This window comes from Aythya fuligula, chromosome Z (assembly GCF_009819795.1).
Source record: "Aythya fuligula isolate bAytFul2 chromosome Z, bAytFul2.pri, whole genome shotgun sequence".
NCBI classification, from domain to species: domain Eukaryota; kingdom Metazoa; phylum Chordata; class Aves; order Anseriformes; family Anatidae; genus Aythya; species Aythya fuligula.
In genome coordinates this window covers 8,693,857-8,761,182 of record NC_045593.1, presented here as the reverse complement: position 1 = coordinate 8,761,182, position 67,326 = coordinate 8,693,857, and the positions used below count along the sequence as shown (strand labels likewise).

General features: G+C 50.6%; 1 protein-coding gene across 1 annotated transcript; it reads left to right on the top strand.

The window, feature by feature from the left end:
- The first annotated feature begins 8,354 nt into the window (after positions 1 to 8,354).
- NOL6 (nucleolar protein 6) lies at positions 8,355 to 37,035 on the top strand. Its single transcript, XM_032205896.1, has 26 exons — positions 8,355 to 8,371; positions 8,492 to 8,722; positions 9,576 to 9,692; positions 9,946 to 10,125; positions 10,711 to 10,879; positions 11,155 to 11,289; positions 11,413 to 11,576; positions 11,726 to 11,846; positions 12,043 to 12,101; positions 12,236 to 12,337; positions 12,844 to 12,959; positions 13,322 to 13,499; positions 13,878 to 14,000; positions 14,430 to 14,578; positions 15,285 to 15,360; positions 17,098 to 17,238; positions 17,521 to 17,638; positions 17,859 to 18,013; positions 18,225 to 18,388; positions 18,817 to 18,969; positions 19,917 to 20,014; positions 21,727 to 21,851; positions 21,998 to 22,087; positions 27,154 to 27,351; positions 35,269 to 35,370; positions 36,646 to 37,035. The coding sequence occupies exons 1-26, from the start codon at positions 8,363 to 8,365 to the stop codon at positions 36,793 to 36,795; spliced, it is 3,423 nt and encodes a 1,140-aa protein (XP_032061787.1). The 5' UTR covers positions 8,355 to 8,362; the 3' UTR covers positions 36,796 to 37,035.
- Positions 37,036 to 67,326: the final 30,291 nt, after the last annotated feature.

The following is a 67,326-nucleotide window of genomic DNA, read 5'->3' as shown; positions in this document are numbered from 1 at the left end:
AGGAGGGAGCCAACCCAAGCCTTTGCATCCAGACCCTCATTTCCGCAGCCCAGCTGCTGCAAGCCCCAGTGCCCTTGTTCTTGCCTCTGACGGAGGCTGGGAAGCAGGTGAGAGAGGCCGATGTGTTCCCTCACGCCGCAGGGGAGGCGTTCAGCTGGCTGAGCTGGCTGCAGCCCAGCCCTGGCTGGTCCACGCTGTCCTTGTCTCCGAGAGCATCGAGGGGCCTCTCCTTGCTCTCGCCCTGGGGAAAATAAAACACCTCTGAATGTACTTGCTGGCTGGCGGGGGGGACCCAAAAAAAGGCAAGCAAACCGAGCTGGGGGGGAAACTGCATCAAGCAGGGGCTGCAAAGAGGGAACCGCGCGGAGCAGCGAGCATCCTGCAGGGACCGAATCCCTCCTGTTGAAAAGAAGCAGCAAAAACACTGCAGAGGGCACACAACTCGGATAAAAGCTTTTCTCCTTCTCAAATGTGCTCTTCTCTTGGCATCCATTTTTAATAGAGCTCCCTCTCTCTCTTTTTTTTTTTTTTCTTCTTCTTTCTAAGTGCAATGCTGGTGAGCATTGCCAGGGCACTCAGTTCCTTCCCTTGGCAGCACAACACGTGCTCAGCTTCAGAAAAGCAGAGATTTCCCTAGAGTGAGGCATATTTTAATTTACCTGATCAATTATGAGCAACAGAAATTAGAAGGGAGAGTTTGGTAACATCATGCCTCACTTGTCCTTTAATGGGATAAATCTGTTTCTTCCAGAGCCACCCCCAGCTGGGCTTGACGTGGTTATAAGACATTTTGCTCTTTTTGTCTTCATATATGTGAAAATATTGTCCCATTCATTCTCCTGTTTGCTTCTGCCGCCTACCCTCCATTTCATTTACCCTCATCAACATCACGTCTTTCCTATAGTATAAAATATGTATACGTACATGCTTCCCTCATATCCACTTGCTGGATGAAAATTTGTGGTAGCTGTCAAAGCGTCTGATACAAAGGCACAATGAAAATACCTTCCTATTACTCTTAATATTCTAATGATTAATAAATAATAGTAATAAGAGGCATTTGGATTATAACCTCGTGTCTAGGCTTCGACTTCTGCTTAGCCCTCAAGTGCTTGGGCACCTGCACTCAGCTGCTTTGGTAGGTCTCTGCCAACTGAGCTATTCGATTTGATTCAATTCGATTCGATTTGATTCGATTCGATTCATTTCGATTTGTTTCGATTCATTTCAATGTGATTCTATCTTGTTCCGCAGCAGAGGAATGAGAGGGGAGATTTGGAAATTCCCACCGCCAGGTCTCGGGCAGGTCTCCTTTTGCTCTCGCCTTATCTCGCAGCCTTCAGGCTCGGTGTGTCGGCAGCTGGTGCTCTATCAAGGCCCTGCACCGTGTGATTTCCCCCCCTTCCCCTATCTCCAGAGCCTGCCCAAGTGGCTCCCACTGGTGCTATCTCTTCTCCCCACCCTTCGGGAGATGCTTGCAGACCTCTGCAGCCAGATCATGTCCTGGGCCACCCTGTTGTCCTAGCCCTACTGCTGGGGCTTTGCTGGTGCACGAGAGAGTCCTTCATCCCTCGGCATCACTTTGCTCTTCCAGCTCTTCACCCCTTACAGAGCATCTCTCTGTCTGTGTGCTCTGTTTATTTGGAAAGGCTTCCCTTGGTCATCCCCATGGGCTCTATGCCCCATCCAGCCATGCTGGGCTAAGCTCCAGGGCCAGATTCATGCAAGTGGATAACAAACTTATCAGGGCCGACGTGGTGTTTCAGTATTGGGCAACTGGGACCGCTTCACCGCCTGCGGTTACCTGATCCCGGCTCCTCTTACACTACAGGGAGGCATTTGCAATGGCAAGTGGGGAGAGAAGAGAATCACAACCAGCCCCAAAAAAAAATCACCTTCATTTTCTTGGCTATAGAAATGATCCATCAAAACCAGTACCTCTCATCAAAACCTCTCATCATATTCACCTTTGGACAACCATGGAAGGATGTCAGAAGGTGCGATACTTCCCCAGAATAGTTCCCTGACCTCCGACAATTTTTGGTGACTCAGAGTCCCTGAGTCAGTGGTGTCTTTGTATGTAATAGTCTTCAGCAGATTTTTCTCCTGTGAATTTATTTGGTTATTTTTGAAGTTGAGTGAATTTTAAGCATTTGCAACATCCTGTGGCACACAGCTTCCCAGTCTAATGGCCTGTTTGGGTGCAAAGTCATTTCCTTTGGCTTGCTTTGATCCTGCCTCCTACTAGGTTTTTTGATGCCCTTATCCTCATGTTGGAGGAGGTGATGAGCAATTCTTTCCTACCCAAGTGCTTTCTTCCTTTCATTATTTTACAGGCTCTACCATAATGTTTCCCATGCACATTTCTGGGGGACAGGAGAGTCCCATCCTGCACAGCTGTCCCTTCTATGGATGCTGAGACCTTAAGCCATTAGGATCACCTGAAGACAGCTTCCCTTTGGTCTCCATCCCTTTCATGACAAGCACCATGAGTTTCAGGTGCACCTCCATGGATTGTCTAAAAGACAAATCAAAGAAAATGACCCAAAATGAGATGTCACCACCAAGGTGACTTCAAATTGTCCCTTGTCTGTGCTTTATCCCTTGGGTGCTACTGCTGTCCTAAACTTGACTGCATGACTGGGGGAACCCAACTCAATTTGTTTGCTCACACACACAGGACACAAAAAACCCTTGAGTGATAGCAGAGCACACAGAACAGTGGCACTTGCTGTTCTGGGGGTTTTAGGGTTTCTGTGGGGAACAAGAACCCATGACAAGAGCCTCCACACCCGCAGGACTGCTGCCAACTGTTTCTGCAGAGGCAGAGCTTTCACGCCTGGTGTCTGCTAGCACCTTCTTGTCTGGACCCTCCAGTGGCTAGTAATGAGTTTGGTCCAATTTGGGTCCTTTTCCCAGCTGAGCTGCCTGATCCCACAGAGCACCTCTGAAAGGCCAGCATCTGGGGGTGAAGCTGTCTCCATGGGTTCAAAGGAACAAGGAGGGATCTGGCAGCGACAGGCAGCGTGGTTGCATCATCTCTGTTTCCGTGGGAAGCGAGAGCAGAATGGGAACTGCGAGGGAGCTGCCTGACTGCCCGTGCCAGCCCTGGCTCAGCTCTCCTGCACCCTGGCAAAGCCTGCCACTGCTCTGCCTCAGTTTCCCCATGGGGTGAACGAGGAGGATGGGGCACAGTGGTCTTGAAGGGCCATTGGGAGCTGGGACAAAGACAAAAAGAACTAGACTGGTTCAATCTGAGCTAGGCGTGCAAGTCACCATCATCATCATCACCCTCACCCTGCCAATGTTTTCCCTTCTTGCCCAGGTGGTCCCTTTGCCCTGGCACTGTTCACTCCAGCTCAGCTTTGTTTGCACTTCCTAGCCCCATGACAGCCAGTGCCACTTGAAATGAGGGAAGGATGGAGGGATGGAGGGGGCACCGGGTGCCTTAGCACTGGGAGGTTTAAGCCATGGGTAAATAAATGCCACATTTGCATGTTCCTGGGTCTCTCCACTACATCCAGTCTCAGGAGCTGCCTTGGAGATTGATTTTTTTTTTTTTAATGGAGCAATATTCTGCTGGAGGGAGATTGCTGAGGGCTGTTTTTGTGGGATCGTGGCAAAAAAAACATCACTGACAACGCATTGCACTAATGTGAGAGGTCCGAGCTTCACGGGTCCTTCCCCTCCCTTGGTGTCCCTGGTGTGATTTTTGGAGGCTGCAGGTTGTTTCTTCGGATCAGAAAAAAAAAAAAAAAAAAAAGGAAAAAGAGAAAAAAAAAAAAAAAAAAAGGAAAGGTTTCTCCTCCCTGTTGCTATGTGTAAAGCCCACAGCAACAGCAGGGAAATCAGGCAGACTTGCTCTCTAGCCTGTCACAGAAAGCAAGCCAAAAGCAAGCAGAAAATAAAAACAAGGACGCAAAACCATCTATGCAAAAAGCAAACAGGCAATTTAAAAGGAGGCAGATGCTGCTAGTGTGCTATGAAATGTGTGAGCTTGCCATCAGCTCTCTTTGTGCAATTCAGGTCACCCAAGTTTTGCGATAAAGCTGTCGGAGCTGCTGGCTTCGGGCAGTCACCACCAGTACATATGGATTATTTAAGTCACAATCAGTATGTATGGATTATTTAAGCCCTCTCTAATTTTATGACCTTTTGGGTATTTTTTTTTTCTGTTTGTAAGTGGAGCATGTAACACACTCTCCCAGAGCACAACCCACTTGGGAGGGCTCTGGATGTTGTGGGATCCTGAACCCCGGTGCCGGGGACCTCACACAGCTCCTGCACTGCTGATGCTGAGATTTGCAGTGTGTGCTCCAGCAGAGTGGGCAGGTGAGACTTCTTGAAGCAGGTCACCATCCTGCCATGTCATGTGTGACAGGGGTGCTGGTGAGACGCAGCAGGGGACCAGCAGCCCGTCCTCCCTATAGAGACCTGAGCCCTTCAGCCTGTCACTGTAGGGGGACTCAGGGCTGGGCACTTGAAATTACTTTAAAAAGGAACTAGAAATGACTTTAGAAAGAACAGAGGCCTGTTTAATCCCACAGTGAACTGCAGCTTCTGTGGGGAGAAAACAGTCCCCACCTCTCCCAGGAGAGGAAGCAAGGTCCTTGGGTGGCCAGACCATGGCTTTCTGTGGCCATGGCGTGGCCAAGGGGGTCAGGGGCTGGATGCAAAGCTCTGGTGGGGAGTGTTCCAGGCAGGAGCTGGCTTTGCCTGTGGGAAGTGTGGGACATCTGTGGGTGATGCTGCGGGACCCCCATGTCCTAGCCCATCTGGTTTTGGTTGGGGGCCCTGTCCCGTTCCTCAGTGTCACCTCTATGTACCTGCATGCCGGTGGCACAAAAAGGTGGGCACATGGGTCCCCTTAAAAAAAACAAAACCAAAACTAAAACCAAAACCATAAACAACCTTAGGAATGATGGCCACAAATGAGCACCAGGCTTTTTGTTTTGCAAAATATAATGGTATGGTGGGCAACACCAGCCCCCTTTAATCTCCTGCAAATCCCAATATTTGGACACCAGAGATCCCTGTTGTGGTTTGGTGCTGCCACTGCCCTCTTCACACCCCAGGGGAAAAGTCACCTTGAGAGGACAGCCCTGCTCCACCAGCATGGGTGAACCCAGCAAGAAACAGGCAGAAACAGAAATAACCCAAATAGGCATGGGAGGAAACTCAGCCCTAGTTATTGGTCCCACCAGCACTGTTATTTCACGGGAGATATTTCTGGTACCTCCTGCTTATCCTGGAGTGTGGCAGGAGGCTGTGTGCCCCTGCGCAGTTTCTATCTGGGTGGAACAAAGAGATGGGCTGTGGTTGCCCTGGGAAGGGCTGGTGGCCATGGACCTCCTGGGATTTGGGGTAGGACACAGCGTCAGGTATTTGAGTTACTTGGCCGAGAACAGCTGATGATAGCCAGGGGCTGTGTCATGGCTTCTTTAGTGCAATTTAGCTGTTTTTAAGGAAGTATGCATGTTGTTTGGGGGAGTTCTGTCATTTGTAAGATGCCGTGCTGACTGCGGTGTCCGGACAGCTGCTGGTGACGAAGGATTTCCCCAGGGGCATGCTGATGCTGGCTCTCCCTCCACCTGCACCTCCTAGGAAAGCATCAGCTCAGGGACACCACACCAAGGAAACTGCCAGGCTCCAGGGGATGGAGCCAGGGGACAGATCCCTCCCATTCCCGGGTGTGGGGCCAGGGCACGGCCAGACAGAGGATCCTGTGGCTTTTTGGGCAAGTGGGAGGTGGTTGTGGAAGGCGCACAGCGCCTGTGAGGGCGGGCACAGGGAGTGGCATGCTGTGAAGTAATTTTTGATGATGATTATTAGTATTAGCATTTAAGAATGGGGCGTAATTAATGACTCGCCAGGTGCTGAAATACCTTGTTAAATAGTCTCTTGCAGGAAAGGCGTCACCTGCACTGCTGCAGGGCTGGCCGGGCCGCCCCGGGACAGCACGTGTGTATGTATACGTAAGTGTATATGCTGTGTGTGTACGTATGTGCTTCCAAAGGGAGTCTGTTTTGGGGTGGGGGTTACAGGGGGATGCCATGGCACTTCCACTGGTGACACCCGTGGGCATCCCAGCCACCCACCCACAGCTGCAGCTCGCTCCCTGGTGGCACAATCCCTTGTCCCCTGTCACTCTCAAGCAGCACAGGGACATGACCTTGTGGGCAATGATGATTAAACGAGTTTTACCAGCCCTCCTAAAAATGCCAAGCAGGGCTGTAATTACCCCCACCCTGAATCAGAGGGGGCCCGACCCCACAGGTATGCCCACAGCAGCCAGAGGTGTCAGGCAGTGAATCGTGGGGTCAGGACACAGGGAAATGGAAATATGGGAGAGGAGCGGAGCTGGACCATGGGATTCTGGCACATCAGTGATGGGAGGGAAGGTGAGGAAGGAGCACTCCTCCAGATCTGTTTCTTTCAGAAGCACAGAGGATGAATTCCTGCTGAGGTAGGAGCTGACACCGTAATTCATGCTCAGTAGAGTCACGGGGCCAGTCCACAAGAATTACTTGCAAAACTGGCTGGGAGTTAGGCATCTGTGCTAGCTGGAAGTCATTCTTTGCAGGTGATGTCGGGATCCGAGGGAGTGCGGGGGAGCACGTGCACATAGATGCACAAACAATGTTTGTGTACCCACCAGTGGGGCAAACCCAGGGGACCTGACCTGGGCTGATGAGATGGAGGAAGAAGTGATTTGGTGTAATAATAAACAAAAAATGCCTCTGTCAATGGGTATGTGAGGGATGCAGCCCTTTTACTAAAAGGAAATGATGCCCTGCTCCAGGCATGGACTCAGCACTGGGGTTTGCTGGGTAGAGATGCCATGCAGTGGTGGCAGGAGGAAGCAGGGCTCAGCAAGGCAAAAACCAGGCACTGGTGGAGGCCTGAGTCCCAAATCTGTGACCTCCCACTAGGGGACGCATATGGGATGGGCCTTCAAATACCCTGACAACCCAAATCTAGCTGGACCCGAGTTTTGGAGCTGTTTCCGCAAAGGCACCATCTTAAAGGGAATATTTCTCCTGCTCCAGTAACCCACTTGTAGGCTGCAGCCAGCCCAGCCTAGCTGTCCTTGCTTGCCTAGCCTTGCAGGAGTTTCCCCATGCAAGCTGGGCTCTGCAGTTTTGCCTTGTGCTCTCTGCAGATTACATGTGGGATGCCCACCCTGACAAACTGTGAAGTAGTGCACCCCTGGCTGCTCTGAGCTCATCCTTCCCGGGAGCACACTGGCAATGCTGCCTGTGGCCTGACTCCTTTGGGAAACAAAGCTATTTTCTGTGTGTGTGGAAAACTTCAGGCGTAGTATTTTTGCAGTAACTCAGTTTGGTCAGAAATCCTCGTGCCAGAAGCCACGCTCAGCTCCTCCTGAACCACCTGAGGCACCACTTGGTAGGACAGGGCTGTTACACCCAGCCCATCCATGCGGTCAGAGCAAAACCATCTCTGCTGTCTGCCAGGCAGATCAGAGCGGGCCCTGGGTCACCCCTCGTCCTTGATTTTAGGGCTGTTTGGGGACCAAGCTGCTCAGGTGAAAATGTTATGGTGCCTCCTGCTCCAGGCTGGGTTGAAAATCGCAGTGGGATGATTTTTGTGAGGAAGGGTTGGCTGTTTTGCTTGGAAATTAGGAACCAGCAGAGAGCTGCAAACACCAGCCTGAGCACTTCAACAGGATGAACTAGGAGCAACACACTAATTATGTGAGAAAAACACCCAAAACCCTGTTCTGGGAGAACTTTAGAGATGGACAAAGCTGAAGGAGACCAACAGAGGGCTGGAGCCAAGCTGAAGGTGCCCCATGGCACTGGGACTGTGGCAGTGATGTGACTGGGGGTGGTTTGTTGCAAACTGTATGTAAGTTCATGAAAACTTTAGGGTGTGTAGGGGCATTAAAGGTTTTTATTTAAAGGCTGGACGTGGTGCTTGGGGACTAGTGGGTGACATTGGGGGTCGGGAGATGGTTGGAGGACACCATCCTGGGGCCAGCCTTGGTCTTGCGGAACACCTTTAGTGACTCTGTGACTATATGGTTTGACGTCTGAGGGGCCAGACCAGACCACAACATCCCCACAGCTCTGCCCTCAGCCCCATCAAACCCCCCAAAAACCCAAAAAACCCCAAACTGCCCCCTTTTTGCCCCCCCTCCCCACCCCACAGCACGACCCGCCGCAAAGCGACGACGAGCCGCCCCCCCCTCACACAAACTTACCGGGGGGGCGGGACGGGAGGAGGAGCCGACCAATCAGAAGCCCGAAGCGGTGCGTACGGACCAATGGGCGGGCGGCGGGCGGGCACTAGCGGGGTGCGCTGCGCCACGCGGGGCGCTGAGGAGAAGGAGGCGGCGGCCATGATGGCGGTGAGGGGGCGGCCTGAGGGGGCCGGGGGCGGCATGAGGGGGGCTGAGGGGGCCGAGGGCGCCCGGCGGGGCCGGGATCAGCGCCCCGAGCCCCGGGGCCATGCTGAGTTCTCCCCGCAGGGCTTCAAGGAGCCGGCAGAAGCAGCGGAGGCGGAGCAGGGCTCGCAGACCCCCGGGAGAGGCGCTGCCCGCGGTAGGAAGAGGCCGGCCCCGGCCCCGGCCCCGGCCCCGGCCCCGGCCCCGTCAGGGCGGCTGAGCAGGGCCGAGCTGTACGAGCCGCCCAGCAGCGAGGAGCTGAACCGCCTGAAGGAGACGGAGGATCTGTTCCACTCCAGCCTGCTGCGCCTGCAGGTGAGATCTGCCTCTCCTGAGGGCTCCGGGGGGATTTTGGAGGTTTTTGGGGGGCAGCGCCAGGCTGTGAGCAGGCTGCGGAGCCCTCCTGGCCTGTCCCCTGCAGGAGCTGGGCTGGGGGACAGCGGGCATGGGGCAGGGACAAAGCCCAAGCTTCGTGAGACTTCCAACGTGTTCTTGGGATCTCAGTTCTTGTTGTCACCCCACCCCCAGCTTTTTGCTTCATTTACTGCTTTAAAGCTGAACGTTTCCAGCAGGTGGTTGCAGTGTGTTGGGAGTGTGAGTGCTGCTGTGCGGTGATTGCTTGTCAGGGAGTAACACTGCCACGTGCACCCGTCTGCTGCAAGACTTTTGAATGGGACAGGAGGGTTTTTTTGTGTTCCAGGAAAACAAGCAGCCTGTGTGAGGAGGGGGTGCTACATAAATAGTGCCTGGTGGCCCTCACACCTTTGGTTTTTATAAGGAGCACCTCCGATTTCCTGATTGCTTGTTAATTTTGGTAGCAGGATCTCTAGGACCTCATTCACGATGTGAACTTGCAGGGTTGCCTCTTGGAGCTGGCACTTTGTCATGCAAAAACCTTTCTGAGAGCAAAGCCCATGACTGTCATTCCAGCTTTTCATGGCTGGGCCTCATGTAGAAGCCGGTGGAATGGAGCTGAATTCCATTTAGCACTTCACAGGAGAGGGCAGGAGCTCCTGCCTGTGGGCTGGCTGGTCTTCCAACTGTGAGATGAGTTTTTGCAGAGACCCAGGTGTTGTCCAGCTCAGCTTGCTGCCTTCTTTGTCTTCTCACCATCAGTGGTGCAGTTCTAGTGTTGCAGCTGCTTTTCACGGTCCCCTTTCCCCTGCAGATTGAAGAACTTCTGAAGGAGGTTACTCTGAAGGAGACGAAGAAGAAGAAGATTGATGCCTTCCTCCATGAAATTAACAGCCTGCTGAGCGCCATCCCGGAGACCTCGGAAAGTGACGTAGGTCCCAGGGGGCTGGGGGAGGCAGCGAGGCCCCTGTGTGGAGCAGGCTCTGCTGAGGACAGAGCCAGTTCCCCATGGGAACTTTAGGGACAGAAAAAATACTGCCTTGCTTTACGTTGGCGGGGTCTTCAAGTTCTGGGTGCTGGTGCCTGACAGCTCAGGGCAGCGCTGTGTGGGAGAAGGGGTCTTGCTCTGTGCCCATCTGCTCTCGGTGATGCTTACAGCCTTTATGTCTCCTGCCTGTCCCCAGCTCACCGACCAGTCGTGGCTCCCCGGGGACGTGAAGGTGCCGTTCCTGCAGGTGCCTTTCGATGTGAAGGGCAAGTTCCGCTTCCTGCCCCCGGCCCAGCTGAGCGTGGTGGGCAGCTACCTGCTGGGCACCTGCATCAAGCCCGAGATCAACGTGGACGTGGCCGTCACCATGCCACGGGTGAGTCTGGCTGTGCCTGAGCTGAGCCCCATCTCCTCCTGTCCCCTGTGGTCCTGTCCCTGTCCTCGTGATTCCTGACACGGACACACAGCGTGGCAGCTTCTGTGAGGAGCTGGGGGGTGAGGCTTCAATGCTCATGCTGTTCAGAGTTTCAGTGGCTTTGGTTTTAGCTCCTCATGATGATCTTTGTGCCCTCTGCCTGGGCTGAACTTCTCCCATGTTGCTGGGGAAGCAGGATATTCTCTGGCTTTCAGTGCCATTGCACTTCTGCCCCTGCTGCCAACTCTGTGTTAGATGGAGCCTCTTATTTGCAGGCTCTTACCGGCCTAGAGCTGCCTCCTGTTGCTGTCCAGTGTGGCTCTGATGGGCTTTGAGAAGATGCAAAGCCCTGTTAGGCTGCACAGCTCCTCTCCGTGATCCTACAGCCTGATGAACCAGCAACAGGGCAGCGTTCCTCACTGACCTGGAGCTCTCTCGGGTTGTAGCTGTGTGTCAGAGATGGGGGGAGCTGTGGATGTGGTACCTCGGGCTTAATTGGGCTCTGTGTGCAGGAGGGCTGAGATTCCCCTGTCCCTCCCCTTGCAGGAAGTCTTCCAGGACAAAGACAACCTGAACCAGCGCTACCACCGCAAGAGAGCTCTGTACCTGGCCCACATTGCCCACCACTTCTCCAAGGAGAAGCTCTTTGGCAGCGTGAAGTTTGCCTACATGAACAGCAGCCACCTCAAGCCCATCCTGCTCCTCAGGCCCCAAGGTAGAGCCTTTACCTTCCTCCAGCAGAGGGATCCTTGCAGTTGGTGATACATTTCTCAGCTTTGCTCCCAGTTCTCCCTCCCCTCATCCCTCACCCATCCTCATCCTTTGAGGTCTCTTCCCTTCCTATGGTTCCTGAGCCTCCTCCCCATGCCTTGCTGGCTTGCCCACCCTCGGGGGGGAAAGCAGACCCTACATAAACACAGCTCTGTCTGGCACTGTCCAGTTTCCTCACCCCTGCTCCCTGTTACCTTTGCCCTCCTTTGGTGCTTACAGGCAAGGACGAGAGGCTGGTTACTGTGCGACTTCATGCCTGTCCTGCCCCGGGTTTCTTCAAGCTGAGCCGCTTCCACCCTAGCAAGAACAACGTCCGGACAGCCTGGTTCATGGAGCAGAGCGCCCCCAAAGAAGGTAGGGCCTGGGCTGGGGGAGCACGAGGCTGCTCGTTGCACCTGGAGCTGGGCTCGCTGCAGCCCTTCTCTGCGAGTGGGAGGCTTGTGGTTGGATCCAACACGTTACCATCTCCTTGCACAGGAGCCCCTGAGCCGCCCACCCCACACTACAACAACTCCATCCTCTGCGACACGGTGCTGCTGTCCCACCTGCAGTTCTTGTCCTCTGCCGCCACCGACTTCCCGGGCATGAAGGACGGCATCGCCCTTCTCAAAGTGTGGCTGAACCAGAGGCAGCTCAGCAAGGTGAGGGCTGGGCTGGGCTCTGTTCATGTGGCCAACGTGCCCTTGGCCTCTTCTCCCTTCCTGGGGTGGAAGGGGGATGGTTTGGCCCCACTGGGTGGTTTGCTTGGCTTTTAGTGTCTCACTGAGCTCCTGTTGACTTGTTTCCACAGGGCTTGGGGTGCTTCAGCGGCTTCCTCGTCTCCATGCTGGTTGGGTACCTGCTGATGAAGCGTAAGATCGTCAGGGTGATGAGTGGGTACCAGGTGCTGAGAAACGTCCTGCAGTTCCTGGGTGAGTTTCCAGGGGCCTCTCAGGGCAGGGGGAGCTCGGTGTCAGCAGAGTCTCTGCACAAAGCCTGAGCAGTGGAAGAGGGGAGGGGGTTAGGGCTCTTCTCCCTCTGCTGAGCCCCTGTGGGTGGGATGGACAGGAGGGGATGTGACAGGAGGGGATGCAGATGGCAGCATGACTTGTTCCTGTTTGCCCACAGCCACCACTGACCTGAGTGTGACGGGGATCAGCCTCGCGAAGGACACAGATGACTCCCTGGTGAGCAACTGGCTGTGCTGCTGGCGCTGCTGGGCAGGGACGTGCCCTGTGTGGGGCTGTGGGATGGCAGCGAGGTGGTGGTTGGTGCTCTGGTGTCTGTGCTGTGGCTCTGAAGGCTTTCTCTGCTCTTCCAGCCTGCCCTGGCTGACTTCCACCAGGCGTTTGAAGTGGTCTTTGTGGATCCCTCCGGGCTGGTGAACCTCTGCGCGGATATGACTGCTAGCAAATACCACCAGGTACCGGCAGGTCGTCAGGGCATCCTAGGATGCTGCCTTAGGAGAGAGCTGAGGCACGCAGAGTGGTTGGGTGTCTCAGAGAGGGCCATTGGATGTGGGGAGGAGGTTCAGATCTGCATTTCTAGCTTTTAACACCTCTCCTTGGCTCTGAAGCTTAGGAGTGAATTTTAAGATCTGGATTTATTGCTTTTAAGATCTGGATTTATTGCTCCATGTGTGGGCACCTTCAGGTGAAGCCAAACAACTGTTCAGCAGGGAAAAATTGTTTTGGAACAGAAAAAAACACTTTGATGGCAGGGACATCAAGGAGGGGTGTCTAGCCAGCAGTATAGTGCGCAGTCAGGTGAACAGCAGATAAGGATGGAAGCCGTCAAGCCTTGGGGTCTGCTGGGGACCACAGAGCTGGGGAGGCTGTGGCTTACTGGGGGGCACTGGTCACAGCTGTTGGAGGGATTTGGTTTCCTCCTCCCCTCCTGTTCACGCTCCTGCTTTGTCTCCTCGCTCAGGTCCAGCTGGAAGCCAAGCGCTCCATGGAAATTCTGGATGACAGGATGGTGGATGGCTTCCAGGCGCTGCTCATGACCCCAAAGCCCATGCTCAGAACCTTTGACCATGTCTTCCAGTGAGTCTCCTCGTGCTGCTGGGGTGGTGCTGAGGGAGCCTCTTCAGGGAGGAGTGGGCTGCTTCTAGTTTCTGACCAGGGTGTGGATTTGGACCTGTCAGGTGGGAGATGGCCCTGCTAGCTCTGGGATAGATGTTGGTGCCTCTTCCATTTGTTCTTTCCACTTTTATTGCCTAGGTAGCTTCCCAGGAGGAGGGTGGGAATGCTTTGGCCTGAGATGCCAAAGTGCAGTGCTTCTTGTAGCCCCCATCCTGTTCCGGGACCCTCTGCTCCTTCGCTTTACCCATCCTCTAGCATCTCTCTCTCAGAAGGGATTTGGTGGAGGAGGCAGAGGTGTGTGACTGGCTTTTCTCTTCCTGTAGCCTGAAGCACGTGTCCAAGCTGCAAAGTGCCTGCAAGAAGATGGAGCTGCTGAACGAGCTGATGGATCGCGGCGGGAACTACGTGGCCGCAGCCCTTCCCTTCGTTGTCTCGCTGCTGGCCCGCGGGCTGGCTGGAAGAGCTCTGCTCGTGGCACACTCCTTGCCTCAGACCCCTGAGGTAACACAGTGGGCAGTGACACTCGATCCTTTGCTGCTTGTGGGGTCTTGTACATCCCTCTTGGCGCTGTTGGGTGCAGGGAGAGGGTTTTTACTCACAGGGGAGGAGGTGGGCCTGTCCCCTTTGTGTGGGAACGTAGGACCTGGGGCACGAGGTGCAGCTGGGATGTTTGGTCTAGGTAGAAGTCGTGGCCCAGCAGTAGGGCAAGGTGAAGGCAACCAGCTTTCTCACTGGGAAGCCTGTTAAGACCTTCCCTGTCTGTGCGCATCTGGGCACCTGAGAGCATGTCGTGTGTGGCAGGGGGTTTATCTACCCTGGCAGACACTGCTCCAGCAATGTCATCTCTCCACGTGCTTCATGTTCCCTGTTTCCTCTCAGTGGCTGATCGATGCTGAACCCCCAAAGCACAAGGATGTCGGGCCCCTGACATTTGGGCTCCTGTTTCTTCCTGAGTTTGCTACCAGCACACTGGAGAAGGGACCGCAAGCTGATCGCCCTGAGGTGAGGGGAGTTCTCCTCGTGTGGGGTGGTGGTGGGTGGGGGACATTGGTGGTTTTGGGGATGCCATGCATGATGCTGGGTGCCTGCTATGGACAAACCATTGTGGGTCAAGGATGAAGGCACTGCTGGGCTGCTGGTGCTGGCTGTGAGATGTCAGTGACGTGACATGACGACCTCTTGGTGTGTGAAGGGTAATGGTCGAGCAGGGATGAGTGGGAAGGGAGTGTGGGATGTGGAAGAAGCAGTGGGAGACCTGAGCTTGTTGCTCCACCCATCCTGGGGCTTCCATTTGGTTAAGGGAACGGAGGAGTGGAGCAGAGCTGGCGCCCTGCTGTGGCTGCGGGTGGTGCTGGCAGTCACGGCACCACTTGGACCAGTCCCAGCAGTGGCCCATGCCCATGGCCTGCCTTGGCCAATGTCTCCCTTCAGGCTGTGGACTTCCGGACCTTCTGGGGGGAGAAGTCTGAGCTGCGGCGGTTCCAGGATGGCACCATATGCGAGGCAGTGGTGTGGGAGGCCAGCACTGTCTGTCAGAAACGCCTCATCCCTGAGCAGATCGTCAGGCACCTGCTGAAGCTGTAAGTAGCACCGAGTGGTAGCAGGGGCTGGGTGAAGTGTGGCTGTGTGGGGGGCTGTTGCTGTTCTCCCTGTTCTCCGCCGTGTCTGTGGTAATCCTGCCGTCAGACTTGTGCTTTGGGGAGGCTGTGGGTCACCTCAGCTAAGTAAAATGTGGAAGTCATTTCAGCATTGTGGTCTGGATACTGCTGGCTGCCTCGTAGGAGAAGATGCAAGGAGATATTGATGTCCTGCCTTCATGTCCCAGTATCCCCCTGACTATTTATTGTTGGCAGAGCTGCGAGGTCTCAATGGCTTCTCCTCCCAGGATATTTCATGGAATTGGCTGACACCTTGTGGTAGTTAACGAGGTTTGCTCTCCCAAGAGCACGTGCAGTAGAATTTCAGACCTGCTAAAAATGAGACCTTCTTGCATAGGGGAAAACAAAATAAAGGTTGCCTGGTCCTCTTATTCTGACTCAAGGAGGGGTTCTGTGAGGAAAGACTGCATTAGCAGCATTAGCTTTGAATCCTCTGAGGCTGCACATGTTGCTGTGCTGCTTTGAGTTGCTAATTTGGGCACAGGAGGAGCACAAAGATACAGGTCTCTTCACTGTGGCCTTTCTGTGCGGAGGGATTGGACTGACCCTTACCTGCACAGCCAGCAGTGGCAGGGTGGATGGGGTGAGGAGCCCAGGCTCTAATGCTCTGTTGTCCCCCTTCATGCAGGCACGCCGATATTCCTGAGTCGTCCATCTGCTACGCAGGAGCGCTGCTGGACTCTGTGATCAAGAGTGGGAAACAGGTACAGTTGCTCCCCAAATGCAGGGAGCGTTTCCTTCTCTCAGGGAAGGGAGGTATGGGAAGAGCTGTAGGGAGGTCATCTCTGCTGCGTGGACCTGAGGCACCTGGGTGCTTCCCAGGGTGCTTGTGTGCACTACATCTGCATCATCTAAGGATACGTTGTGGTCCCACTGTGTTCCATCTGTACCTTTTCACCTCTTACATCCTTCAGGACACTGGCCAGGCTCTCCTGTGCCTTCATCCTGCAGATCCACCTGGGAAACCCAGGAGAAAGATCTTTCCTGTTCTGGTGCAGAGTCCTGATCGTGCATACCTAACGCTCCCTAGTGCTGCAGCTGATTGTGCACTTGAAACAAAGAATGTCACTTTGAGACAGAAAAAGATGGGTTTTGTAGGCTGGGAAATGTCTCCACCTGTGCTTCTTTCCAGCTTCTGGAAACTTAAAGCCTGGAGATGAGCTGTGGGCAGTTTGGCACCACTTTGCTGGTATTTGGTAAAACCAGGGACTTCTACCTGGTTGTTAAATGGAGGAGGAAACTTTTTTCTCCTTAAGAGTTAAGGGGAACAGATGTTACCAAAGAGTCTCTTGCATGGGGGCCGTTCTGAAGTCCAGCTCAGCCATGTGAAATTAGCCTCAGCTGCAGTCTGGGCAGAGCCACTTGTCAGATTTTGGACAAAATGTTAATTTGCACAGCTTGCTGTGTGGTGAGGCAGCAAAATCTCTGCACCATGTCCCTGCAGGGTAGCCTGGGATGAGCAGGGGTGATAAAATCCATTGGTGAGAGGATGCACTTTTCAGGTCCTGAGGGCCTTTTAGGAGTCTGATTGTAACCAGTCCTTGCGGAATGAAGTAGAAATCTGCTCTTGCATGCAGGGCTGTGGGCAGGGGCATCTCTGCTCTTCCAGCTGCTTATGTGCAGGCAGCTCGGGGGGCCTGGCGTGGTGGAAGGATGTGGTGGATGAGGGGAGATGGGTGGTGCAGCTAGCTCTAGGGATAGGCAGCCTCCCCTGGGCCAGGGTTTGTCGTTTGTGGTGTGCCCTGCAGAGGGTGCTGCTGCTCTGCTGTAAAGCCTGGGCAGGCCAAATGCACACAACTTGATTCATCTGTGTCTGAACTGAGCTGTTCAGCATCAGTGATGTCTCTTCCTCATTTCAAGCTTTTCTCCTGTGATTCAGGGTGGTGGAAGCTGCAAGGGCAGCAGCAGTTCTTCTTTCAGTGCTCCCCAGGGTTCCTGAGATGATCTGGATATTTTCTGCCCTTGCTTTTGCCATGCTTTGCATTTCTGCCTTGGCTAAGAGCGTAGTCAGAGCAGCTTTTTGTTAATTGTTGCTTCTGCTGACACTCCAATAACCAGATGAGAGGCAGCAGCAGAGCTCTTGCCTTGTCAGTTTGTGATCTCTTTACCCCCAAATCACTCCTAGCTTCTCTTTTTCTAGGCAGAAAGTTGGCAGTAGAGCTCTTGTGCAAGACACTAAGGCAGCAACAGGAAATCACTTCACTTCTGTCTTGAAATGCATCTGGGATGCCTGAAACTGCTGGGGAGCTGCAGACAGATTTGTTTTGGTCTTCCCTCTCTCATTCACCTTCCTGTCTTTCTGAGCACCTCTGTCAGGTGCTGCTCTCGGACAAAAGTCCCAGCTCCTTGACCTCAATGCTAGCTGCAAGTGAGGCAGGGCGGGCACCTGTGCTACAGAAGTGGGAGAGGCAACTGCAGAGGTGCTCTCCGTGTGTCCGCAGGATTCGGGGACCGGCGAGGAGGCCATGGTCAGCATCGTCTGCTCCTACGATGACCTGAGCCGCAAGCTGTGGAACCTGGAGGGGCTGCCGCTGACGGTGACGGCTGTGCAGGGCGTCCACCCGGCCCTCCGCTACACCGACGTGAGTGTCCCTGGGCACGGCCCCTGTGGGGGTGGTTTGTAAGGGGTTTGGGGGAGCCTCTGGCCCTGTTCGGGTTTTGGGAAAGAATCAGTGGTTCTTCTGTAGCCACTGAGAGCCCTCGGGGTGGTGCAGTGTCTCCTCTCTGCTGTCTCACCCTTAGGGCTGAGCACACAAGTTGCTAAGCTCTTTGTGCTGGGGGCAGGAGGTTTGGGGGCTGGCGTGTGCAGGGCTGTGGGGTTTCTGCTCCCTGTTCTCAGTGCCCTGGTGGCTGCTGTCTCGCAGGTCTTCCCTCCTATTCCCATGAAGCCGATTTATTCCTTCCATAAGCAAATCAGGACCAAGCGCTTGCTGCTTCCTTCGGAGGAGAAGCCCTGCCCAGCCTACATCGCCCCTATGAAAAGTAAGTGGGGAGAGATGTGAGCAGGAGAAGATTTGGGGGGGGGAAGCGGAGGGAAGCATCGATGCTGACACCGTCACCGCTGCCTTTGTGTCCTGTAGGCGGGACCAGAGCTCCAGCTCCTCCTGCTCCCCCGCCATAACCTCTAAGTCCCAGCCACCCCCAGCGAGCACCCCGTCCCTGCGTGGGGCTCACTGGCCTCCTGTTGTCCCTTTGCATCCAGTCATCTGCCACATGGAAGGCAGCGGCCGCTGGCCGCAGGACAAGGAAGCCATCAAGCGCATCAAGGCAGCTTTCCACCTCCAGCTGGCCGAGCTCCTCCAGCAGCAGCACCAGCTGATCTGCAGGCCTGCAGTCACCCACACGGACGTGTACAAGGTAGGGGGGCGTGGGGGCTTCCTCCAGAGCTGTGGGCTGAGGGTGCTGTGGTAGGGGGGGGCGTGCAGGGGGTTATGGAGGTGATCACAACCGGGATTCAGGTGCAAGGCCCACCAGGAAGAATGGGAAGACTGGACTGATGTGTTCACGGAGCACAGCAGCCTGGTTGTATTGCCACCAAGCCTGACCTGTGCTTCCCTCCCCATCCCAGGATGGCTATGTTTTCCGTCTCCAAGTTGCCTACCACCGAGAGCCCCTGATCCTGAAGGAAGTGGTTACCCCAGAAGGGATGGTGAAGTACGAGGACACAGAGGAGTCTCAGCAGCTGGAGCTGGAGACGTTGCATCGGCCCTATCTAACCAGCTCCCTGCACGGGTACGTGAGGCAGAGGGCATGGGGCAGGCAGGAAGGGGCCAGGAGCCCCTGTGGAGATGCCCTTTGATGATGGAGGGTGGTGGTGTGGTGAGGAGCTTGCTGTGGGAAGTAGTTTTTCAGCTCGCCTTGTGAGCTGGTGAGGGAGGAGAGGGGAGAGCTGGTTGTCCCTGTTGTCACATCAAAGGTCACCAACATGGGGAGACAAACACCAAAGAGCAGTATGATTAGAGGGGAATGTGTAGCAGCATTTCCACTTTGTTCCCTCTAAAATCTCAGCACCCACAGTATGTTCTGTGCTTGTGGTGCTGGACACGTGTTTCCAGCAGGTGTTGATCCTTCTCTTCTCTCCTGCTGAATGCAAAAAGGGTGTTTTGGGTCCTGGGATGTGTCTGTTGAACACTCGCAGGTATTTGTCTGCCTTCTTGCAGGCTCCAGCAGCAGCACCCCGTCTTCGGCAGCTCCTGCCGGCTCGCCAAGCGCTGGGTCAGCGCCCAGCTGCTGAGTGACAGCATCTCTGAGGAGTGTGTGGACCTTGTCGTGGCCTCTCTCTTCCTCCACCCAGCCCCCTTCACACCGCCCAGGTGAGGATGAGGAGCACGAGCTGGCCTGGTGGGAACTTGAAGCCTTTTTCTTTACCTGGGATGAAGGAGGCGTGGGGTGGCCTCTGGGTGCTGGTGGTACAGCTGCTGTGTTTAATTTTTCTTGAGGATTGGTGGGGCTCTGTATCCCAGGGCTGACAGTGGGAGAACTGGGGTGAGGGCCAGCACGCTGGCCCTCCTGGGTTCCCTGGGAGGGATGTTACAGCAGTGCTGGTGGCTGCAGCTCGTGTTTGTCCTGGAAGGAACTCCCGAGGGAAGGGCAGAAGGTCAGCTACTGAAAGCTGAACGGAGCTGTGTGTTGGTAAATAATCCCTGGGGGTCAATTGCTTTCTGGCCTCTGGCAGGTGGGCTGGATACAGCTCGGAGGGAGTGAAATGAAGTTAAAGGCTGTCTTTGTGCTCCGTGCGGAGCCAAAAGGTTACACTAACCTGTGCTCAGGATCTGGCTTCCTTCCCCAAAACAGGAAGAGTAATTGCCTGATGCCTGGAAAGCTTTACTTGTCTCCTAAAATAGCCTGCTAGCGAGAGCCCTACCTTCCCAGATGTCTCGTTTTGCGAGCACGTTGTGCTGCAGCGAGGCAGGCACAGTGTGAGCTTGGCCAGCATCGTACAGAGCTGCCCTGGAGATGGGAGCAGCCCTGCCTCTGGTTCACCCCTGCTCTATTCCCACCTGTCCATGTTTTGGGAGATGCAGGGACAGTGTCTCAATTTCTCTTGGTTTCTTTTGTGTGGAGAGGGAGGAACAAAGGGGGAAGACTTTCCTCAGGGCCCTGGAGAAGGGGAAGCACCTCATACTCTCACCTTGAGCATCCCTTCCTGGGCTACGTGTGGCCTGGGCACCACTAAATCACTTCCAAACCCTGTTCCTGCCAAGCTGCCAGGCCGGGGGAGCAAATACCAGTGTTGAACTGTTTTTTGTCTTGTCTGCAGCTCTCCCCAGGTGGGGTTTCTGCGCTTCCTCAACCTGCTGGTGACCTTTGACTGGAACAACAACCCCCTCATCGTCAACCTGAATGCCGGCCTCACAGGTGAGCGGGCAGCACGTGGGCCGGGGCTGTGGGAAAGCTGTGGTGTGAGGGTGCTGAGCCCTCCTTTGGGCAGCCCCTGGGTTTTTGGATATGTGAGGACTCCCAGGTTTCTGCATGGAACATGGAGATTTTCTATCCATTTCCTCTTCTGCTGGGTTTAACCTGGCTTTGGAGTTGGGTTGTGGCTTTGAGAGCCCCACTGAGCAGCCTACATCACAGGGGCTATCTGCTGGTTCCCATCTGTGAGACACACAAGGAAAAAGGGTTGCAGTCCTCTACTGTTTGTTATCTCTTGAGCTTTGAGGATTTCCTGGTAAATGTCTCTGGTTTCCAAAGGAACATTTTGGCACATCCAAGTGGACCTATGCCCTACGCTCTTATTATTTTGTCTGTTGATCATCTTTTAGGTACCAGCTGTCTCTTCGTGCGAGCCAGAAGAGACCATGGGATTGCCTTATCTTTGTTGGGGTGCCAGGGTGGGTGGGAGAGCAACAGTTAGTGTTTAAAGCTGATTTATAAGAGAAGGAAAAGCTGCTTGGGAGTGTGGGCAGGCTCATGGAGGGAGCAGCTGTTTCTGTGGGTTTCAGCACTCCTCCAGTTTTCTCTTTTTTGGGAGAATGGGTTTTTGAAACTGGTATTTTTCTGCACTCCGGCTTCTTTTAATGAACAAAATGGGAAGTGTTTTTGGCCAAAGAGCTGCTTTTTCCATTTAGAAACAAAGCAGAAGACTCTTCAGGTGCAAACTCTCTTGTTAGCTTATGACGTGAGCTCCCAGCGACTGCAGCTTGAGCTGTGTCTGGGCCCACGTGAGAGCGCCTGGATGAATTCAGAGCTAAGGTCCACCCAGCCCTGCGTCCTGTCTCCAAAATTCTCTGTTGGCAGATGCAGAGGGAAGCACAAGATCAGAGCAAGTGCGGAGCTGATGCTCCCCTCCCAGCCACTGGCAGTATTCATTGGTGCTTGTTTCTCTGCTGGGGAGGTCTGTCCTCTGTCCTGGAGGGCTTGGTGAGAGCCACCCGCTGCTTTCCCTGCAGAACCACTGGTGGGGCTCAGCCCCAGGATCATCTGGCTCTGTATGGCAGCAGAGCAGGGCCAAGGCACGGTGGGAAGGGACAGAAGACAGCTGCACTGCTGGGCTCACCACCTCCAAACCTTCCTTGGCTGCAGCCACCCTCATAGCACGCCCTGGTTTTATATGTGGAGGGATTGTGTGCCCCACCACCTCTGGCCAGCAGCATGCTGAGAGCTGGGGAGATGCACCCAGTTGGGTGTCAGCATGCTTTCTGTTTAGCAGATGAGAAAAAAGAGCAAATACCCTGTTCCTAGTTTAAAATGTGCTGGGAAGTACCCAGGCTGGGCTTGCAAGGAAAAACAGGCTCATTGAAAACTAAAAAAATCTGTCTGGTAGTGGGGCTGTGGGGGAGGAAAGGTGACCTAGAGAATTCTTCTCTTCAGTGGCCTCCTGTCTCTATGTAAATGGCTGTAATATTTCCTTCGTGCTTCTACACACTCTCCACGGTCAGCAGCACATCCCTCTGCAGCTCGTTTCGCAAGGTCTGCAGGGCGCTGAGGTCTGGAGTTGGGATCAGAGGGCAGGAAAGGTTAAAAGCACATTGCACCACCCTTTTCTGGACTGTGATACACGGGCACGGGGGCTGGTGGAGGGCTGTGGGTGCAGCAGAGCATCTCACCCAGCTGCCTGCCCTCTGCAGACGCCGACTGCACAGAGATCAGGAACAAGTTCATGGCTGCTCGCTCTCGCCTCCCCGTCATGTTCATCGCCACCCCTAAAGACCAGTGGAGCTCGGTGTGGACACGAGAGCAACCCTCAGCACAGGTGAGCTGGGGCTCCAGATCTGTGCCTCGTGGTGTCTGGGGCATTTCCCTGCTCCCGGTGTTGGGGGGAGCTCCGCCAGCCCTGTGGGTGGCTGGGGTTCCCCCTGCATCCAGGAGTTTTACCCTAAAGCTCTTTTTCCTCCCCAGATCCTGCAGCGCCTTCTCGTGCTGGCCGCAGAGTCTCTCCGAACCCTGGAGGAGCAGCTCATGGACCCGCTTGGCAGCCAGGACGTGAAGGTAACCCCTTGGGGCCCCACATGAGGGTTTTTGGGTTCTGGCAAAGCAGATGGGAGAGGAGCTGGACATGGAGAAGCTCCAGCCAACATCATGTGGGCTGGAGGCTGCCCCCTCCAGTCCTGCCCCTGTGTGCATGCGTGTGTGCACAACCTGAGCTCCCAAACTCTCCCCAACTCCTGCAGTGGGGGAACGGCTCATCCTGGCTCCTAACATGCCCTGGGGCTTTGCAAAACATCATTTGATTCTTCCCAGCCTTGACCCTTCTGGTTTAACCTTAGCAGAGCTTGGCAGCAGACACTGTTGCAGGACTTCTTCTGATGGCATTTAGGTTTGGGTGAGCTTGCTGGTGTCTTGACAATGGGGGAGGAATTGGAATCAAGCTGGTCTGAGCTGTTGGGGTGAAGAATAGGAAGTGGTGTGAGGGAAGACCTCTGGGAAAATCCACCTAGCAGCGTTTCAGACTGTCTCAGTGTGAAGTGTCCCAGGTTCTACTTCCATTTAGAAAAGATTAGAGAGTGAAGGGGAGGAAAAGTCAGGCTCCTCTGTGTACCAGGACTGTGGTCCTTCAGCAGCAATGAAATCCAAGTCATTGCGTCTTCTCTGCGTAGGGAGCAAGCTGAGATGTGGAAATCGTGTTTTCTTCCACTTCTTTCAGGTGTGTTAGTGCCCTCATCTGTAAAACAGGAACCCTTGATTTTGCCCGTAAAGCTGCAGAGGAGGTGTGAAGGGCTGCTGGGCCAAGTGCTGCTGATTTTGGCAGCGCTGTGCCGTGTTTAAGGGTGGCAGGTGCTGGCCAAGAACCATGAATGGCTTCGCTTGTTTTACCTCCTCCCCTGGCTGCCGGTGCTGTTGCAGTTGGACCCTTCCCCATGGGGGATGGCAGTGACACGAGGAGGCAGCTGGTCGGAGGAGACCCTTGTGTGGCAGTTAGGGGCAGGGCTCAGAGCTGCATCCTGCTCCTTTCCACATCCTTTTTTGCTGCTGACCCTGCTGGGCATTTGGGATGCTCTGGGAGCCTTTTTCATTGAACCCGACAGGTCAGGAGAGATGATGGCATAAAGGGACGAGGGCAGCAGAGCAGAGGCTTGCCTCAGGGTACAGCTACGTTCCTCGCATCCAAGGGATGCGCTGCTTTCTAGTGATGAGCTGTGCAGAGCCTTTCCACACTCCCTGAGCCACGTAACTGCGCCATCTGCTCCTTTTGGGAGCCCATTGTGGGACGGAGGAAGAGGAAGATGATAACAGGCAGAACAGCCGGTAACTACTCTTCCTTTCCGTGTCAGGGCCAGGCCAAATCCAGCTTGAAAAGGATCCAGGATGTTGTGTGATAGGGTGATTATTGGCTGTCCTCAGCGTGATTCCACAGCTGCCTGCCACTTTGCTCCTGGGTGGGATGGGTGGGACCTCCTGCTCCTGCACAGCAGGGACAGGGACCTCGGGATGCTGTCTGTCTGTCTGTCCTGGGGGAGACAGCCTGTACTTGAGCTGGAGGCTGCGAAGGGTCAGGGCTGAGGCTGCGGGGATGGGGTGCAGCCTTGGTGGGGATGTTTCCTGTAGTGATTGAGAGGGGAAGCTGCAGGGCTGGTTTATTTCAGGCTTGTGTTCATCCTTATGCTGCTTTCCACCTAGATTTGCCTGGACTGTCTTGTTGTTCCTCTGTGTTCCCTCTCTGGAATTAGCATTATGGCCAGCTGTGATATTTTGGCAGCCTTTGTGTATCTTTATGGGATCTAACGTCCATTTTGGTCACATTCCCAGGACAGGGGTGGGTGTCTCTGAGCAGCCCCTTGGGGGGAAGCCCGTGCTAGTAGCTTCTTGTTCCTTGCATTATTATTTATTACTGAAGGAAACAAACCTGCTGGCTCCCAGTGCCTTTGAAAAGATGGGTTTATCTGCAGCACTCCCTGTACTATGGAAAACGTGGTGTGTGAGTGATGGTAAATGAGGGGAGAAAAGAGGTTTTGGCCTGGCTGGGAAGTGGACATGTCCAGTGTAGTGTTTCCAGTTCAACAGTGAGTATGATGCCACTGATGATGCTGTGGCCCTTCTCCAGCCACAAGAGTGACACTTTATTTTCTTGCGTGTAGGATGTCAGCAGGGTGTCCTGAACCCCCATGCATGTAGGGACTTGCTTTGGGCCCAGGTTGGGTTACCATTTCCTGAGGAGAGCAGAGGGGCTTGAGGGAAAAGTTTTTGAGGGGGCTGAGAGCTGGAGTGGCTTAGAGTCAGTCCCTGGCTCTACCACTGGCTCGTGCTTTCACTGTGGCCACACCACTTAATCCCACTATGAGGGGAGGCTGCTCACTCTCTTCTCGAGCTGCAAACTGTCTGATGTGAATTGAATGACAAACCCCACAAAGCTCCCTCCCTCCTTCACCTGCCAGCTTGGCTGTACGGGAGTGTCCTGGGAAGCACAGGCACGTTTATTCCATCTTCCTCCCCCTCCTAGCTGCAGCCCCTGCATATAGAGTTCCTTATTCCAAACACTGGGCTTTTAACATCAGGCTTTGTGCCTGGTTAAACTGCTCAGGGTAAAATACGCAGCTTCTCTGAGAGTCAAGTGCTGTTGGGGATGGAGGGAGCTGCAGCCCTTCCAGCTCCCTCTGCAGATCCTCTGTAGCTGCTGGGCCCTCTGTGCCAGGGAAGGGGGCTGGCCTGTGGTGAGCAGAGCTTCAGCCATAGCCTGTGAAGAAGGAAATAAACTTGCTATTTACAAAAAAAATAAAATAAAAGGCAGAAATTCCTGGTCTTCCAGTGACATCCAGCAGCACCTCTAGGAGGCTTTGGCTTCTACACTTGAGTCTGACTGACCCCAGGGTGGTGAAGGTTTTGGTAGGACACCAGCAGCTGCTTCAGGAAGGCTTTGTTTTAATTTGAGTGGAGGAGAAAGGCCATACACTTCTTATCCCGCTTCATTTTCTGTGTTTTTGTTTGTTAGGTTAAAACATCATTTACTCAAATGGATGAGGGGGGGATCCAGGCGCACTTACCTGCCCTTTGGAGGGAGGTATGTCAGCCTCTGAGGGGAGCTTGTTCTGGCGTGCCGAGTCCTAGCTTAGGCAGCTGAAGCTGAGAGGACTTGAAAAGCCAAGCAGTGGTTAGTTATGACAGAGTCACATTCTGGAGGGGCTTTTTTTTTTCCTGTTCAGGCAGTGAAAAAGACTTTTTGACGTGGCTTTCACTTCTGCTGTGTTTTTTGCTGGAAGTATTACAGAGGAGATCTACTTGCATGGGGACAGTGCCTGCTACAGGGGCTGTAAAATGATTTTGTCTTTGCTGATCTCACTGCTTTGTTGTGTGAATGCTCCCAGGCCAGCTGAAAACAGCTGTTTTCAGGCAGCCCTTACCTGGGGAGCCGTGTGTGGTGAAACAAAGCAGTGCTGCCATTCGGATGGCATCGTTTGCTTGGAGGCTGGGAAGTGGACTTGAGAGAAGTCTGAGGGGAATGCTGCTTCCCTGGCTCAGGCTCACCCCAGCCACCTGCTGCTTGTCAGGTGTCCTGGGGTGAATCGAGTTGAGAAATAAAAACAACCCAGAGGTAGGGAGAGGTGTCCCTGCAGCCTCTGGTCAGGCCCAAAGCCTTATTTTGGGTGGCAGCTTGGCCAAGTTTACCTTAGGCTGGGGTTAGGCTGTGCTGGGGTGGGTCTGAGCTGCCCTGGGGCTGGGCTTGGCTTGGGGCTGGATGTCTGAGCCCTGGTGTGATGGGGCGAGGAAGAGGAGGAGGAGGCTGTATGGGTGAGAAGTGCGTGGTGTGCTGCAGTTGCAATGGGGACCTGTGATCAAAACTGCAGGTCTGAGGTGAGCCGGAGGGCTGTAGCTCCCAAAAGAAGCTGTTGCATGTCCATAGCATCCTCCTAACCCTTCAACTTGACCTCCCTGGTCCTCCTTCCCACCCAGTTCCTCTTGTTTGTTGCAGCAAAATTCTTTCTCCTCCCTCTGGCCTGTACAGCTGTCCTTCATTTTCCTTAGGGATAAATTTGTGACAGCGTTTCCAGAGCTGCTAACCTTTTTGTAAACAAAATATGGGGCTGGGAGGAGGGGAGAAAACTTGCTGAGGCAACTTGGAGTTGCTTCTCACATGTCTGCCAGTGGGTTTTTTTTTTTTTTTAATTTGCATTTATATTTGGGTCACTTGGGGATGTGCCTCTTCTTCTGTGGATGCAGAGATGGGTTTGTGAGCTCTGTCTGTGCTCTCACAGGGATACAATAAGCCACGGGCGTCATCTGGGTGGAAAGGCAGCTCTGAGTGGATTAGGGCTGGGATTTGATGCTGGTCACTGGTGGTGTTTGTGTGTGTTCCTTGGCTTGGCTATAAGCCAGCCCCAAGCAGTGGGTTTTCTGACAGCGCTGTGCTGAGCAGTGTCCAGTGGCTCTGTTTGTGTCCCCATGTCATTTACTCCACAAAAACGTACAGGCAGTTTTAAGGTTTCCATTTGAATACAATTGCATCCAGAGTGCCTGATCCCTCCTGCCCAAATATTTGTGTCTGGGATTGTTCTCTTCCATTAATGGGGTCTGTTCTCATCCTCTGCTTGCTGGAAGATGCTGCTGCCCTTTGGGACAACCTCCTGGACAGACGGGGCTGTCCTGCAGCTCCTTGTGTCCCCTGGGTTTTTTTTGACTCCCTCCTTCACAGGGTCTGTGACTGTAGCTGGAGGGAACCACCTTGCCCCCTGGAAAGCTCTTCTCTAGGGCCTGTCCCTTAGTCACAGGGACACCAGTTAGCTTTTTCTGCAGACCTGGGAACTCAGTGGGGTAGAAAAGGCAGCCCTGCAGGCTGGGTGTCTGCTGTGAGTAGGGAGCAGCTCCCTTGGCAGGGGGCTTAGCTTGCTGGACACTTGGGCTGCAGCAGTCAGGTGCATCCTTCCTGCTGCAGGGAGCACGTAGCCTGTCCACCAGGAGATGGCCACAGGTGCTGCCACCTTGCTCTTGACAACATCCTGGTTACAGCTTTGATTTTGCTGCTTTAAGGAGAAGGGGATGAAATACAAACATTGACTTGGGAAATCTTTTACATCTGCTGCTTGCCTGTGCCCTACGTTTGGTGTTTTTTTTCTTCCATGCAGATCGCCTTCCGCCCTCCCTTGGATCTCTACGATGTCCTCATCCACCTGAACTCCAACCAGATTCCTCGGCACCTGGAGGGCGTGGACCGGCCGGTGAAGTCGTTCTCCCGGGGGGTGGTGAAGAACAGCGCGGGAGCGAATGTCCTCTTTCCTGTGGTGGATTACGACCCTGTACAGTGCTACCTCCAGGAGCTGAGGGTAAGTCCTTTGGGGAGCTGCAGGGGGTTGTCTGTCATTAATTCAGGTCATTAAGTGCCTGCTGTTGCAGGTGAGGGTAGATTTAGATTTTTAGGAAGACATTCTTTACTCAGGGGTTGGTGAGGCACTGGCACTGGCTGCCCAGTGAAGCTGCTGCCAACAGGTGCATGCAACATTGAGGCCAAATGCTGGCCACAGATTTGTTTCTCTGGGGCTGGTCCTCATGTGATGGCGGGGAAAGTTTAGTAAAGTGGGTAAACAAAGAACACGAGTATCCAAAAGTCATCAGCCCAGTGCTCTTCCACCATCTGGTTGTGCCAAAATCTCAGCAAGCTGGGGTGAAACACCAGGAGCTGGGTGGCAGTGGGATCCACGTGACATCTGGGCAGCAGATGTGCAGCCTCTGCCTTTTTGGGGCTTTCTGGCTGTGCTTGCAGTAGCTGAATAAATTATTGTGTGGAGATGAGGGGCAGAGATGCCCTTTCATCAAAAACTGGCTTGACTCTCAAGTGATCTCCTGCCCACAGAGGTAGTACTAGGAAGCAGTATTAGAACACAGGAACCATAAACTTGCTTTGTAAAGAAGGTGCTGTGCAGATCTCTGGTCCTGTTTCCCCCTCGGAGCTGATGCAGCTTGGACATTAGAGAAGGCTGTGCAGAGCCCAGTCCTGTTGAATGCTGATATCTCCAGGGATGGAAATTTCCTTCATTCTTGTGCTTTTGTCTCAATGTTTGATCATTGCTATTGTGAAAGTTTATTTCCTAATACCTGAATGACATTTCCCCTGTTGCAATGTGTGTTGATTCCTTGGTCCACCATGGCAACTGTGCTAGGGGCAGCTTCCTGGAAGGCAAGTCCTCAATTCAAAGATACCTCGAGTAAGACATCAAAATCCCCCCCAGTTCTCCTGTAAGTGGCACTGCTCGTTTGCCTGGAAGGATGGGGAGGAGAGGGAAAGGAGGTGCCCAGTGCAGGGTGGGAGGTCTCCTGCTTCTGGGAAGGAAAGTGGTTGAGAAGCTGCAAGTCCCCCAGGCAGATTGCAGAGACCACTGGGAGACTTGTTGGGGTCCAGGACGTGTGAGATGGAGGGGGAGGAATACCCTGCACGAGAAAGCCCAGTGACTGGGAACAACTTAGCATTTCAGTCTCTCTGCTGATGTCTGGATCTGAGATGGAATCTCAGGGCAGGCTCCTCTTTGTTCTCTAAACAACTAGGGTTTGACCTGCCACTATGAAACCTGGACACAAGGCATATCCCTGGTAGGAAATGGAGTTTAAGCCTGAAATCTTTCTCCAGCCCATGCTGGAAGGGAGGATTAGAGCTGAATGGAGTCTTTCAGCAGCTGCCAAGATGCTGGAGATGCCTGTGTGCATGGGGCCAGAGCTGCTGCATCTCCAGAGAGGTCAGGTCTAAGTGACTCTTGTGGAGACCTGGCAAGAGGCTGACTTCTTACTCGAAGGGGAGTTGGAGACCCCTGGAAGAGCCAGTGGGGAAAGCAGGTTCCCTGGGGAGGCTGTCAACAGACCTGCAGCAAATCTGGCAGTGTAATGAGGCACTTGTCAGGAAACTCATCAGGGTGTGTTGCAGTAAAAGCACTTTCTTGTGCTTCTGCTCAACTTACTGTCTTCAAAGAGATGACAGCAATGACTTTAGAAGAGAAGAGTGCAGATCTTTCCTGGAAAGCAGTTTTAATTATCCTAAGGAATTGACCTAATTGATCCACTCAATTACGACATCCAAACTGTCTGAATTTCTACTGCCTGTTTTCTCTACTACAGGTAACACTAGACTTGGAATAAGGTTTGGTTTGGGTTACAAATTACAGCCAGCCATAAATCCAGTATACCAACACTCCAGCAAAGAAATGTGTGTACATGCAAAGGTCACCTTGCCTTGTTGGAAGCAGTGTAATGCTCCCAAAGAGGAGCACGCAGTCAGTATCTCTTTCTTTTTTTGGCCTGAGGGTGCCTGGGAGGGAGCAGAGCAGGAGCTGGTCACAGGTTTCTCAAAAGAGCAAGCTTGGGAGTAGGGAGCCTGGAATCTGCCTCGGCAGCCTTTTCTGGGGGACATTTCCTGCTGTTGAAGGCTCTGAGGTAGGTATGGCTGTGTGTCCCCTGTGGGCATCATGTGGGAGGTGTCCTGCAGTACCAGCACACTTGGCTCTTGTAGCTTCCAGGTCAGTAACAGGCAGATCTGAAAGGACTGATTAATATCTCTGGGTAAACAAGTATTTTTCCTGGAAAAATCAGAGGTAACAGCTGCGTGTGAAGGAGTTGCTTCTGGGCACCTTTGCTCACGGATTGCTCAGCCATGTCAGAAGGCCTCAAAAGCAGACTTTGCACCTCATGGACACCACCAGGCAGGTGATGCAGAGCTGTCGGTAAAATTTACCCCACCAGTAATCATCCAGCCCCGTGTCTTGGGGTCCTGATGCATGGCCTTTGCCGTGCTTTCACCTGGTTGCAGTTGGTAGCCCCTCCAGCATCCTTGTGTTCTCCCTCCCCTGGTTTTTACTGCTCAAAGCAGCATTCAGCTTCTTGTCCTGCAGGCTGGGAGCCCTGGGGCAGATCCAAATGCAGTAAGATGTTGGTACTGGAAAGGAGTGTGGCAGCAGCAAATCCTTACAGAAGATTTTTGGATGAGAACGCCTTTGGACACAGAAGTGGCTGGCTTTGACTCAGAGTAATTTGCTCTGCCTTAATAGCATAAACCACAGAATTGAGCAACAGGGTTGTAGCCGTGGTGGTTTTACAGCAACAGAGGGAGACATCTGCCATGCAGCGATGCTGTGGGATTTTGTTTTCTTTTTATGGGCAGAAAAGAAATACCTTTTAACGTGGCAAGCTCCGAAAAAGTCAGATTTTTAAGTGTCTGGGCATGCTATTGAGCTGAGAGGGACAGGGAGTATCCAGTGACCTTGGCTCAGTAACCAGGGCACCCACTTCTGTCCTGCCCAACCTGTTTGCACTGAGAGATGCCCTGTTGTTCTCAAATCAAATGGGTAGGCAAGGCAGGAGTGCTCTGGAGCTGGAAGGTTGCTGCATGCCTTCCCCCAGTAGGAGAAAATAAAAGAATAAAAGGAGGGGAGGTGCTAAGTCCTGACTGCTTTAATTTTTCCTCCTTCAAGGAGATGTGCTACAGGAACTGGTCTGATTGAGTTGATCTGGTGCCTGAGAGGCTCTGGGTAAAGATGAAAGGCTGGTCATGGCATTCAGACAGTGAATCCTTAAATTCCAGGACAGATCTGATGGAAAAGGCCTGTTCTGGGAGTTGGTCCAGATGAAAAGGCTTTGCAGACAGATGCTTTTGAAGGAAAGCAGGTGCCAGACATTCCACAAAGAGGGCTTCCCTTGCGCCTCAGCCTGGAACCAGGCTCCCCAGTGCCAACTGTCCCAAGCACCTTGGTGAACAATCCCTGGGTCAGGTCCTCGGGGATTCTCCAGCAAGACTAAATCAACCTTAAGTGACTCAGCTGAGGTTCCCCATCACGACTGCAGGTTTGAGTCGTGGCTGCCATCAAGCAGTGGGTGCAGTTCTGCTCCCTTTGCTGGGAATGTGGCGTAGCTGTGTCAGTCAGCACAGCTCATGCTCCAGGGTGGCTTGGGTCTCTGTTCCTCAAGGGAAGGTCTTCCTGCCTGCATCCAGTGAACCCAGTGGCGATGCTTATGTCCATCTGCATCCATTCTGCAGCTCACGAAGCCTGAGGATCTCTCGTGTCCTGAAGCCATGAAGCTCTGATTGTCTTGCAAAGGTCTAGAGCTGTTCTTTCATGGAAGGGAAAGTTGAGGGAGCCTGCCTGAGCCCTCTCAGTCTGTGTGTCTGTAATGGCTATTAAGACTTTTTTTGCAAGGTCTTTGGTTTCACTGGATATGAACCACTCTCTCTTTGAGATTTAGCTTTCTCTGGTTGCATATACCTGTTAAAGAGCTCATTTCATCTTATACAGAGGAGATCTTTCCTGTTTGGACAAGCACGAGTATGTTTCCTGCTTTCCAAAAAAAACCAACCTTCCTCTAAAGCAGGTACTTCCTCTAAATGTGTTGTACTGCACCTTTGGACAAGACCTACCTGGAAGACTTACAGCCCTTTCCTTCCTTTTGTCCCGCAGTGTAGGAATGTGTGTCTTGCTAGTGCATGCTGAGAAGGAATTAATGATACTAAAAGTTCTTGTCTCTTACAGCATGCAAGTTGTGGTTATGGGATGTAGCTGGAACTGGGGAAATGTTTTCAGGTCAGATGGCTCCCTTCCTGCTTTGACTGGCCTAACTCCTCCTGCAGCATCTTTCAGAAGACAAAATGGAAAAGCTTTGGTTTTTGTGGCACAGAGGAAGCATTTCTGTCTGGATCTATGCAGAAGTGGCAGGAAATTCCCTGCCTTTACACCTGCAGAGCAGCTTCATGACCCTTACCACAGTGCCCAGGGTCGGGGTGCGTGTGTGCACACTGCTGTGTATCAAAGCATCTGTTCCTCGTGCTGCTTGGCTGAGCTCAGAGGCTGCCTTTGGTTGGATTTCTTCTGTGTTGGGAATGCTTTCCTCCTTCCATAGGAAGGGACTTTTGCTTGGTGGACCAGTGGATGAAGCATGTTTACTGATACAGCCAGGAGGCTGTGCGTGTACGGTTTTGGTGACAATATGTTTTTTTTTCCCCTCCCCACTGTGCCATACCTACTTGCCACTAACCTGAACCCCCAGGAGGGCGATGCTCACGTGGCTCTGGTGAGGTGCTAGGAGGTGGAACAGTGTGGATGGGCTAAAAGACATTTTACTGTGGAAATCCCAAACCTAACATTCAGGTTTCTTTTCTCTTTTAAATCTCCTCTGATACAGAAACAACCCCATCCTGTGTTGTTTTTTTTTTTTTCTTTTTTTTTTTTTTTCACAGTACTCCTTGCTTTGTTTGTGTGTGGGGGCTGGCTCCATCTGTATCATATACTGTGGGTATTGGGGCCAGGTTGTGTCAGCATGACAAAGGCTTTAAAGCATTAACCACACCTGTAGTTTGTTGGAAGTAAGTAGCTTTTAATAGAGTTTTATACTGTCAGGTCCCTCACTGAGAGCACTTAAATACTTCTAACCACTGAGTAAATGTTCAAATGGCAGAAGTATTCATCATCTGCATTGTACCAGGAAGAGCTGCTAGGCCTATTTCAGAGACCTCCCCAAATTTTGTAGCAGAAGTGGTGCAATGGGAGCCCGATCTCCAGGTGTAAGCAAGCACAGTGGAAAAGTGGGTGGATAAATGGTTAGGCAAAAAAACCCACCCCTAAACAACAATAAAGTAGTTGCTTAACTAGCAAGTGCTTACCTCATAGCGAAATCCGTGCTTCAGCCCCAGCTGCTTAATCCAGTAATCCCATTTCAGAGGAGGGTATTGTTTTACTTGCTGCCTTTCTGCATCCCTTTGGTTCTACCCAGATGGCTCCCTACAGACCTTGGGGTGATCTTCTCCCAGGCACTTTGCCCAAGTAACGAGGCCCCTCTCGGTCACAAAATACAGATCCCTGGTACAAACTGGGAACCAGGTGTAGGGTTTGCTGGTGGTCAGGATCCTTCTGATCAGGGAAAGCTTTCCTTGGGCCTTTAAAGCTGACTTGTGACCAAAGATATGGCTGCTTGGGAAGGGAGCAGGGGTTCAGATGTGGTCCCCACCTTTATCCATTTTCTCACAAACTTTCCCTTGCAGGAGGTGTTGGCAAGCTGAGGCAAGCCCAGTGGCACTGGGCATGGAGTATGGGATGTGGAAAGGGAGGTGAACTCTGTTTGCTTTTACTTCCCAAGCCTCTGTACAAACAGAAGCACGGTGACTAATGCACCAGACCCTTTTAATGCTGCAGTTTCCCAAGAGCTGGACGTGCATCTCTGCAGCCTGGGGAAGCCGGCTTGAAGCGTGGGCCTTGCTGGGAGCAGCACGGTAGCAGAAGCTCGCCCTTCGCTGGGGTTTTGAATTGGATGCTGTGGTTTTCATCTCAGCCCTCTGCTCCCTCCTGGGTGTATAAAAGGTGCTGGGTATCAGTCAGAGCAGTGGTTTTATGGGGAAATGAGCTGAGCCTGGGGGGATTCCTTTCCTGCAAATGCTTCTGGTTCCTGTCCGAAGTAAAAATACCTTTCTCCTAGGGAGCATCACGTGGCACTCAAGACCTCCCCCTGCAGACTAACGGGGCTTTTTCAGGTTGTAACACGCTCTGGTCCCCTTTGATTCAGAGAGCTGTGCATCAGCTGTCATCGTGCCGTGTGCTTTGCCCTTTGCTGAGCTTTCCTTCCCTCCTGCCATTTGCCTTCTGGCACAACTGGGAGTCTTCCTTGGTGACCGGGCTCTGAGCATTGCCCATCCCTCTCAGCTGAGAAGCACCAGGGCATGTTGCCTCCTCCTCAGTGTGTTTTTAGAAAGTGGCCAAACCGTCTTGAAAAACCAGGTAATGCCCTGACCAGCCTGGCCCCCTTGAAGGTCCCGTGCAGTGGGGTGAGCTGGCAGGTCCCCGGACCTTCCCTGCTTGCTGGCCTAATCGTGTCGCCCTCTGTTCGTGCTGCTTCAAGTCCCAACTCATAAATCTGGTTGTGAAGGTTGCAGACAACACTGCCCCTCCCTGCTTATCGGCTCCTTACACTTAGAGTGCCACCCCACCCTCTGGGATCAGTGGTAATACCAACTCAATCCACCTTTTCCCTCCTCCTGCTGCAATCCTGCTGTGTCCATAGATGGTGCCTTCCAAACTTGCCTTTATTTTTTTTTTTTTTCCCCCCATGCTTATCATCATAAAAACCTCATGATACAATGATGCCAGAGGAGACCTTTCTTCGTAAGAGCATGACAGAGATGATGCTGGGGAAAGTAGGGAAATGCAGTTGCCGTGGTCCTGTTGGCCATCAGAAGGAAGAAGAGGGAGCAGAGGGACTGCATTTCGTGCAGTAGGTTGCTCCAAAACTAGCAAGGCCATATGCAGAAACTTGCCATGCACTGGTGTTGCAGGGGTGTCTTTGCTCAGCCCATTAAGCACGTGCGTTGCCTGGTGCAAGCCTCCACCATGATGAGCAGGTATCAGGGAGCAGCTTCTTGGCTGCTTGCTCAGCTGCCCTTGGGATGTGTATCTCTAGGTACCAGCGTGTTGAGTGCTGAGCTTTTGGGACAGACCTTTGGGTTTGGAGTTGCCTGCATGTGGTGGTGTTTACTCCTGCTGCAGCGCTGGGAATCCAGCTCACGTGGGCTTGGGGGAAGCCAGGCTGTGGGCTTCAGTCAGCTCTTCTTGCAAGCTCCTTTTGAGCCCTCCTGCCCAACACCATCAAAAGAGGTTACTCTTTTTTTTTTGACACAGCTGCTGAAACATAGCAGCAAGGAGAGCAGATTCCTTCAGTGCCTCCATCAAACGTTTGTTTGCACATCATAGGGCTTTGTGTAACTTGAGATTTCTGCTAAGTGTCCTTTTGGGATGCTGGGTGTTGACAGCTCGTGCGGTGTTTGTCCTGGGGAAAGGAGCTTTGATGCTCTGGTTGCACAAGATTGTAGAGCTCTAGATGCTGACCTTCAGGAAGGCCTTTGGTTGGGGTTTGTCTTTGCTGCCTTGTAGTGAAACTTTCTGTGGCAGGATTGCCTGCTGGGCAGGACCAGCAGGCCTAGAGCTGGTTGTATTCTCTGGGTGCTCTTGCAGGCCTGTGGGAGGGGATGATTGATTTTTCTCCTCTCTGGGACAGCCAGAGGTAGCTTGCAATCAGATCTGCGTGCAGAACTGAGGCTCTGCACATCGAGGCAGCAGGAGGCACTCAGGACTTGTCCTTACGCTGCTTTCCTTCTTGGAAATGCACTGGACGTGTTGCAGGTTTGGTCCGTGCTTGTGCAGAGCTACTCTGTGTCACTGGGAGGGACGGGCTCTGGTGCTGCCTCTGGGCTGTCTGGCACAACCTCTTTGTTTTCTCCCCAGGATGCCTTCAGTGATCTCGCCTTGTTCTTCTATGACAAGCATGGTGGGGAAGTGATTGCAGTGTTGTGGAAACCTTTGAGCTTTCAGCCTCAGCCTTTTAAGGTGAGTTTTTGACTCTGCTAAAGGCGTGTTGACTTTATAACCTGAAAGCTTGGAGGGCTTTTTTCTGTAATTGTTGTGTCTAACTCTCATCTGCCCAAAGCCCTTTGAGAAGTGGAACTAATACTTCTGTCCCAGTCTTAGAAGGGGTGAAACCAGGACAGGGATGTGGCTACAGTCCTGCCCCCCTCCAAGTCATCAGCAGAGCTGAGAAGGGAATGTGCTGTTGGACAAGCCTAGCACCATGCTCACTAGGTCAAAACAAAGCAAAACAAAACAAAAGCAAAAAAAAACCCTCTCCACTTCAGGTTCTGTTCCCTGGTCCCCTCCTGGGAGGTGGGCAGTACATCGTTGCTGAAGGTGTTTGGTGTGTGCAGCAGGCTGTCCCATTCCTCTGGGTGTCTCTTAACAGAAACACCTGGTCTGCTAGGAGCTGGGGTGGCAAGCCCAGGTTTGAGGTGCTCAAGTCCCGTTGTTGTACAGGGAAGTACTCCAGCTACAGTGTGTGGGTTGGCGAACTCTAGAGGGTGGTTAAACGAAGTGTGAGGCACACTGGAGTGATTCATGCTGCTTTCTATGAAGGAAAGACGCAGAGAAACTGGTGACTCACAGCTCAGAGTTGGCAGCCCAGGCTTTTCTGCTGTCAGTCTCTGCGTGATTTATCTCCCCTCTCTTCATGGCCAGGGGGCATTGGCCATTCAGCCTAGCTGCAGTTGTGAAACCCAGTTATTCATGGTGGTGAAACGAGAGGAGGAGATGCTGGCATCTGAGTTGAACGTGGCTTGATTAAACACGAGGTGTATTTCTTCTTTTTTTTCCCATCCTGGTGGAGCCAAAGATCTCTTCTGTCTCAAGGTCCTGACACTCTGCAACAGAGCAGAGCACAGCCAGCTCTTAATCCAGGGTCACGCTGTGGTGCCTGGTGTTTTTGCATACTGTCTGCTCTGTTTGCACAGGCTGCATGTGTCCATGTGCTCTTTTCCCATCTCCACCATACCCTGACAGTTATTTCTTGTCCTCCCTTACAGTCTTTGGACTGTGGCTACAGAATATACCCTAAAAGGGACAGGAAAGGCCACTCGTGCGCTTCATTATCTTTAATAAGGTGGTGGTGGCAAGAAGCGGTGTAGTGGTGTGACAGGGGTTGCATGTGATGGCAGGAGGGAGATCTAGGTCTCTTATTTGGGGCTTACGAAGGTTGCGAAGCAGCTCCCAGCAGGTGCTGTCATTTGTACATTTTTTTTGTGCTGTCATTTGTACATTGTTTGTGTCCTGCAGGTCTCCAGCATGAAAGGAAGGATGGTGTCAACCATGAACAACGAGCTGGTCTGTGTTCCCAACGTGGAGGCAATTCTGGAGGACTTTGAGGTTTTGGGAGAAGGCCTTGTCAAAAGAGTGGAAGCTCGAACAGAGAAATGGACTATCTGAGACCACTGCGAGGTGTAAGAAGGACCTGTCCTGAAGCAGTTTGTTCGCTCCAGGACCGTTCCACTTTATAAATCAGCCCTTTTAGGAAAGGGCTTAGGCTTTTTACATTTCAGAACTGTGCATCTGACTCTATTTATCTTTGTATGGCTTGTTCAGAAAAGTGATGGGACCTATTGTTTTTAAGAATGCAGATGTCTTTTTATTTTGAAAAAAATATAAAAATGGGTTACATTTTTTTAAGTGTTCCTGTTCATTATAGGAAACAAAGTAGTGTTCACGTGAAAACTTCAAGGCCTGAAAAATCTGTCTGGAGTGTGTGTTAGGAAGGCGGTTTCCTGGTTCGTAGCAGCTTCTTTTACACTCGTGGCTGGCAAAACCAAAGAAACACTGAGCCGTCTAAAAAAGAGCAGATGTTCCCTTTCTACTTGGCTTTGGTGAGGCACATCTGGAGCCGTATGTCCAGTGCTGGGCTTCCCAGTAAAAGAGATGGGGACACTGGAGTGAGTTCAGGCAAGGACAGTGAGGATAACAAAGGGGTTGAAGCATCTCCTGTAGGAGGAGAGGCTGCAAGAGCTGGGGCTATTAAGCCTGGAGAAGAGAAGGCTCAGGAGGCTCTTACCAGTGTGTACAAATACCTGATGAGGGAGCAAAGAAGCTGGGGCCAGTCAGTGGTGCCCTGTGACAGAATGAGAGGCATGAGCTGAAATGCAGGTAATTCTATTTAAAACACTTGTTGAAACCATGAGGGTGATTGAACACCGGAACACGTTGCCCAGAGAGGTGGTGAAGATTCCATCCCTGGAAATAACTCAAAACCCAACTGGATGTGGTCCTGGGCAGCCTGCTCTGGGTGACCCTACTCTGAGAAGCAGGAGTTGTTGGACTCGATCTCCAGAGGTGCCTTCCAGCCTCTTGTCTGAAAAGTTCTCTTTTTGAGAAGTAAGAGAATGCACTAGTCCCATTCCCCTCTTCCGACCAAGGCAATGCACATCCTGGCAGCAAACTGCAAGGAAATCATGTGTGGGGTGAAAGAAATCAACCTGCTGACAGCAGATATTGCTGAAACCAAAAATAGATCAAGCTTGGAAAGACAAATGGATGTCTAGGCAGTCTGATAACTGTAGACAGTTGTTGCTTGATAAAGGAGCGTTTTGGATGGGTTGCCAAATCTATTGCTTCAAGGCCTATCAGCCTCTCCAGCTATGAGAAGTGAGGATTTGTGGAGGAGAGCTTTTTTTCTTTTTTTTTTTTTTTTCTTTTACGAATGCTTTCTCTGAAGTATTTGAAAGCAAGCTATGGCAGAGACAGGGCACTGGGCTGGTGTTACATAGCCAGTGTCCGTTTATCTGTGTGTGGAGGCACAATGTGTCATACAGGACATAGACACCTCTCATAGACATCCTCAGTTTTGGGGTGTGAGTATATATGCTCCATTAAAATGACAAAAAGCAGTTTTTGCTCTTCTCTGTGCCAGCAGTTGAAAGAGGCTGTATGTCATGACCTTTGCCCATCTATTGCTTGCAAGATCTTTTTTTGAGAACACCTAAACTAAAAACTTCTAAAGCACTTAGTGGGCAAAGCAAGCATCAAACCCGAGAACAAAGCAGCACTTTCTATTGCTGCTGTGACCCCTGAAGATGCTGACAAGTCCATTAGTAAACATGATGCAGGCAGTGATTTCAACAGCTTGCAGAAAGTAGTTAATTAGGGATTATTGCTTAAAGCTGCTTTTTGCTTTATCATCCTCTAGATATTCAAGTCGCCCGATCTGCCTTCAGCGATGGCTGTAATCTTCCTGGGTACCCAGATTATTTCTGCTTTTTGCCCCTATCTGCCTTCATTCCGAACGTGCAGCCTGACATGGATCCTGTAAATCTGCCAACAAAACTGTTGGAGAACCCTGGAGTGGCTGCACTGGTTGTGTGTTCGCTTCCTCTGCCGATCTCTCCACGCCCCATCCTGCCCTTGCTTTCCCCCTTGCTGTGTGCTTCAGATGTGCATCGTTTGGGCTGGGGCACCCTTGCTGCATCTCTCTCCATGCTTTTCCCCAGGGCCAGAGGCGTGCACTGAAGCTGATGCTCGCTCGCAGGGGAGCAGAGCTCCTCCAAACGCGCTGCTCTGCCAGGTGGCTGGAAGCTCCTTCTCCCCACTTCCCTGGGGCAGTCAGAGGGTGGGGCATGAGGGAGTGCTGCCCCTCGCTGGCTCGTTCCCTGGCCAGGAATATTTACGGAGAGTGGTCTTTTGCAGCTGCTAGTGGTCTTCCCTGCCCTGTCCTCCCCAGTAGGGCAACTCAAGGGACATGTGAAGGATGTAACCTGCAGGGGAAGCCCTGCAGCACTGCTGCTTTTATCTGCTTCTCTCCCCATGTCACACATTGCATTGCTATTTCCTTTCTCTTAAAAAGATGTAAAGCTATGTGTATAGGACTACATGCACCAGGCATTGGATTCCCTCTCCGCTCCTCCATCCTTTGGCAGCACTGCCATGCGCTTTCTCCTCTCTGTTTTTGGGGAAAACACTGCTGTTTGCAAAGGGCTAGGAAGTGCCCAGGCTGGCCTATGAAAATAACGATGCCAAGTTACCTGATGAGAAATGAACTCGCTTGTAACCAATCCCTCGTGCAAGTACCAACCTGCTGGTGTTTCACAAGCTTATGCCAGGGCTCAGCAGCCAGCTGTGAGCTTAGGTCAGGCCTGTGCTGATGGATTTTCACCACCACCAAAGCTTTGTAGGTACAGCCCTGGTGCAGAAGACGTGTGCTGCATCCCCCTCAGCTGGAGGGATGGAGCTGAGGAGAAGCATGTTCTGGGGACAAGGGGAGAATGAAGGACTGCTTGCAAGGGCAGCAGCCTTTCTTGCTTGCTTGAAGCGATGAATAAGGCTTAAACTTGACAAAACCAGCTCTGAAGTTTTGGGAAACCTCATTGTTATCCATAGGAGCTGCCCTGACAGGGATCCAGTGAAGCGAAATGGTCTTGCTGCCATGGGGCGTGGTCATCTGCAGTGCTTTTAGGGACTGGATGTTGGTGTGCTCTCATTTTTTTTGGGCAACAGGTAAATAACAGAGGACAAATGAGGTCTCTCCTGCAAACTTTATCTCCTGTTGCCTGACTAACAGGAGTCCTGTTGACTCCTGGTGTACCGTGACAAATTTCCATTGTGAAAGCTTGGGGCAGGGCCCAGGTTATTCAGAGCAGGCTTATTTAACAAACTGTTCTTGGTTTCCACTTCCAGGGAAGTGAGTGGGCACTCGGTTGCTTGCCTCTTTGCTTAGCTGTGGTCCATCCACAAACAAGAGCTGCACAAACACGGGGCTGCCCTGGGGAGCCTTGGGGTGTCGCAAGAGGCAGGACTGGGGGGAGCTCGAGGCGATACCGCTGGGTTTTGACGTGTTGCCACCACGGGATTCGTAGGCGTTGCTGCCACGGTGATTTTGCAGAGCGATAGGAGGCCTTTGAAGCTCTTTATGGAGGGCCTGTTGTGTGTGAAGGGTGAGCACAAAAGGGCAGGTGTTCCCAAATATGAGGTTGGGCTGTGACGGGGATGCACTTAGGGAGTGGGTGGGTCAGCTGAAACAGGACTCAGTGGTATCTGCTTTCCCGCAGACCATCCCCAAACCTGCTGTGTCTTCCTGGGCCTTTATCTGAGCCACCCATTGGGCAGCTTTCTCCTGAAAAGTCAAAATCTTGTACAAGAGAAGTGGTTGTTGGGAGGCGGCTGGTGTTGGCTCTGCAGAGAGGATGATGGACGGAGCCTTGCTCCTCACACCAGACCCCAGTTTGCCAGACGCCCATCGTAGCTCTGGGCAGCAATCACGGGGCTTTTGGGACAAAACTGGGGAAACAAGTTGGTGAGACACAGCTGGGAGGGGGGCGGGTGATTTGAGAGGTGATGGGATGATGATCAGAGCAGTTTGAAAGCTTTGGGGTTTGCCAGCCTGCTGAGTCTGGGCAGCTGAGATATTGAAGGTGTTTTGGGTTGCTGTGGCTCTCAGACTTTGGGATGACCCCCTGAAGGGGAGAAACCTGTGTTTTCTTGAAATAAAGGCACACTCAAAGAACATCCTGCTTGGGCACCCAAAAATCACTGGTTGTTTTTGAAAACCTTTAGCCTAAATTTCCATGGCTACCTGAAGAAGGAGCAGATGTCTCGTTTTCAGCACAGAAAGGAAATAACCTCCTTTAGGTTGCTGCACATCTCCCAGACCTGTTCCTACAGCAGCCGTGCTGCTTGGGTCAGGGCTGGCTTGTTTATCAGGGTTTCATTTCTGAGGAAAATTCTCTGAACCTGAAGCATTTTTCCTGGCCAAGGCCGCTCCTTTCTGGAAGTGCTGCTGACAAAGCAGCTCTGGCATAACACGGCTTTGGAAGTGTGTGGGTCTGCATGGGAAGGATGCTGTGCAAGGGGTGAGAGGGGACTTCAGCAAGTGTAGGGTGCTCCACGGGGATGGAAAAATCAAAGGGTTGGTGGTGGTGGGGATTGAAAAATAGGAGAAATGTGGTCCGGAAAGGAAAATAACTGATTTTGGCTTTCATTAAAAAAAAAGTTTTGCTGAAAAAGTAGGAAAATATTTTCTGTAGCTCTCCGATTAGCTTTCCAAAAGGCTCAGCCAGGTGGAATAATGGGCAACCCTTTACCCCGGCTCCCTCCCACCCCAACGTGGGGCTCCAGCAGGGCAGCCTCCTCCCAGGGCTTGCAGGTGGTGGCACCAGCACTTGGGCTTGGTGCCATCATCCCATGGACCTTTCCTTCCCCAGAGCGTGGGGGCTGCTGCTCTCCTGTCCTGCACCTCCTGCCTTTGTCCCAGCCAAAAACAATCCTCCCCGTGAGTAATGCTTGCAGCTCCTGCCCAGGATGGTGTTGCTTTTCACCAGTTGTTGAGATTTGTTTAGCAGCAGTGCAACTGGATATGTTCCTGCACTGAAGTGCAGGTGGGTGGAGGTGAGATGTGACGGGGCATCCAGGGAGGGACAGGGTGGCACGTCACAGCTGTGGTGGGAAGCCCTGGAATGACCCCAAAGTGGGGGAGAGCTGTGGAGATGGATTTTACTTTGTGTAAGTGTGCAAAAGCAAAAATGTGTTTTCCCAGCTTACCCTGGTGCTGTGTTGTCCATCCTGTGGGCTTGTGGCACTGACACCATGCTGGGAGAAGCCTTTTCCCAGCCCGTGCTCCCTGCCAGGGTTGCACTGGGGCAAACCCAGCAGTTTCCCTGCACAGCTGTGCTCTTTGCCACCTTGTGTGTGACAAACACCATAAAAACACCGTGCAACGGGGAACTGGCAGTGCTGGGACACGGCTGCCTTTATCTTCCCCTCTCAGGTGGTGCTGCGAGGCTCGGGGACGCAGCCACGGGGCGAGTCCCTGCGAGGGACTTCCCAGCAGGGACACGGCTCACACCACTTTCACCCCCTCTTGAAAAGGTCCTGGAGCTGCCTACGGGGTTTGGGAAAAGCAGCATGGCATCTCAAAAACAGCCTGTTTCATGGCATGGCAATATTTTACGTAGTGTCACTGCTGCTGTACCTGCAGCATGCTGCTTGCAGCTGCCCAGAGGGTTTTGTTCTGGGCGTGCAGATTGCTGCTGCTCTGGAGGTCCCCGAGATAAACTATCAGCTGCTAACACGTGGGGCCCTCCTGCCCCTCCGTGCGCTGTCCTGTCCTTGCTGGGGCAGATCCATGCAAATAGGGCTTCGCACTACCCGACTACCACCTGCAGTACCCCACGCCACCCTTCCCAGTGCTGGGGAATGGCTGTGCTGTGGGACGGGGCCGAGCAGAGCCAGGTCAGGTGGGGAAGGTGAAACTGCAGGCACAGGTCGGGCAGTCGAGGTGGGGGCAAATTAGGAAGGTGTAAAACCCTAAAGGGCAAAACGCAGGGAGTCAGTGGGTTTGTGGAGGGGACACCCCAGGGCGCCACGGGGACTGACTGGTGGTGCTTGGCCAGCACAGGCTCTTTGGGCTCTTTTTCAAGGCGGTGAGCATGCTAGCGCCCAGCTGAGGAGCTCCTGGCTATCTTTTCTCTGCTTGCGTTGGCCAATAAATAATTGCTTTATGCTTTCAAGGCCAAGCCCATTTTCTGCTCTTGGCAGGTGTGATTCTCCCAGCCCCCTTCTAAACCAGCTGAAGTCACAGCGTCCCGATGCTCCTTTGCTCTTCCCTGGCCCTGAGCATCTTGTGCATGCTGGGGACCCTGCTGGGGGTATGGGAGCCTGTGTGGGGTGGAGAGGAGGTACCCCAGCACATGCTGGACCCCCATGTTAGCTGGCTGCTCATGTCACAGCGACCCTGCCCAGCGCTGCTGCGGGTGGCACAGCCTTTCTGGCAAGAGCTGGTGGTGGTCTGACACCAAGACCCTCTCTGCCAAATAGGAAGGACAGGCTCGGGGTGGGGAATGCTGGGCGTGGAGCTCTTTGGTCTGGGTGATGCTGGAGGTCAGCCTGGATGGTTATGGTCCATCTGCCTCGCAGATCTTCAGATGACAGCATTTGCCCCACAGGGGCCAATGGCAATAATGTCAGGAATGGGACCTCACCGAGGCCTGGATAAGGAATCTGACCCTAGAGCAGGTTTTCCTGCTCATGTCTTGTGCTGCCCACATCATTGCTTCATCTGGCTGCCTCATTGCCTCACTGCTTCTCCCTGAATGATCCTAAAGATGTCCTTTTCTTCAGCAATGCAGTGGAAGTGAGGCATGACACCTCCAACTTCACTCAGCACCTTCTCCATCTTGGTTCTTCCTACGGGGGCTTCAGGTGGCTCCCCGTGGCTCAGCTTCCCCAGGGTAAAAAAAATAAAGAGTAGGTGGAACTGGTTGTGAACAGAATTATGGTGCTTTGAGAGCCCTGAAACCCTACAGAGGTTATTCCCCCACCATTGTACTTGTGTTTAAGGGACAGAGCCCTTTCGTGATGTGAACCCCAAGAGATGTTCCCAAGGTGATGTTTGGGTCAGCTGTAGGATGAAATCCATGGGCTGGTCCTGCACAGGACTGAATCCCTGGCTTGCTCACAGGGATCCAGCTCTCCCCTTCCATATGCAAGAATGTGACAAGATAAAAATGCACGTTCCTCCCTGAAGTGCTCCCTGACGTGCTGCTGTTCTCCCTAATTTGAGGGTTTCCCACGGCCCATGGGAGATCTGGGCTGTGCATGATGAGGCAGTAGATAGCAGTGCTCACACCCAGGTGCACAGGGGGTGGTTTTGGCCAGGGCAATCTGCTGGGTATGAGTAGGCTCAGCCCTTGGAAGAGGATCTCTGTTGGCTCCTGCTTGCAGGCTACAAGACGCTCCCTGGATGACTAGGTGGTGTTTGGACTTGGTCTGACAAGCTGACCTTTCTCAAGTTACTTGATTTCTCCTTGCATTTATCCCTGCCAACGTGAGAAGGAGCCAGCCCCACAGGAAGAGAGAGGAGGGCGCACGGCAAGATGAATGTGCAAGGAGTGCCTGGTTGACCTGAAGAAGGGGAGGTGAGTGCTCCCACGTTACATCCATGATTTGTCTGCTCTGTCCATGGCTGCCTCTGTCTGATGCCTCCAAGAAGAAGTCAGCTTCCCCTGCCTCGTAACACTTCATTGACTTTGGCCAAAGAAGCTGTAAAGAGGAAGATAAGGAGGTGGCTGGGCTGTAAATGATGTCCGAAAGCTCTAGCAGATGATGAGACATAGATTAAAAAAATGTAAAAGGTTGAAAAAGAAGACAAACAAGAGACCTTCTGTTCTCAGAAAAATTTCCATGCCTGGCTCACGTCTCGTGGCTGGGCACTGAGGGGCTTGCTGAGCAGTGCTCCTTGCCTGGGCTTGGTGGTGGCTGCTGCTGCTTTGGTCAGACCCAGACACACAACTTCTTTTTGCTTAGAGTGTCTGCCAGGCAGTGGGTCCCTAAAAAAACATGATTTCTGAGCACCAGGAGTGGCTGTAAAACCAGATGTCTGTTGGATGAGTTGGACCAGGCAGCCAAACTCTTGCCTGGTGTGGATCCCATGGCAGGAATTTCCTCTTTCACGTGGTGAGGACCATTTCCACCACGGCTTTACAGGGTGCGTGAGGTAGTGCATGTAGATCAGAGCTCCCGAAGTGCTTTAACATTTGTGGTAACTAACAAAGACAACGGAAAAATGCTGGCACATAGTGTGGCAACCAGTACACAATGATGTCCATATAATTATGTTAATTGGTAACCATTGGAGTGCACGTCCCTGTTATGTCTCCCAAAGCATATACCTGTGTCACTGTTCATTGCCATACCTTGGCCGGACAGTGGATCCCAGAAACATGGGGAGGAAAAAACAATTTATTCTGGTAGGGGCTTCTGTGGGGGGAGGGCAGGTGGTCCCATGCAGAGTGAGATTTTGGACTCTCAGCACAAGTCCAAGATCTCCCCGTAGCTCACACCCTGGCTCCCATGGGTAGCTTGAGCCAGAGCTGCTTTGCGCAGGGCCGTGGGTGATTCCAGTGCTGCCATTCCTGTGCCTTGCAGCTGTGTGGGACCCCTGCACACCCCGTGGCACTGCAGTGCCATCCTGGAGATGTCCTCCAAGTCTTGGAGAGCCTGTGTCAGGCTCCCATGGGACGCCTGGGGAAAGGGCCTGCTGTGGGACAGGGCCTTCTCCAACCTCACTGGCCTCCTCCATCCAGGAAACATGGCATTACCTGCCCCAGCCTGTGTACAGCACACAGCAAATCCCTCCCCACCTGCACAGACCTGAACCCAAGTCCTTCAGGAAAGCTTGGGTGGACCTGAGAGGATGCCAAGCTGAAGGGCTGCCCCCAGCTGTCCTGCTGAAGGCCCTGTGCCATGTCCTTGCTGGTGGAGGTGACCTGAGCTTTCTCTTTCAGCCCCCAAACTATTTCATGCAAAGTGTGAAATGAGAACATCTCACCTGGGGCTCTGACACTCAGGGTGGCTGATAGCAGGGGGGCTGATCTCTTCACTTTGGAGCCTGATTTCTTCAGGGAGAGAAGGGGTTTGAGTCTGGATCCCCCTGACCACCAGGTGAGGACCACTGGGTGCCATGGGTCTGTGCTGGCTCTCCCTTTGAGGGATCCTCTGCAATCACGTGCTGCCCATGGTGACAAAAAGCCCTGCAAGGCATCAGCTTGTGTTTCAGGCAGGGAATCTGGATTACTAAACACTCACTAAGGCTTGCCAGGACCAGCTTTGAGACCATTTTGCCAAAATCTGCCTTCTTATGTTTGACTTTGATGGGAGCTTTGTGGTAGCAAGAGCTTCAATGCCTGATTTTAGGGAAGGACACTTTATCAGGGAGTGTAGTGATAGGATAAGCGGTAACGGCTTTAAGCTGAAAGAGGGGAGATTTAGATTAGATATAAAGAAGAAATTCTTCACTCAGAGGGTGGTGAGGCCCTGGCCCAGGCTGCCCAGAGGAGCTGTGACTGCCCCATCCCTGGCAGTGCCCAAGGCCAGGCTGGATGGGGCTTTGGGCAGCCTGGGCTGGTGGGACGTGTCCCTGCCCATGGCAGCAGGGTGGAATTAGGTGGTCTTTGAGGCCCCTTCCAGCCCAAACCTTTCTGTGTTTCTGTAATTCTGTGATCTTAATGAGAACAGCATGACCTCCTCTTCTGCAGGTCCCAGAGCAAAGTCTGCGCTGGTAATAAGTAAAGCTCTCCCGAATGCAGAATGTGTGGCTGGTAAAACTGACATTTTGGGGAAAGCATGAGTGGAAGTGGCTGTTCAATACCATTTCACACAAAGGGAGGATTTCGTGCAAGCACTGCGGCAGCCAGGTTTCCATGGTCCCACCTCAGATCCAGTTTGCTAGACAGAGGAGCAGGAGGATGCCAACAAGAGCATCCCGTGAGCTGGCATCTCATCTCTCCCTGGGGAATTTCACTTCGAGTACAAAACCCGTCAGCTTTCTGCCAGTCATCGTCGGGAAGCGAGCACCTTGTGCAAGTTGTGCAAGAGCTCGCAGCTCCCTCCTTATCTCCTGGTGGCACAGGTTTGCTTTCCATCCAATGACTCAGCGAACTAACCTTGGCCCAGAAAATCCTTTGTGTGCTGAATAACCCCTAGATAATACCCTTCTGGGAAGAAAGGGAAGATGGAGGGGGTGGAAACCCAATCGCAATTTCAGCAGGCACCGAGTTCAGGCAGGCAGCAAGTGCTGGGGTTTTGCCTGGTGCCGCAGCCAGGCTTTGGCAGATGGATGTGTCCGTGGTACCTCCACTGCTGGGGCCCTGCTTGGCCCAGCCCAAGAAGACTTGCTGTAAAAAGGCTGAGTTATTCTCACTGTTCCCATGGCCCAAGGAGGAAAGCCATCTCCTTACCTGCACACATCTGCGTGCCGTGTCATGCCTGTGGCAACCCCTTGACTCATTCACTCCTGCAGGAGACACCAGTGGGAACTCCCTCCCCAGGATGGGCAGGATTGGCTGCAGGGAATGGGGAAAACACGCCAGCTTGTGCTGTGAGTCCCTTTCCAGCTCTCACAATTTCCCTTTTACAGTGCTGGGCAGTTTTTTTTTTTTTTTTTTTTTTTTTTTTTTTTTTTTTTTTTTTTCACCCCAGATCTGTTGCCAGCTGTGTTGGGAGGTGCCACAAGAGGTACAACTTCCCTCCAGATGGTTTTGGCCATCTTGGTGTTCCCATGTTGAAATCTGGTGTTTCTGGGACCAAAGGGAAATGTGGCAGTGCATGAAATACCATCCTCCCTCATGGTCTTTCTCCTGGAAAGAACTATTAGAAATCATCTGCCTTCAAGGCTTAGGAATCCTCTTCATAACCCTTGGTATTTCCTACGATCCTATCTCTTTCCAGAACACCATCTTCTGTTTAAAAGCTGAGCCCAACAGCAAAACCAGTCCTCAGAGAGGGCATTTCTTATCTCCTTGTAGCTTTCAGTCTCCCCATTGGCACAAGAAGCTTCTCCTCTGCAGATCTGACACAATGGACCAAGCAGTTCCCAGCTTTTCTTTGCCTCTGGGCCTTTCCATCATACTTCAAAGCACAGCTGAAACCTCACTGTTTATTTTCAGTGTATCATCTCCCCTATAGATTTATTGCTTTTCCTTTGTAATGTAGTGTATTATCACTAAAAACAACAGCAACAAATTAACTTCACTGAGATCCCTGCTGATTCAGTCTGGTCCTGCTGGGCACGATGGAAGCTTTTGCAGGCATTTCCTGCGTTGAAGTGCTTGCAAAGTCCCATCCAAACCTGTCAAACCTGACTGAAAGAGTAGTGCTAAAACCACAGGCAGTTTTGGGGATCTCCATGAGTGAGGTTTTCCAAGAGATGGAGAGGGTCCCTCCTGCCATCCCTGTAGTGGATTGACTGGAAATTCCAGGTCCAATTTAATGACGTTCTTTGGCTTTAAAATCTGTGGATCCCAAATACATTTTTCTGGAAAAAAAAAAAATGGGGCACAGAAAGGTTATTTGGCCTTTGTTACACATCTTGGGTACACCTCTCGCACCAGACTGAGTAGAGCATTGCCACTTGGTTTTGGTTTCCACCTGCTTGTACAAAATTTGCTCTATTACTCTCAAAATTCAAATGTTCCCCATGGTTATTTCCTTCTGATTTGAAATCAGGGATTTTCAGAAAAGCAAACTGGGCCTTTATGAACAAAGCATTCCTGAGAAGTTTCTCATGTCTCCCCTCCAAGACATGTTACAGCAGTGGATGGACACCCTCTGCCTCTGGGCTACCTGGTCGGAGCCAGATGACGCTGACGGCAAGGTGGCAGTGACTGTGGGTCTGTGTTTTGCAGGACACACAACCCTCCCTCCATTTTCTGGCATTCTTTGGGCAGGCTCAAAGCCAAAAGGTAAGGGTTTGGCTGAGAAGTGCTCTTCTAGGGCACTCGGTGGGCCTGTTTGCCATGCAGATGCCAAACACCTGCTTTGTAGGAGGAGCATCCTCCTCCTCCTCCATTTCCCTTCCTTGCTGCTCCTCAAATTACTTTTTCTTAATGTAATGGAGCCGGCTGATTGGGACATGACCTGAGCTTTATATAACACATTGTGCAATGCACTTTATGTAATCAGGGTTTTCTTATGTAATTTATTTGCAGGGCATTTGCCGAATCAAAGACCAGGCCTGTTTGGTCATATATGGGAGAGGGCTAAGTGGCGGGCCACACACAGGTTTACCATTTCTGGTCTGCTCACTGCCCAGGAGAATACAGACTTACAGGGCTAGGAAAGCATGCAGCTGTGGGTTTGGTGGCTTTGGTCCACATCCATCTCCAGAAAGTTCTCCCCAGGATGCAGCAAACTTCTTTTCAAGGATGTGGAGCAGGGTGCCAGGCCAGGAGGTGTAACCCATGCTGCCACTGCTGCTGGTGTGCACTCTCTTCTCCTTAAGAAGAAAGGCAGCAGGCCTTGGGTTCACCCTTCTGAGGACCAGGTCTAGAGGAGGCTCAGCTGACCCCATTTTGTGCTGGTTACAGTGGGAGCCCCAGGCTCGTCTTTCCTCTTGCATGACACTGTGAGGCCTTTGGAGTTAGCCCTCACTGTTCCCCCTCTGAGAGGGCTGCTTTGTGCTAGAAGCAGGTCAGGAATGTGAGGTGGGTGAAGGAGGATGTGATTCAGGCCGTGAGCTGAGGGTATGACCCCCTGTGGAATGAGATTAAACCCTGGTTCCTCCTGGCAGCTGTAGCCTGAGCACACAAATCATGTCTGCTGTTCATGTTGCCCACTGAGGTGGTTAATCCATGAATGGGGCCTCATCCTAGCCTGAGGAGGGGAAGAATCCACACCCATACCGTGGCAGAACAACTAATGGGCTGGAAAGAGCAAATACAGATGCCAAATGGAAAAAAAAAAAAAAAAAACAACTATGGGGCCCTTGAGCTCCTCACACAAAACATGCTCTGGCTCCCCATGCAGATGTGTGTGAGTTGTCCTGGGGCAGAAGAAGGGGTCGGATGGGGCAATGCAGCATCCCAGAGCTTCCCCTTTATCATTTTTAGTGCTCTTCAGCCTTCCTCCCCTCTGGTGAAAGAGGTCAGGTCCCTGGTGAGACCACTGGAGAAGTGTTGAGAGCATGGCCTTGGGGTGGTGTAGTTCACACAGCCCAGTGAGGTGGGGCTGCCTTTTGCCTGGCATGGGGTGCCAGGGCTCTTGTAACACGCTTCGCTGTTGCAGAAGCTGCATGTGGAGGAAAACTGAGAGTTTTATGTTCTTTTGTATTTCTTTAAGTTAGAAGTATTTCACAATGGCATAGAAGGCGAACCTGATACCTGGCTGTACATGAGCTGGGAGGCTGATGGGATCATCAGGCATGAGAACAATGTCCTGCATGAGAAACTGCGGTGTGGAGGGCTGTAGGGCTTCTGAGTGCTAAAGAACTTGTCCCACAGTCAGCTGAAGTCTAATTAGTAAGGGACGTTCTGGTTATTATGGGAAGCTGAGAGAGCAAAGAATATAGGCAATTTGATGCACCTTTGCTTTGCCTTAATCTGTGACCTGAACTAGCTGAGAAACTTGATGAAAGCTAAAATGTTCTTCAGCATGAAGAGAAATAAAAGAGGGAAATTTATTGAAATGGGCATTACCAGATCCTTCATGGATCTTCGTGGCCTGTCCTTACTGCCTCTGCAGTGCTCTGATCTCACCACGGGGCATGTTGTGTGCAGGACACCCCGCTTGAGACACCCCACAAAACTCTTGTCTATGGGCATTTCAGAGTAAAGATGCTCAACCAGAAGTCTCCAGATTTAATTCTTTTGATAAAGCTGAGAAATATCCTGAGAATTCCCCTTCATCCATCCTCTTTTGCTTGAGAATCTTTTGTTTGGAGTTTCATCTTTTGCTGAAGCATGTGTGAAGTACCAGGATGACCCTGTGTGGTTCTTCCTGAGGCACCATCACTTGTTTTGCCCACCTTATGAAGCAGCCGAGGTATAGAGCCTCAGGATGGTTGTTAAGGCTCCACCCTACCTGGAGCTCACAGGGTCACTACCCTTTTATGGGTGACACGTTAGGTGAAAATGAAAGTTGAGTCTAGATCGGATTTTTACAGTGAGTTCTGCCATGATGCAGGTTGTGCTGGGTAATGGCTCAGGCATTAGGAAAGCTATTTGTTTATTTTCTGCTTCTGGGAATGTCTGCGTGAACTTGAGTTCCCTGAAGATAACCTGAGCGGTGTGGTGCCAGCATCGCAAACACACACTTGTTTGTACAGGTTGTTGTGAAACATGGGCACTTGGGCCTTCATCTTCCAAAGATGAAGGAGTCAGGAGGTGTTGAGAGAATTTCCCACTTGGAAGTAAAAATGTAAAGAAAAAAGAAATGATGTGACTCACTGCAGATGGAATAGAGGTTGTCAGCAAGCTGCCTGCTGTGGTGGTCAGGTCTCTCTGTGGAGCGGTGTAAGTAAGCAACATTTTAAATAATTCCACTGCAGGTTTTTTTTTTTTTTTTTTTTTTTTTTTAATTTATTATTTATTTATTTAATTTTCCTCATATATGTCATTATGGATTTCTAGCTGCCTTTCTAAGAGAAGTGGCCATTGTACAGCTGCCATACCTAGCCTTGTCAGCTCTTGGCTCACCATTTCCATTTGCTCTGACTGGAGAGAAGGAATACAATTTGAGGAGGATGGTGCAGGGTTCAGTATGGATGCAAGAATCATTTTCTGAATAAACAAGGGAGAGGCAGACAAACAATTGGGAAGACTGCAGCTGTATAGAGAAGGCTTTGCAGGTGGCTATGGCAATTATCAGCTGACCATAAGTCAACAGAGTCATGGTGTTGCAGAAAAGAAAGGAAAAGTTAAACATCCCTGGGATATATAAACAGCAGCATTGTTTGTAGGACACCTGAAATAGTTCCAACAATCTGTTCTTGTAGACAATGCCTATGCTGTAGTAATGTGACCAGCTCTGGGCACTGCCCTGCAGGAAAGTTATGTACCAGTGGGAGAGCGTCCAGGGGAATGCAACTGAAGTGACTGGAGGGTAGGAAACATGATGCACGGAGAAGAACTGAAGAAACAGGTTGTTTAGTCTAGAGCAGAGATTTTTTGATCTCTGTTCTGTTGTCTTCTGGTCTATTTTTAAAGGGTCTGGGAGAGGTGACTAAGAAAAGCACATTGCTATGTGCTATACAGCTGCCTGCAGATATAACATCTCCAAAAAGGTCTGCACTTGCAGAAGAACTTATTTAGGGTCCAACTCTAAAGTGAGAGACAGCAGAGAAGACTGAAAGGGTACCAGTGCCAGTTTTTGAATGCATGAATTATGATTGAAGGAAGAAGTTTTCTCAGTTGGAGGTGCAGAAAGTTAGGAGAGTGCACTATAGCAATGGAGATGTAGGGAGCAAAATCTTAAAGACAGTAGGATTGCGAAGTGCTGGAATGCATTATCTGGTCAGGCTGGAGATTCCCTGAATGGGAATCTCAAATAACAGGATAGATAAACATCTGTCTGTAGTCACAAGGATAGGGCTGACCCCTCTTGGCTCCCTCAAGGTCACCTTGCACCCCTGTCCTCTATGTTTTATAAGTAGTGGTAATTTATGGTCTCTGTTATTCAATATACTCATAAACACTCTTGAGAAGGAAGTGAGCAATGATCCAGTTGTCACCTAACTGCTTACTTCCTTTTCTGGATTAGCAAAAATATGTTGAGCAACACTAATCCACTAATCCAACCCCTAGTATCAACAAATTGCTAGGCAGATCTCCCCATGTCTATTTTATTTTTATTTATTTATTTATTTATTTATAATTTTGTATCACAAGACTGCCATGTTAGTTATGAGAAAATCTGGCTTCAGAAAATATTTTCTATAGTCTCAGATTCAAGGCTAACTTTTCACAGTGCTGACAAACAAACATTTTGAACATCATCCACCTCTCCTCTGATCCACGCCGTCTTGAATTTTACCTGGTAGACGTCAGACAAAATGTGATTCCAAAAAGGGCAGGCAGAAACCTTGGCTGTGATGCTTCTGCTGTTGTTTGCCAAAGACCCAGTTCCCTGAAAAATACACCTGCCATGGCTTGAAGAAAGCAAAACATGCAGTTATTAACATTATCTCTATTTGCTAGTGAGGAGAGCAATTTGAAAGCCAGTAAAAGCCTTTTTGCACATGTAGCTATGTTACAGAGGCAACAGCTCTTGCAAATGACTTTACCAAGAGGCAGAAGAAAGAGAGGAAGAGCTGATGGATCTGTAAGGTGGCTTGAGGACAAGAGTATTGAATGGGTACAAGACAGGTGAGGTGAGACACTTGCACTTCACAAGGGCAGATTCAAGACCTCTGTAATTGCAGTGCAAGGGCGGGAGCTTGTTTTCTTTGCTCTTTTGATTCTATTCTAGTACCATTCACTGCAGTTCATTCGTGGCTTTAAAAGCTTCTTGTCTCTCCAGTCCTTGACTGCTGAGTCTGAAAGGCTTTGAGAAGCTGAAGCACAATTTAGAAAAGGGGTGGTCATTATGTCTCCAGCATGTGATAACTTATTGCCCTCCATTAACTTCACAGCGCTGGTGCAAGTGGATCTCACCTCAGTGTGGACACCACCTGAGGCACTTCCACGTGCAGACTGTTTTTTCTTAACAGACTCTCTTTTCTGATTCGTGGAGATGGGATTTCCACTCCAAAGAGTTTCATGACTATCATTGCCCAAGACTTATGGGGCACATGATCAAAGGTAAAGTTATTTTGTAGGGTGATTTATTGTTAAAGTAGACAGAAAGCAAACAGTGTTTCTTGCTAGCTGCAATCTCTTTGGAGTGGCTCTCTGCAGAAAGGCTCTGCAGGGATTAAAGCTCTGAGCAGGCTCACCTTTTTGCCCAAATTAGTAGAAGAGCTGCTGCATGGTGTCATCTACAAGGGTTCACAAACAGCAGTAACATTTCCTTGTCAGAGAATCCTTGTGGGCATGTCAAGGATAACAAACTCTTATGTTCAATGGACAAGCACAAGTGCTATAAATCAACCCTATGAAATCAAAGAAGTTCTCTTATCCTATTATTGAGAAAAAGTTATCTAAAGTCTTGTCTTGTGATAATAAATCTCAGTAACAAGCCAAAGCAGTCAAATCCTACTAGTTTTCTTTCTCATTAAAATTCTGTTTATGTTTCACATCCAGGAAAACATGTCCCAAACAATCAGGAACTTAACAAGAATATACTGAATTAACTGGAATGTCTAAAAAACACATTATCATATAGAAAGGTGTCAGTGTGATTCTTGGGCAGTGGCTTAAAAGCTTTGCCCCACCTATAATGCAGAAGTCTCTGATATGTCATTTTGCTGAAACTTTGCTGAGTCTGACAATTGTGCTATGAGATAAACTCTTTTATTTCTGTTGTTTCTCCTGCCAGGGTAGTTTGCAGAGGGTGTGATGAGTGCTGAGGGATGAGGATGAGGTTAGAAGACACATTTCTATGCTCAGTTCAGAGTGTTTTTTTTTTTTTACAATCACTTCTTTCCAAAGACTCATAGAAGAAAGAAAATACAATTCTTTTATAGCTGTCTGGATTTGAAGCAAGCTGGTATGTTCCCTCAGTGTCTCCACAAGGATCCAGTGTTCCCATGGTTGAAAAACTTGTTGAAATTTTTTAATTGTGGCTTTGCAGACTCTTTCATTTACAGAAACAATCTTTGTTTCTATTTCTTCTTAAGTAGAGAAATTGCTTGAATGGATTTAATTTCGGTGACATGTCATTCTAGTCTTTTAGGGTCATACAGGAGTGGATATTTTACACCAGATAAGTTGGTTGAATATTATTATTTGTGTAGAATTTCTCCAGCAAGCATATCGTCTTTTTAATGTCATTAATTCTTGAATAAAATATTGACATGAATACCTTCTTAAAAATTTCACCAACTTTCCTTCCTAACATCCTTCAGATCTTTCTGAATTTTCTAAGATGTCTACGTGCTGCCAGACAAATAATTTCCCGATTCACACAAATACTTTGTATTCTGGCAGTGATCATGCTAACAATTGTTTTTGTAGGGAGTTTGCCATATGCAACACAAACACTCCCAGATTTAGATAACCTAGCAATGAAAGGCTAATTACATTAAGGTATTTGTATCAGGTGAAAAAAAAAAATCCACACTAAAGTTCTTCAAAGAGTTTTGTTGTCACAATCAGTTAAGGAATAACCAAAGCTAGTTAGAGCATTGAATCAGAAAGATAATCAACATCTATAGAGAATTTTCCAGTCACTTATAGGTTGAGATATTTGGGTGCTATAAAGTGCCTCTAGAGGAAAATAGTTTTCATACAAAATCACAGTGCCTTTTTCCTTAGTTAAATTAGTGTCTTTATCCAACTAGTGTCTTTCTCAAGGAGAACGTGGGCTTGTGTTTTTCTGACACAGCTAATGGCTCTAATAACAACCTCCCACATCTTTGCTCCCAGCCAACAAGCCATATAATATTTCTTGCACAATAGGATCTCATTGAAAAACATAAGTATCTTACAAAGCTTGCTTTCCTTATGTAGATGTTGTGTCTATATTAAATCTGATGTCTTGTATATGTAGGTGTTGCCTTCCCATAAGTAGACGTTAATAGTTTCCTTGTCTTTTGGACCAAAGGGTCCCTGGTTTTAAAACCTGCTATGAAAAGCAGCTTTATACGTTGCATGTAAAGATCATTTTTTTGGCTTGTGACCAAATACAGGTGAGTGTCTTGATCTTTCTTTGCTTTCGCATGCAAATTAATACACGCTCCAGCTCCACGTCTCAGCTAGGAGGTGGCAGTTAATTGAGTGAGAGTTTCCTAAACCACATCGCAAGCCACCTGTGGTCATTTGGGTTTCTTTCTCCACCCTGGCACAAAGTAGCTTGAATTTCTCATGATTTCCAAAATACCCCACCAATACAAAAGCAGTAGGATTTTAAGCCTCTCCCAGATGTGTCCTGGTTTGCACACACCTCTGAGCTGTGTTTAAGACTGGTCTCAGGAGGCTCAGCACCAGAGACCCAGTGAGTGTCAGGTCCTGGTGGACCCAATGCTATGGAGCTGGGAGGTCTCAGGGAACCTCACTGAGCCATGTGTGGTTGGATGGAGCTGGAAACAAGGCTGCCCCAGGAGGCAGGAACAGTGGCGGAGGCTCACTGTTGGAGGAACTGAGATCAGCTTTTCTTTAAGCAGCTTGCTGGTCGTCACTGAGGCTGGCAGCACTAAGTCCTGCCACCCTGTGGGACAAGGAGAAGGAGGTTGAACTGAGCATGAAGATCTACTACGACGAAGGCGGAAGTGGCCCAGGTCAGCTTGTTACTTGACAGAGATTCCAGCAGCCCAGCTAGCTGGGTAGGTAAGGATGAAGTTTCTCTTCCAGCTAAAGACCAAAACCATCTACTTTTGGAAGAAGAGAGAGGAAGAAGTATCCAAATCCAGGAACAAGGAGCTGTGGAGCTGATGTGAAGGATGTCCTACATATTCTACATGCAAATTTAGGGAACTCGGGGGGTAATTGTGTAAACAGAGATACAGCAAGCCATGCAGCTTTGTGCTGAGAGGCCTGTTGTGGCTGAGGGGCTTTGTCTGAAAGATGGGCCCATCCCAAAGAACACTGCTTCAGCAAAGCTGTTCCTTTGCTCCATGAACCTATTCCTTGGGACCATGCCCATCTGTTGGGTAGGTCTCCTTCCAGAGCCCCTTCAGACTATTACAGGAGCAGCCTGACATGACTGCTCAGCAGTCCCAGCCTGGGGAGATGTTCTTCAGCCCTACAAGGACCCATATCTTCCCCGAGTATCCTGGCTTATCCAACCCAACGTCAACTGTGGAGGCACCCCCTGGAGGAGGGGACAGCACTAAAAAAACATTAACTGTGAAAGTAAAACCCAACTTCCCTTTCTCCCAGCTGCTGATGAATAACACTCTTGCATCATGAGTTGGCAGGGGCCTTTCTGCGTGAGGTGGCTGAGGAGAAGGAGAGATGGAGCAGTGTTGGTGAGGGAATGGTGGTGTGAAGGCTGGGCCTGGCAGGGACGAGGGGGATGCGGGCCCTGTGGGGGTTCCAAGCAGAGGGGTGCTGCTTCCAGCCTGCAAGAGCAGCCCTGTCCTCCTTGCTGAATCACCTGTGTTGTGTCACCCGGGCATTAGTCAGGAACAGGACTGACAGGGTGGTGGTGATTCCTTGCTCCTTCCTTCAACATGATTCCCTCTCTCTTGCAGGCTTTGTCAGCCCCCTGCATGGCCTCTGCTGGACGCAGGCTGCTGAACACGTGCAGCTCTCTGGTTCCTCATGCCCTTGGTTTTATACAGGGAGAAAAGTCTGTGTTTTAACAGAGTGGTGGAAACCACTGTGTCTGTGTCTGAGCAAAGGTAACACCTCTCCCATACAAAGCACTTGAATGCACAGTGCTCTTTACCCCTAAATCTGCAGCAACTTGCAAAGTCCTTGCTTGCAAAAGTGATGCCAGCATGTGCTGGAGCTGGGAGACCACAAATGCTGGCACCAGCACCTTAGTGGTGACTTCAGATCCTCACTTGCCCCCTCTTGTGTGGGTGCCCCAGCCCTGCCTGCACATCCACCACTGTGATCCTCATGCTGGGCTCTGGGCAGCTGGAAGCTGGGCCCCAGGCAGGCTGTACATCCCTCCAAACCTCTCCCTTTGAAACCTTCAGCCCTTCTTGTTAATCTGTCCTCAACTCCTCCAGGCTTGTCTGTGCATTTTTGGAGATGTAGCCATGCTGTTGGACACCAAACTCCAACCCCAGCTTCATCAGCCTCAGGTATAGCAAAATAATTACTCCCTGTGCCCTAGATCTGTCTCTCCTGACCACATCATCTGCACAATAGTTACCCTTTTTTACCTGGGAACCACAGCCTTTAAGTTTGTGAGCAAGCCCACCCTGTCTCCAGACCCTCCTTTTGTTGTTTTGCATCTGAGTCCTCCTCTCTAACAGTAGAAATTTGATTTTCCTGAATTTCATTTGGTTTCCTAAAGTCATTTATATTTTACCTGAACTTTTTCTCCAAAGCTCTCCCAGACTCTGTTGTTAGCATCCTATTTTTCTGCCTTTAAATTAAAAAACAAAACAAAACCAACCAACCAACCAACAACAACAACAACAAAAACCACAAAAGGCTAGCCCCTCTGGGCCAGTCATTGCATTCTTTAGAGATGCTCCCAGGTTTGAGAGCGTGTTGCACAACAATATTTCTGAGTGCATATTTATTTGTTTTTTAACCAGAACTTCAGCTGTGGTCTGTTGATTTTATATTAGGATTTCATGCAGGACAGTGCCAAGAGTGGTATCTCATCTCCCAATTCCTCACAGAGCATGGGGTAATCTGCCAGGAAACAGGTTTGATTTGACGTGGTTTCTTCTCAACAAACTCATCTTGATGCAGCTGTCACCTCACTGCGTTCCCAGCACTTACAAATGGAGCGGTGAACAGAGCAGCTTCCCGGGTACAGAAGGTGGCTCGATGGAGCTGGGGCTCCTGGTGTCCTCCCGGGCCTGTTTTTTAAAGATAGATATTGTGTTTACCTTGCAGCAGTCCTATGGGAACACCAAGAGATCTCGGAGATAATTGCTAATGGGTCCGAACTGTCTCCAGCTGCTTCCTTAAGTACCCCCGGTTTATTAGACTCTGCACACTGGCTGACCTGTGTTTTTCCTATTCTGGACCTTTCTCCCACCCCTTATTAACAATTTCTGTAGCTGGTGGCTTGTTTCAGTTAACCTTTTCCTAGGTCTGGAGCACAGCATGGGCTGTACCAGCTTTCACTCAGTTACTTGTTATTAGCAGGTTTTTTTTTTTTTTTGTTTGTTTGTTTGTTTTTTTTTTTTTTTGGTAAATAGTAGGTCTTCAGCATTTATTCATCTTCTGCTTATTCCAGTGTAATTTTATAACCCTCTCTATGCAGCCCTTTGTATATCTCAGTAGTTTATAGCCCTTTTCATGTACTTTAACCTATCTGAGTTAATCCTTGCTCGCCTGGGCTTTTCCTTCGTGTTCATCATTACTTGTATGACAGCATTTCCACTTGTACAACTCCTTTCTGACTCCCAGATCACCGAATGGCGCCTGACGCAGTCACTGTAATCTCTTACTGTACTTCCTCTCTTCTCTCTGCATCAGGACACTTTGCCTTTGTGCTTAACTAAAGGCATACTCATGTGATTGCAAGAGAATTAAGCCAACACATCAGAAGAAATTATTACCTGTCAGCTGAAATATAGTAAGTGACTCTCTCCTTGTGTTGGAGCCTGTTCTGATTGTGAAATTACACGGAGTAGTTCAAGCACCTCCATGTCTGGCTTAAGCAAACCCATTTAATTTCATTTGCAATTGTCTAGTCTTTTGCATATAGTCAATTGTCACATCAGCTTATTGGCAGTAATGACTTCTGATGAACTAATTGATCACTTGTGATGATGTAAAACCATCGGTAATGTCTTTATGTTAGCACATAACATAACAGTGCTCTCTTGCACTTGTGTTATTGACTTAGGGTTTTTTCTTTTTCTTTCCTCCTTCATCCCTCCAAGGTAAATTCCTAAATTTTGCTCATTGCTCCTTTTTAAAAAGCTATTATCCATATTTAATCCTCTCTTTGGAGCTGTCTGTCCTTATTCTTCTACCGGCACACAAGATCCAACAGTACAAGTGATACAGGAGGGTTGGCAGAGAACAGTTTAATTTGAATTGACATATGCATGGAGAAAAACAAAGACCACGTTGTCTTTTCTGCCATTGCAACCTCCAGCCTGCAGAACATGCAGAGGACTGTCTACCTGACACCCCTGGCTGTCTGTCCTGTCTGTTTTGACAGAGGCATCTTCCAGTGTGAAGTCATTGGTCACAGCCAGAAGAAATCTCACAGAGGAGGAAGTTGTGGGATCCGATAGATGGTGGAAGATGAGGATTCAGTGGCCTCATATTAACAAGGCAGTGTTGGTACTTTCTTCTCCTTTCCTCCTCTTGGCATGCATTTACTTCCTAACTTTCACCATGTCAAGAAACCCAGCTAGAGCACAATACGTGCTGTGAGTAGTTCAGCTATGTGCATGCTCCAAAGGGTCTAGGACAATTTGCAGGTGTCATTTGTTAAAATAAGGCAAGGTCTGGCCTTCCCTCATAAGCAGATCTGGGTCAGGGAACCCAGAAATTCTAAAAGGAGGTTCACTGCTATGACTGAAGCACTGCTGAGACCTTGTTTCTGGTGGGATCCCTGTACTAGGGGTGGTGGGGTGTCCTAGCTTGTCTGCAGTGAAGTAAGGTCAGCTGTTTGGCAAACGTAGAGATGGGGAACGAGATAAGGTGGAATGGGGGCTGTGAGAGAGTGTAAAAGTAGGGATTATGGGAGCCGGGACAAATGAGACAATAGATGCAGACGGGGTGGAGTTGTTCAGATGGAAATCTACCTCCTCTTAGCTGAGGAAGCATAAACAGGAAGATGCTGTGACTCATCATTTATTTATTGTTGCTTCTTGTTGGACAGTAAGAGACAGATTGGATGTCTGCAATATACTTTTTGATTCTGCATTCACTGGGGGACTGGGCAAGTTCTCTCTTTAATGATCTCTACTGTAATCTCAAGATCCACACCCTGGAGTCAGAAGTGTTTATGGCCACTGGTATGTCTCCTCTGAGGACCCCCAGGCAGAACAGACAGAAGATCAGACTCCAGGCCTAGAGTTGGGCATAACACCTACCTTTTAATCCATTTATTTCTATTTAGCACTGTTTAGTCCTATTTATACTGAAGTCATTAAAGTTGTTGTCCTACATTTCATGATTGAGCTAGTGTTATAATGTGGACATGAACCAGATTTATTCACACCTTCAAAACAGATCTTGCAAGAGGCTATAAGAATGAATTCTGCTTATTAAGACAGATTTTCCGTCAAGGCACACAGGATGAAGGTAAGCATATGGTTTCCATAAGAAGACAGCGTAATAACTGTTGGTCCTTTTAGGGGTCTTGGCCCAGACATGTTTGGAAAGCCTTAAAAGTAATTTCTTTGAGATGTTTTGGAAAATATGGTTCCAAGAGCTTTTGAGGGATGGGAAAAGAAAGGGTTGTAGCCATGTAAAGTAATATCCCTAAAAAATCAAGCCGTCTTTAAATTGTTTGTTCTCTCCAAATTATTGAGCTCATTCCAAACATTCAATGGGATCCTGAGAGTGCAGGAGACTCAACAGAATCTCAAGGGGATGAAGGAGGATCGGTAGCCACAAAGTCACGAGGAAGAGTATTGCTCCTAAAAGCAATGTTGCAACTAAAGACAAATAGTGATCCAGAAAGCACCAAGGTCACCAGCAGAACATCTACCTAAACATCTGTGATGCTCAGGCTGCACAAGCTGACTCTGAAATAGCCAAGAGTGACTGGGAAGTCCTTTATGAAGAGGAGAATGTACACAATGACTCAAAAGGTATCAGCGTGGTGGTTCAGGTGCCAGACAAGAGACATCTGAGTGCCTGACTCTGACTAGCTTTGGGCAAATGCTCTGAACTTTTGTCTGCACCATAAGAAGGAGACTTCCCCATCAGACTGGGGCCTTCCAGACTGATCATATCACACAGACACCCTGAGGCTTAAGTATATTTCCTTAGGGTAGACCTCTTTGTTGGAGATGGGGATAGAATCAGGAGCTAGATCCCGACACAAGGATCTGAGAGGAGATGTTATTATGTCACTGCGTCTCACAGAACACATTTGTTTGCTCTACATTTCTCCTGGGGAGCTAGCAGGATTTAAAAAAAAAAAAAAAAAAAAAAAAAAAAAAAAAGGTAAAAAGGTTTGCAGAGTGCTGTGATGACAGCTGTGTCACTGCCTCTCCAGGTGACAACACATGGGCTCTAAGGTATTCTCTGGCCTCATTCTGTAGATGGTACTATGTGCAGGACATTGGATCACTGCACTTTTTAGGTTGGGTTTGATCGCTTTTGGGGTTTGGAAGGAAGAGAGGAAGCTGCTTGAGGGCCACATGGGCCCTCAGCCATAAGCTAACTTGGGACATGCTGATACTTCTCCATGAGGAATGCTGTTAGCTGTTGCCATTATCTTCTCCACAGTCCTTATCTGCATCTGGTTTCATGTCACTTCAGCTGCCCCAACTTTCGCATTACAGAGTAGCATCATCTTGAGTAATTCCCTTGGACTAGAGTGCTATAGTTGCTTGTATTAACTAAGGACCCCGACAAGCAAATGAGTTTGTGCTTGTGGATCCTCCTCTTGTAGGTCAGATCCATTTCTGTTCTCCCAAGGATGTCTTCAGAGAAGGTTATCTGTCTACCTCATGCACTTCCCTGGGTATGTAAGTATTAGGCTGCAAAGGCTGTGTGCAATACATGCACCTGCTCTGAACAGACCAGCAGAGGAAGTCCCCATAGCTCAGAGGCACCCGGTGCTCTGCAAGTGGCTGGGCAGGAGCCACAGCCACAGGCTCCCAGGTTACCCTTTCATGTCCTCACAGGGAAGGTAATTTTACACCAGTGTAAATGCTAGGGTGCAAATTGAGGTGTTTAGGGATGCTAAAACATGTAAGCGATTTGGTAGGTCCTCTGAGGTCAGATAGCAATTTGGTTTCTAGATTTCCCAAACCAAGCTTGCTCTTTCTTACACAGATCTCTAGACCCCGTCCACCCTTTTTGCAAATCTATGGTCCTCCAAGCTTTCTCCTCCCTTCCCCAGTGCCCCTTGGAAAGCACAACTCCTCTTGTTCCAGCAGTGCAAGCTCTTCACTCCTCCACTGAGGCCTCAACAACTTGCATCAAGCTTGGTGCCATTTGTACCTTTTCAGGATCCCGTGTGTGTCTACTAGAGTTTGCCAAGACTTGCCTCTTTGTCAGTAGAGTCAATCCATTTTGCTCCATCACACTGTCAGCCCTAATGACCCATCAGCTGGAGCATATAATCTATGTGGCCCTTGTTTGTGGAACAGCCACCTTGCTCCAGTCCTCTGACCACCAGCTGGTTCAAAGTTAGACTCAAAACTCATTTCTATCATTCTGCAGTGATTCGTCAATTCATACTAATGACAAAATATTCAGCTCAGTTTCCTTTCTGCTTGTCTATCACTTCACTCCTGGATGTTGTTTTCCCTGCCTCTTTCTCTCCTGGCTCTCACACATGTTCTGTTATCTTTGACAATAAGGTTTCCGAGCACACTGTGAGAATAGCCTATATTACAACAACTTTTTAGTCATTCACAGTACTTTTTACAGCCTTGACTATTGCAATTCTCTATGACACAAGGCCTCTCTCTCACGAACACGTTTTCACAAATGTGAATCATCGCTAGACATCCATTTCCCCAGCGATCTCTTTGGCAAGATGGGTTTTTGCTCATCTGCACGGACTTTCAGTGTTCATGGCTTTGGCATGAGCATGGCCTAACTTGGCCTTGGCCCTGGGATGTCAGGTGCCTTTGCACATGCACACACACACGCACACACACACATGTCACTGTACAGGATTAACTGGACTCTACATCTCTATCTTTATCAGCCATCATCCTCTTTCTGAGTCATGGCAGAAGTAGATAAGCAGCTGGTTTTGCTATTGGCTTCATGATAATAAGTAAACAGTAATTAATATTTTGCAATTGTATAGCTGTTTGAATTGGAGAATCTGAAAGCACTTAATTAGCATTATTTAGTCATCATTGCATAGCCCACATGGGGTAGATAAGGTTTTATGGTGCAGAAGGGGAAACTGAAGCAGGAAAGGATAGCAGGACCAGGAAAGCTGAACTCCTGTCAGGAAGATTTGCAGTTCCCAGGTGTTTCTTAAACCCTGCTGCAATCACATTTTGAAGACACCAGAGGTGCAGCTGGTGCTAAAATGCAGGAGGCAAAATCCTGCTCCGTATCCTCAGAAAGCTCAGGATGGAGCCCTCCAGGGTTAACTGAGGCTTCAGTTCCTGTAGGGTTGTTCCTCTTCAGTGCCTTGACTCTTCCTACTTTTGCTGCTGTTTGTTCTTTTGAAATCTCTAAGACCCCAGTGCAACAGGTAAGGTAGGCATCTAACAGAGACAGAATAGTGGGGTGGGTCTGGGTCTTGGCTGGATCTGGCCTGATATCTTCGAGACAATTTTTTTCTGTTGTCCAGAGATAACATTTGTCAAACCATCCAAATGATTTGCAAAGTTGAAGTCCTTGCAAAAGTGTCTAACAGACAGCTGAAGGTCCAGATATAGATCAAAGTATTTAGGTAAAGGAAGAGCTGTCTAGACATTGTATCGGATTTGCAAACTCACACCAATGTCTTACATCTGAGGCTAGGGTTAGTTGTTTAAATGTAGATGTCTAGGACCCTTTCAGATGCCTTAGGTGTCCTGCCTGACCTCCAGGCAAGGAAGGAAAAGACTCTCCTAAAGGTCCCCTGATGTATCTGCCAATTGGCTTGGGTACCCCAGGGCACCTCAGAAACACCTAGTTTTGGCTGAGTTGTGCCCCAGGTGTACAGCTTAATGGGCTGTGTCAGTGCACGTCCAGCGTGTGGTTCACACAAGTAGGTCTGTTCCCCTAGGGATGCAGCCTTCTCAGCCAAGGTCGTGTGGGTGAACTTCGGGTTGGCACTTTTTAATGCTGAGGGGCTGGAGGGCTGGAAGTGGAAGCTTTCATAAACTACTTTTAATGCATGCTTCCGGAGAAGTTCTGTGTGGCTAAAAAAAATCACATAACTGATCACAGCGCAGTGCTTACTCAAGTCCTCGTGATTCACCACCATCTCCTTCCACCAGAGCAGAGGGAAGCCAGGACAACTGGTTGGTGGGGAGCACTGATCTAGCCATGAAGTGAGGTTGAAACATGTTTTGCCTAAAAGTCTTCATGAGTATTTGCTGACAACAGAGGACAGAGTGAGGCTAAAGCTCTGTTTGGGCTTAGCAGCAGAGTCTGTCATGATTGCTAAATGCTTGTTTCACTGGATTCATTCCTTTTCGGAGCATTTCTTCCTATTTGTTGCAGTTTTTTTGCCTTCCTCCATTCCTCCTTGACCAGTTCAAGGCTTTCAGTCTGTCAAGCCCTAAACTGGTTTCTGTTCTGCTCTCTGCCTCTCTGCATAGACTTCCCCCCCCCTCCTCTCCTTTTCTTAACCTAGACCCTTTTTCTGCTGAGCCTCAGCTCCCACTTTCAGATCCTGGTTTAAAATGCCTCTACACACAACTTTCTGTTTCTCCTGGCTCCATTATCAGCTGCATGCACGCCTCCTTCCTGGCCCCTGTTGCAGGCACTGTCCCCTGATGCCAGCATTCCCCAGAGCCCTCCCATTTGCCTTCCACCTCATCTCTTCCCACCACGTCCACAGTCTGGCAGTCACTGTCACCAGGTCCAGCCACTCCTGGCCCCCACTGCCTTCTTGTCTGCCTTGGCTTCTCTCTGAGGAACCATGAGTTGTTTTCTCCAAGAAAGGCTTGCTCTAGCACCACATCCAAACCTCCATCCCCATCCCTTTCCTCTCCAACTTCTAGCCTCATCTCCCTCTCAGATTCTCAGAGCTTCCTTCCACCAGTGCTGTTGTCACTAGGGTTCATTTCATGGAGCACTTGTCCCTCCTGTCTGGGTTTGTCACCTCTCAGATAAGACTCCTTCCTTGTAGACACCACTGGGAACCTCATGAAGAAGCACTTGGGGGAGGTGGTCAGTCCCAGCTTTTCATCCCTGGGGCCTTCTGCCATGGAGCCACCAGGAGCCACCAGCCTGGGTGACCTGTTTTCTCTGTGGGGATGGTGTGGTGAGTGGCCTTGTTCTCCCTAAAAACTGCAGAAATGTTCAGAAATGTGGTGGATTTTCAGAAAAGAGGTGGAGGAATTTCAAAATGTGTCAAAATAGATCTTTTTTTCAAAATAATTTCAAAATAGATCTTTTGTTAGCAAAGATCTACCAAGTCTCTCCTGAGGACACCACCTATGCACCTGGACAACATCAGGGTGGATTTTCACCAGCGGGCAGAAGCAGTTACCTACGTGTCTGACTATTATTTTGAGTCCCAAATCCAAGGCCAGGCCACCACGGCTTTTACATGTCTGATTTTAACATATATAAAAGAAAAAAAAAAAGTAGATTTGGATTTGTTACTAGCCTACTTCTGGAAGCTCTCGAAAAAGTCTTGGCAGCTAGAGGTGTGTATACGTGCTTTAGGCAAACAAACAAGGCAGAAAACGTTCAACCCCCAGCGGTGCCTGTTTGGCAATGCCACGGGCAGGCTGGGGAGCAGAACAACAGGCTGTGCGAAATGAAAACACTCCTGGTGAGGTGAACACCTGAGTGGTGAACAAGGACACCCACCTGTCCCTGCCCTGGGCTCAGCACAGGGGGACAAAGGAGGGTGCTGGCTGCATGTGCTGGGAAATGGCCATGCCTCCTGCATGGGTGTGCTCATGCAGTGGCACCCTCCAGGCCTGTGGGGGTCTGGCTGTGTCCAATGGCACACACACGGTGTGAAGGGACAACAGAGGATAGGTGAGGGATGACTGCAGGAGCCTCAAATCAAGGGAATAAGGAGAAATATCAGCCAGACCTGCTGGATCAGTTGAAATCCTTGTTTTGAGCTTGGACGGGGTGTTTAACCACATTTATCGTCTCTTTGTGGGAGCAGAGATGTGTCTCTCATCTCGAGGCATGGCTCTACAAATGCATCCTGTCCCTCAGGTGTGGGACCCAGGGTGCCCATGCCCTGTGCTGGGGCCGTGCCTCTCCAGTGGCTCAGCAGGAGATGACTCGCCCCCGGGCGCTGCCAATAGATAAGGGAGGGGAGGCAGGTTTCCCAGTCATGAAGGTGTTGCACAATTAATTATTCTGGCTTGGCTCCGCATCCCTGGAGCTCAAGGATGCCACACAACATGACTAGTGCAGCAGAGGGGAAGGAGCAGCTCAGCTGAGCCCCAGGCTAACAAATCACTTCTGCTTGCGTCTCTCCACTGAAGTGAACACATCTTTCAAAGGGGAACGTGACAGAGCACGCTCTGGAGCAACAGCACCCGTGGTCAATGGAGCTAGAAAAGTCTTCCAGCCCTGTGAGCTTGTGTCCTCTTTCTCCACCCAGACACCCCTCTGCTGCACCCACCCACCCACCCCACTGCTCAGGGGAAGTGCAAATCCCTTGTGCCTTGGCTTCTCGTTTGTATTTGTTTGCCTCAAGGCTAAAAGCCATTTGGCCTGACGGGTCTTTCCCCCGGAAATTAAGGACCTTGTATTTTTCTCCCCACTGTGGTGTTTGTGCCCTGTAATCAAGCTACCTCTCCATCTTCTCTCTGAAAGGCTGAGCACACTGAGCTCTGTGTTTCTCCCTTCAAAGGGTATTTGCGTTAGCCCTCAGGTGGTTTTCCTGCGGCTGGCTTCACTACCTTTACATTTTCAACATCCTTTAAAAGAGCACAGAAACCCAAACCCCACAGCCCTGCACTCTTCAGTGCTGGGTGCAGATACTCTTGTGTCAGCCTTGTTGACCTGCCATCATGTGAGGTTCCCCTCCTCTCCTCTCTGTGCTCTCCAGCAAGCCTCTTGAGGTGGGTGAACAAGCAATTCTGGTGAGGAGTTGTCTGTTGCACTATCTGTCACAACATTTGCACTGCCACGGACTTTCAGGAGCTGGTCCAGGTGACCAGACAAGCTGGGCTCTGTT

Excerpts from the sequence above, each read along its gene's own strand:
- NOL6 (XM_032205896.1), top strand. Across the intron at positions 10,126-10,710 it reads TGGCCGTCACCATGCCACGG|GAAGTCTTCCAGGACAAAGA; the intron begins GTGAGTCTGGCT and ends CTCCCCTTGCAG. Across the intron at positions 11,847-12,042 it reads AAACGTCCTGCAGTTCCTGG|CCACCACTGACCTGAGTGTG; the intron begins GTGAGTTTCCAG and ends GTTTGCCCACAG.